Here is a 72,089-nt window from a genome sequence, read left to right as displayed (position 1 = left end):
TCAGCTCTCGGGGAGTGCGCTTGAGCAACGCATTTCAGGACTGCTCTCCATTTAGTGGCACCTAGTGGATAGAAGAACTCCCCGGCAACAACTATCGAAACAATCTAGGTGACTGGACCTGAGTAAGTGGTTCAAAGCCTCTACATTGTCTACAAGTATGCGAAACTGCCATAGAGTCAAGAAGCTTTCCAAGTCCGAGAATAAAGAACCAAATCAATTGTAATATTCACCCCATGAATCGATCATGATTGTGCAGACTAAAACTTATTGTGATCGTGAGGGAACATCACATAAGTATGATTAAGCTAATTAAGTATGTATGAATAAGTATGAATTAAGCTAATTAAGCATCACATAAGTATGATTAAGCTGTCGGTGAGACGGACAAACAAAATGGAGACAACAAGTGAGCTCCAAAAGTAGAAATTCAACATATGGAATCTATGGCGAGTAAACGTAGAATCTGCGACACTTGAAAGTGATGAAATGGAGTTCTGTGGTGTCAGTTGAGCAACTGTGTGCTCGTAAGCGAAAGTGCCAAGTATTAGAAAATAAACTTTTCTTTTACCAACCTCGCATGCCTGTTCGTACTTCGGCAGCGCGTTTTGTCTCCGTGGAGCAGGAACAGGAGGAACTTGATTGCTGGAGAAAAGATACGAAAGAAATTAATCTTGGTCGAGTTATTGTAAAAAGTAAAGGTGAGTCCCATACTTGATCCAAACATCGGGGGATGAGAAGATAAGGTTCTCATTGTACTAAGCTTTCGACAATAAGGAGAGTAGAGTGGCCAGCTCCTTTCTCTCGGCCGCCTGTTTCGTCTCAAAATTGTAAATTCTGTGTACTCACAGCCTACAAAAATTAATAATAATGTGTAACGTAACCATATAACATCATGTTGTGTTTAATAATACGAAAAAAAATATTCAGGTATGACGTATCAGCAGATGGCATGTCACTGTACATACCTTGGAGGCTGCCTGAGCGGTTGCTGTTGGCTTGTGTTGGAAGAAGTAGGAAACTGAAACTGCGTGGAAGAAACACGAGCGGTCTCCAACGGCTTTGTCATCACCTTGTGAAAAATGCAACCGGGATGAATAAAAGCCGCTTTGAGCATCAAAAACAAACTTTGACGTTGACAATGAGATTCGACAGACAATAAGATGAAATTAGCAATTTTTCTTATTAGAAATCAGTTTTAAACCTACACAATATTTTAAGTACCTGGACAGTTTCCCGTGTTGCAGGTTTGTGATTGTGCATATGTTGCAGCTGAGACCTATGCAGTTCCACCATTCGCTTCAAGTCGTGGATTTGTTTCTGTTGCTTTTCAAGCAACTTGTCTTTAGAGAGATCTTCATTCACGAAAGGACTGGGTTGGTTAGCGGCCATGGAGGGTTGCATCCCGTGGACTTCACCAGCGTGATGCCATGTTGGCAACATCACTTTTTCTTGCTTCACGACAACTTCATGTCTCTCTGGAACTGGCATCCGAGCTAGCTTGGAGGAGCCGGGAAAAGCGTTCTGAACGTTGTTGCTACCTGGATTACTTCCGGAGATGTTGAGCATCTGTGAAGTCTGCTGGTGCAAGGTGTGTCTATCGTTCAGCATTCGTCCCTGACAAAAATGACAGTCAAATGAATGATTAGATAGCAATTGAAGCCGAATTGTTCGCAACTAGGTGAACAACTGAACATGTTAAAAAGGGTTTGAAGACAAATGCATATATAAACTTACGTCTGGCAGCATAGATGGACCTCCCATTGAAAATTCTGTGTTGTTTTCGTCAATATTGGATATGCTGCAAAATTGGATTGCGGTTAAAAAATAACTGTGGTTGCTTATTATCACGGTTGAACAAAAAAAAAAAATTGCGCACAAAAAACTCTCGTTTATTCGGCTAATCCCTCACATATTTTGGTTATGCTAGCGTTGTTCTGATGGCGCACTTCACATGTCGTGTATTCAGCTAAAATGTTGTACTGAGATCATAAATTACTCAGTTTTAGTGTTGCAGTAATTTTTTCATTTATTGTTCTCATCGCACACATTGCCTAAATGACTGTGTTTTTATCTCATAATTCAATTTGTCACGTTAGCCATACTTCGGCTGCTGTGCTACATCACTAAAATACGCTGTCACAAAGTACTTACAATCGTCAAAAACAATAATCGTGAAGCGAAGAATTGTTTTTCCGGTGATTTCCGAAATTGTTGTCGCAGAGTTTTTACGTTTCAGATTAGATTAGCACACACTTTTCACATACACACACACAAACATATCAGTATGTGACTATTCAAACACAGCAAAGAATTCATCTGGTATAATTTCCTTTCTTCTAACTAGACATGTGAAAACGAGAAGTCCGTATATAATACAAAATACAATTACTAAACGCTGCCAAACAAATTCGCACCGCTACAGCCGAAAGGTAATGATCCACCGGACGCAACTATCCACACGTCCTCTAATACACGTTTATTGTGGTTATATGACTGTTAGAATGTCAATCGGCAAGGAGAAAGCTGCGTTAATATGATACGATCAAAAGATGAGAACACCGATCTTGTATACGCCAAAGTGACTACGCCAATATGTCACGCTCTAAGATTTCAAAGTTGTCACTCTGAGTTGTCACTTGTCAAGTATGTTGGTTGTTTTTGAGCAAATTTAAAATTTGACCAGGCACAGACCAGAAAAGATTGTGTCCACACAAAAATATAATCTTCCTTTCAGAAAAAAAGTGTTCTATCTGCAATTTTGTTAATTTCAAAATATATGAACAACAAAGTGACACTTACAAGGCGCCATCTGACGGCACGCAAAATGGTTTCAATCTCTCCACCAAAACTTCTTTAGTTCCCGTCACCTAAGCAGCGAAATTCAATTATATCTCTACTTGAGACTAGTTTACGACGAGTTAAATAAAGATAACACAAAAGTCACTCGTAAAAACACCTTCTCTCTGAGCAAGAGAGCTAACCATTCACATCATTGGGTAAACGTAAACGCAATTAACCAGATCTTAAAAAATATATAAAAATGATTTAACGATCAATGATGGCAATTTTATATAAAAATTAATCACGGTTGAAAAGAGTGTTTGATAAATGGACAAATAGAAAAATATAGTTTAAGGGAAATTGAGCCTAAACAGTTTGTAAATCAGAAGCCGACCTTCTTTCCTCTTGACTTGAGTTCTTCTTTTAATTCAGCAACTTTCATATCGTCCAATTTACTTTGAGTCAGAGGAGAAGACCGGTTGTGAGATTTATCTACAGACGAGGGGGGAGGAGGCGGCGAGGTTACCATACGCTGCAAGACACGTAATTTTGCAAACTCACTGATTGAAACCCCTAAAACTTGATTGGGAGTGAAAGTCGTCTATTAACAACAGTTTATACAAAATTATTGAAAATCACAAAGCTTAAAAGCATTTGCTAAATATCAATTTATGGTTGTTTGTTTTTATTTTCGATTGTTTTCGCACGGTTCAAAGCACTTCACAGACCAGGTCTGCAACAGTACATTTCAATTAGAAAGAGTTTATAGGATAGGCCTATTGAATAAAACAACAAGTAAAAAAAGTGGAAGTGATATAAAACATTGGTTACAAAGTGGATTTTGCAGCATCAAATCCACAAAAACACTCATAAAATCTACGTTTTGAATGAGAAAAAAAATGCTTAAAAAGGTAATAATCATAAAAAAAATCTCACCCGTTGACTAAAGCTTGGTTGCTGCTGGGTATCCGTGCGCCTGCAAAAAGCATTAGCGTTATAAACAAACAGATCAGAGAAACACTGTTGTCCCGGAGTACAAAATAAATGCTTGATTGGATTGACGGAAGGGTGACAAATTCAAGCAATCATACGGTTCCGAATTAAAAAATTAAGTGATGTGTAATTGTGCATGACAAGTAAAGTGGTATGTACATTCAGTGTTTTTTTTAAGGTGTTTTGGGGGACCGAAACGGTCCCCCAAATTTCTCCAGCGGTTTCCCAAAATTTGGACTTGCAACTACAGTAGAAAAGTAATGGTTGTTTCTCGCTATGTCTTAAGCAAATATGGCTATTTTTTGGTATTTAAATGAAACACTTGCGGTCTCTTAAAACTACTTAGCGGTCACCCAAACCAAACCTTAAAAAAAAACCTGTGTACATTATTGTACGCATGTACAGTATTATGACTATATACGTAATCCGAAAAATCGAAAATAAAAGGCATCGATACCAATGTTGTGTTTTACCATATTGCCGCATACAAAGGACTCCTTACCCCTGGGTGTTGGCTTGATTGTTCATGATTTGAAACTGGAGATAAAGTTGTTGCTGCTCCAACAGCCTCGCATAGGGAGTGTCATCTTTAGGTGCAGGAGCGTTCTTCTCAGTCGACTTGCCTTGCTAAAAATAAGGTTGGAAACTTAGTTGATATAATGAATTTAACTACAATTGTACAAAAACACATTGCACGCATGTTTAGGTGACTAATTCGATCAAGTGTTGACATACACGGAGCAATTTTTTTCTTTATTGGTCAGAGGAACCCAATCAGGAGCCCAAAAAACAACTCCTTTCTCTTGTTCTTGTTAAACCTACGCATGAGCCATTCCTTTGTGGAAAGTGTAATGTACGGTACGGCCAGACTAAAAAAGCATATGCAATATGCATAATTACGACTAACACAGCGCTCGCATCATATCACTGGGTATTAGCTTGACTCCTGATCACTTTTGATTTAAGACTTTCAAAATGCTACAGAATGTGTTTTTGGCGCAGTTAGAAAAGCATGCGTAATAGCAAGCGTAAATTGTGCATATGGCCACAATAAACATTAAGCAATTTCTGAGTGAAAGATCAAAAAAAGCAAGATTCTGATGAAAAAGGCTGTAAAGACTAGAGAGCTGTGTGCAATCTTGGGTTAAAGCTGTAGAGACTAGAGAGCTGTGTGCAATCTTGGGTTGGAGAGAAGGTAAGCGGAGGATAGTGATTAGTGGATGAGGTGACTGGAGCGAAACCCTCCAACTTATGCGCTTGCGGTAAATCGAGAATGCATAGAAGTGAAAGGTGTTCAATATCTTCCATTGGACCACGAACTTCGTAAAGCGTTGCATTCTTGACCTTATTCTCCTATCTTTTCGCACGACCTCAAATACGCTCTACTTGAAACATCTAAAGTCGTATTCACGTCTATTAACTTCCCAAACGCCAGTTTTCCTCCTATTATATTTGTACCGCACTCTCATCTCAGCAGAGTACAAATCTCATTGCTTAAAAAGAATGGCACTTCGCACATATGCTACATTCATGTACCATTAGGAGGGGGGACTAAGAAGGGTTTTTGGCGAAAGCCATGCTCTAATAGACTGAAAATATAGACAATGATATGACATTTCCAACAAGCCCAAATTTATGCTTCTGGACCGTCATTTACCCCTCGAATATACCTCTTGAAGATGACCACTTAGTGATTACAGATATTTTCATGCAGTGTTGCCATATGAAATAACATCATAACTTTTAAACATTTTCTGTCTTACCAAAATTAATTAATTTATAGATATGAAGAGTTTTCTTCAATTAATCAATTGTTATTGAAATTTTTTTTTCAAATGGCAACAGCCAGAAAAAGCAACCAAAGTGTTTTAAATCAAGTTAATCAAACAAAGAATCTACTGAAAAATATCAAAGAAAAACAACTTTAATTTCTAGGACACGTGCTGCGAAAAGGAAAACTAGAACGTCTCTCTCTTACAGGCAAAATTGAAGGAAAACGTGCCCAAGGCCAAAAAAGATTAGCCTACTGAAACCAACACACACCTAATACACACAGCAAAACCGAGAATGTTGGAAACTTTTTATACAAGAGGCAGACAATGCTTGGAATCAAGAACGATGATGAAAGAAGAAATATAACACAGACGCGATAGGAAACCCACAAAATTAGATCAAAACATGTAAATGGTTGAAAAACGAAAAGTATCTAATTGAGCTGCATAAATACGCCTACGCAGCAAGTTGTGATTTTTACATCGTTTCACCGTCGCTATATGTTGAAATGAGGTAAAAACTTTTATTTGTGGAATAAAATGACTGACTATTTGCACAATACGACTATGCGAATGTATGCCTGTGACTTTGTATAGTTTTCAGCAGTCACCTACGCAATGAAAGGACTGTGTAAAAAAAACTGTACACAACAAATATACATAGAAAGCTTCCGAACTTCGTTAGCCAGTACCAGTCATGCTGTCTCCGCATGATTATTGCCCATCGATCAAACCAAGCGTGGCATATAAGCATGCATCCAAATACATAAGCCACAACACAACCGTTTGCTGAATGTACTAAACAAGGCTATGTTTGCAGCTCGTTGGCGTATCTGTCTCGTAAAAACTATGAAACATGTTTTAATGAATGTCAATTGCACAGTGAGACATGAACCATACCAGTAACAAGTATTGGCTGTATCCTACTTTCTATCATATGTCAAAATAAGTTTGTATGTGAATTGTGAAGTTTTGCATAGCACAGGAAGTCGATTGGAAGTATTCTTGTTTGTTGGCGAAAACACAAACCTGGTCAACCGGAACATACTGGTGATACTTTAGCTTCTTGATTTTAGGTTTATCCTTTTTCTTTCTTGCGTTAACGATTTTTGGTATAATGCCACCTTTACTAGGATTTGAACCCTGTAAAATAAGTACGGTTCATTGAAAATGCTAAACAGAAAGAGAATTTACCATAAAACTGAGTTTTTATGTTGACCATCAAACTATATATACATTTTGCAAATGAACAAACACAGCTCAGTTCTTCCTAAAATGCAAAACAAGTTTGGAAAGTAAAAAATGCACGTGTGACCGTATAGTTTAAAGAAAAAAACAACAAAAAAACAGCAACTCTGATGCATGCAGGAAACAAAAATTATGGATAACAGCTGAGAAAAATATAAGTACCCAGAACAAACACGTTGCATACCCTTGATAAAAATATTCCAAATTCGAGTGAAAAGTAATGGCATATATCTAGTTAATCAAGTAATGACTTTACAGTTTCACCCAGGGGCGTAGTCAGGGAGGGGCAATTTCTCCTCCAAAATATTTTTGATCAAAATTTCACACTATGTTACAGCATGATTTGACAAAGTTTTACTATTAAGTTACGCAGAAAGTACTCCTAAAATGCACAAATTCAAGATATTTTTTCACCATTTTCAGAGGGAGGCCCCCCTCTGAGTGCTTTGTCTTTACTGACTTGTTGTCAAACTCACTCACATTTGCAAAAATACTTCCCCCCCAAAAAAAACTTTGTGCTGGCTGCCCTTGGTTGCATCATTCAACATTAAGTTGAGCTATTGTAGTAGTTGAGATTATATTTACCGGGAAACCAAGTTAATATGACACTCTAAAAAACTAGTCCTTTTAACACTGGTGGATTATCTATAGTGCAGACGTTGAATCAATGCGAGAAGGAACAATTTTGTTAGGACCCAAGAACATACACCCTACATATCAAACTATGTTTTCTAATTAATACTACTAATGGTTGAATCAAATATCAAGCATCTTTCCTTGTAAAAATGCTGAACCAGTAGGCTACAAAAAATACCATCTTACAGCCATCGTAATATAAACGTGCACAGATGTTCATTCAATGTACTCACACTACTCTGAACTGCTTTTGTCAGATGGGAAAGAGCCATGCGTCAATCACAACCACAAACTAGGGCCTCGAGCTAGATTGAACCACTTTTGCAATCCTTTCCCAGCTCGCAAAATCCGCCCTTTTTACATCAAGTTAACGTTTGCAGATTTTAAACCAATACAAAAAGACGGATTTTGCTATTGGTGGACACTACATGTTGATCACTCCAAAAGTGGCAGAAAAGAACGATCGATATTCGCTTATTTCTTGGAAGTTTAGGATCATAGCAGATAAAACAGTTGTCAAAACAGCATAATCTACTGACGAACCAACTTCAATAGTCCAAAAGAATTCGACGTCAAGTTTTTACTTTTGCTTGTTTCTCGCTCAAGTCTGGACTGTAGAAAAAAATTGGTAACTTGAGGAGGCAAATTGTTGAAATAGTTACAGTTTTGTTGCCGTTGTAACAACAGTACAACAAACGAAAAAGAAAACGAAGGAACACAAAATGTGCATCAACTTTCGGAAATTTGCTTCAAGCAAAAAAAACGACTCTACTTTTACAACATCTTGCTGCCGGATAAAAGATTTCATTGAAAACATCCCACTACACTATTTCGATTTTGTTACCAACGTGTGGTACGTTGGGGAAATTCTTCAGTGAAAAACACCTCGCAAAATCCGACTGTATAATTTGTGTGGAAAGAAACGACAGACACAGACTAGCAACAAATTACACCAGAGCCAGACAAATCCAAAAGCTACTACAGAAGCGCATTACCACAACAACACGAAACGAGAAAAAGAAAAAAAAAAGTCCATCAACTTACGTGTTAGGTCATGCTATTTGAAGCAGTAAAACGCATTAAAAATTCAAATAATAAATGAAGGTACTCGAAAGTACATCATGTTCATGGGTTAAAGAATATTTGATTTTTCTTTTTCATAAAAAATGAACTCAAAAAATTGTAGGCCTACGTAAAGCAGGATAACCGAGTGCAGCAAATTAATCATTCAAACTAGATCTAATCTGAACAGATTTGACTTTATATTGAATTTCAGTTATTTTATGGCACTGAGAAGTAATAATCACGGAATAAAATGTAAACATAAACAAAAAACGATCTCTCGTCTAACCATGGTATTATTAGTCCGGGAGCGGGGATGGTTGACCCTGTATTGTTGTATTAAGTTTTTTTTACTGTTGATTTTGGTAGCCAAGGGTCTCTACTTTCAGAAACTGCTTGATGACATGTTGTCACCTTTGGGCAATTTGAGAAATTCAAGATGGCGTCCAAGATGGCCGCCGTTACCTATAAATGACCATAACTCCCTATCCATTTACCTTAGGAAAGTGATTTTTGTCTCTATACCTAGGTTGTAGGGGTCAAGCTATCCATTAGAACTAATTATTATCTTAATATCGTATTACATAATGGTAATTTTCAAGATGGCGTCCAAGATGGCCGCCATTACCAAAAAATGGCCATAACTCCCTATTCATTCACCTTAGGAAGGTGATTTTTGTCTCTATACTTAAGTTGTAGGGGTCAAGCTATCCATAGAACAAAGTATTATCTTAATATCGTATTACATAATGGTAATTAATTTCCAAGATGGCCGCCATTACCTATAAAAGACCATAATTTCCTATCCATTCACCTTAGGAAGGTGATTTTTGTCTCTATACCTAGGTTGTAGGGGTCAAGCTATCCATTAGAACTAAGAATTATCTTAATATCGTATTACATACATAATGGTAATTTCCAAGATGGCGTCCAAGATGGCCGCCATTACCTATAAATCAGCATATCATAACTCCCTGTAGCCTAAATCCCATGTAAATATCATATTGTAGTAGACGGGCACTAATAATTCACTATTGTCTTTTTAGGTGCTGCCCGTCAGGGCCCGATTAACCATGATGCACATGAGGCACAGGCCTCAGGCCCCCTGGTTTTAGGGGCCCCCATTTTTTTTACATTAGTACCGTATGCGTAGGTAGTGAAGTTGTTGTGCCAGTGTGTCCACAGTTGTTATTTTTGAGTAACAATTTCAAATCGTGTAACGATTTTGCAGTAACAGTTGAGCACTCCTGCTCTGCATTGAAAGCGATTGCCAATAGGGGCCCCTAAACTTAGCTGTGCCTCGGGGCCCCGTCAGTCTTAATCAAGCCCTGCTGCCCGTAGCCTATAATATAGTATGACGATCAATGGATAGCAATGGATAGCTTGGATATCTAATGGATAGCTTGACCCCTACAACCTAGGTATAGACAAAAATCACCTTCCTAAGGTGAATGGATAGGAAGTTATGGTCATTTATAGATAATGGCGGCCATCTTGGACGCCATCTTGAAAATTAATTACCAATGTGTAATACGATATTAAGATAATACTTCGTTCTAATGGATAGCTTGACCCCTACAATTTAAGTATAGAGACAAAAATCACCTTCTTAAGATGAATGGATAGGGAGTTATGGCCATTTATAGGTAATGGCGGCCATCTTGGACGCCATCTTGGAAATTACCATTATGTAATACGATATTAAGATAATAATTAGTTCTAATGGATAGCTTGACCCCTACAACCTAGGTATAGAGACAAAAATCACCTTCCTAAGGTGAATGGATAGGGAGTTATGGTCATTTATAGGTAACGGCGGCCATCTTGGACGCCATCTTGAATTTCTCAAATTGCCCAAAGGTGACAACATGTCATCAAGCAGTTTCCGAAAATAGAGACCCTTGGCTACCAAAATCAACTGTAAAAAAAACTTAATACCGCTATGCAAGGTTAAGGGAAAAAATGGCGTTTGGCTCCCAGACTATATAGTTAAATAAACAAATAGAAGTGTGAAAGTTTTAATTAGCGACCAGCGCCTACCTTAGACGTCTGTCTTGATAAATAAGGATGAGTGTCACTCTGTGTAAACAAAGAGGAGGCAATGGACGACTTGGCTGCGTTGAACGCATCGCTTTTCGTCTGCAAAACAACATGACATGGTGAAAAAGTCCTAATTTGTCAACTAAAATTTTGAAGCTGAAAGTCTTAGCTGGAGACCATGACGAGCAATTGATACCCTATCTACTGTATTTTCGCCAGCAATTGTAATATTACAGCAATATTGAAATACCGTATTGACATAACAACTTTTAAATTTTAATCTAAACGAGGTAACAAAAAGTTTTGATGAGTTAAAAAACAACTACACTGAATTAACTTGTGCAGACGTTGCGCCAATGTACAAAACATAAGTTTTGCTTGCTGGGAAATGCTTTTGGAAAGAAGGAAATTGACAATCAAGATGAATAAACTACTATAAATGTTTACCGCGAAAGCTGATGATGATTGCGTGGCTGCTGAAGAAACACTGCTATTGGTTAGCTGGAAGAGTGGTGGACTTGCAGGCAGTGGAACTTGCTGCTCGGGGGACAAGGCGTCACCACTGCTGTCCTCGTCAGTATAATCAGCTATTTTTTTATACTGGATGTGGCCACCTGTAAAAATATTTCTTGCTGCTTTAACGTGATCATTGCCAAAGCATTTTGCTTCTTGCATGGGGTTGTGATAAGAACGCCATAGTGTGACACCAATTTTAAGTATTGTACCAAAGTTATCATGAAGTGTTTATTTTAAACTATTTCGATATTTCAAATTTTAGATAACAATTATTGATTTTAGAATCTTCTTGAAAAGTCAACGCGTTTTCATGAATTCATCGATATGGGATTGATTGATGATTGAGATCTAAACGTATTTGATAGAGGGTTCAGCTGATCACAGTTGATTATATAGCCTACTTGCATTTTTCGCCAATGATAGGGATCTAGCGATCTTTTTACCATCCAATCTGAACGATTCCACTAAATCATACCTTTGATAGCTTCTTGTACATCGTCTGTTGCTGGTATAATATTGCGTTCAACAAGTTCAATAACACCAGGCCGGAAAGCTATTTTATCATTCAAGTTGTCGAGCTGCGCCTTTGTTAGGTCCTTTTGATTAGAAATGATAGAATTGCAAGCACTGGTATCTGCAAAGTAATCAATTACAAATATAGTATACTGTAATTCCTTTATGCATGCACCAGAACGCACATAAATTCCAAAATCGGTGCAAAAAGATTTTGCGAGATGGCTCATACTGTTAGATATACCTTCTAAAATATGTTGTTGAACAAGCATATCTCTATTGGGTCGCATTTGCATGGCATGATTTAGGTAGTCTTCTTTTCTTGCTCTTTCTAATCTTTGAACTTGAGGAAAATATGTTCGAGGACTTGCTAATGCTGAAAATAATACTAAGGATTATATATCTAATCCAGCAAATACATGGCATTCAAAAGAAATAACATTATGACACGCATCAGCTGACCAACAACCACACCAGGCTGATGTTAACTGACTGCAATACCAAATGAATTTGATAAAAAAGATGCTAAGAAAGAAAGAAAGTAGATCATTCAAGAAGTGAACAAAACATAAATACATTCAGGTATATTTGTGAAGTTCTGTATTGTTTTAACTAAAAGTCTCAGCCTTGAAAATGCAATATACAGTATTATATATGCGATTCTTTCTATCTTGATGAATGGAAAAAGAAATAAAATTATATTTATAATGAAAACTAAATGGAATTGTCTCAGCATGTCATTAAAACAGCAACCAAGTTTTAAAAATAAATAAAAAAAAACATAAAAGTAACAAATCATACATGCTGGTAATGACAAAAAGATATCCGATAACTTGGGTAAAAAACAAGTTCACAAAATATATCAACTAATCACTATTTTGAAGAAATGTTAGTTATGATGTAATTTTTGTTCGAAAAGCTTTTACAACACGGTTATTTATGCAGAAACATCTACAATTTGAACAGTGGTCAGAAAAAGCAGGTAGTCACAGATATAAGCTATATATACATTAACTTATCCTGGGCAATAAAATTTTATTTGATGGTATTATGGATCTTGATGGTGAATATCAGGGTCTGCTACTATTCGATGAGTCTGATTCGATGAGTCCGATTCGGTGAATCTGATTCGGTGACTTCCTAACCTCTAACCCTAACCCTAAAACGGCAATGATAATTAGGCTACGGTACCCGATAATTTAAAAAAAAAATTGAAAAAATCCCCCGTTAAGGGATCGGACTCACCGAATCGGACTCACCGAATCGGACTCACCGAAACGGGCCATTCCGGAATATCAACACTTGAAGTTAAATTTGTCACAAAATCCTTGATGTAAACCTCTTGCAATATGAAAAATACAAGTTTATGGGTGGATTTGACATATTTTTAACCAACAAACTGGTCCTTGAAATTTAATTCCCCTGATACATATATTTTGTTGTGTGGCCTTTTACATTGTTGAAATGCATGTGTAGTATTATGCATAAAACAAAAAATATGGAATAACTTACGAGGTATAATGCCTTGTTCTGCCAAAACCTTACGTGGGCGCCTTTGCTGTAAGCGCATAGCAAGAGCTGCAAAAGGAAATTAAAATGAACTGAATGCATACTTTTATGAGCATGAAAATGATTGAGCACAATGCAAAATTTTCTAACCTTCAAAGAAAAATGCAGAAGCTTTCTTTTCAAACATAAACTGATGACATATTCTTTTATTTCATTCTGAATTTAAACTGATCATAAATCTACTGCATATGTCATCATGGGGATATTGCTCAAATTGTCTCACTTAAAAAATGTATTATTAAAATCAGTTATTAAATGCCGGATTACAAGACAGCAGACAAGTAGATTTTGGCCTGGGGATAAGACCAAGTCTCCACAGCCACAGTCATGCTAAATCACAAAAAATTTCAATGCTTTGCGGACAGGATGCTGAATTGCTGATCAACCTTAACATTATATATATACTTCTTGATCATACTCTTGCTTACGTGTAAAACATCAAGTATCGTTCTCCACTTGACCTGATGCATGTGAAATGAATATGAACATGACTAAAACTCTCCTGCTGGTGAAGCTGCACTTGCTAACATTACATAATTCACATGTAGACTACCGGTAATTGAAATGAATAATAACAATTTTGTCTGGCTGTTTTGAGTAGCCTACCTTTTGGACAACCAACTACTGTAAAAACTGTATTCTAGATTAGTCTCATTGTGCATTTCAATTGCAGTTTATAATCACATTTATCAAAATTGTACAATTAAAAAATGAAATCATCAACTACAAACAAATCAAAAAAGCAAGACAAACAAAAGATCATACAAAATAAAATCCATGCTGTTAGGCAAACAAACTTTTATGTTTGTTTGGTTTCACAACTTTTCAATAAAAAAAACAAAAACGGACTGATTTCAAAACATAACGAAGTACCGTACAGTAGAATTCATCAGCTCGCCTTATTTGTCACATTTTTGTTGGTTGCCGACAGAATTATTATAGCTTTGGCTTGTTTGCATGATCTGTTAGTTTACTGAAGTTTGTCTAATTCCTTTGAGGTGGTAAATTAATTGAATTGTACTGTACTACAAAGGCATGTAAAAAAATAATAAACTAATTATACCATTATTATTACCATACATGCATTATTTTGATAAGGGTTCAACTTTTACAACTGAAGTTGCAACAAACCATCAATTGTGATTGCAACCATTGAAGTTGCAACCAAACAACAAATTGTGGAACCCTAAGCAGCAAAAATAATACATAACAAACCATTTTTCTTAAACAGAAAATCCTCTTGTGATTCATCCTCCATTATGGCTATTGCAACTGAAGATTATATCACATTCCTTATAACAGATTTCTATATGTGAGTCTAACAGAGAGAAAACAAGCAGAAAAATTACAAAAAACAAGAAAATTAAAACAAGAATACCTTAAAATAAAACATAAACTTTGGACTTTTACTGCTTTGTCTTGTAGAAATGTTATAAAATTTGCAAGCATGGTTTTACAAAAGCAGATTACCCCATTAGTTGGCAACAAAATGCAAGAAATATACCATTGGCAGATGGTTGCGACTACTTATCAGAAAGATGCATTGCCAGGGAAAGCAAAATTTAACCAACCAGTGCTACGATTATATTGGGTGAGAAAATTTATCAAACTGAAAAATGTTGTTTTGATCTAGAAGGGAAGTGAGCAACAAATGAAATACGGTATGCTTAAAATTGGAAACTGAATACTTAAAGTAAATGACTTGACAAGCAATCTCATTTTAATTCTTGATTTTACAATACAGCTTTGTGCTATTAAATATGCTTTATTTCATTTGTTACACAGTGTTGTGTGTCAGAACAACTACAATGATAGTCACCTAATCTAATAATAGCCTGATGCTTTGTTGAAATTTCTTTAGCTTTTTCACAGCAGTATACGACGTAATCTGCCTAATTAAAAATAAATAACGGCTATTATATTTGATAAACAAAACATAAACCAAATGTTAACATTTTTTAATATGACTGATGAATAAATGCCTTTCATCAGTGCCTCTGTTTGACCATTTTTTTAGCAATTACCTAAGACTCATGACTTAAACATGAAGCTGCTTTTTTATTTGTTGAATCTTTTTGTTTTATTCTGACTCTGTAGCAAGAAAAGCTGCCTTAACAACTTCAGAATCGATCGCTATATGGTTCATCTGTAGTGTTTGCGTGTGAGATTCCATAGGCTTAGGACTTTGATTAAACACAGATCAAAGCACTTTTGCAAATTTGATGCGGTAATGCTTTTTTGCTGCTTCCAATTGTCTTTTGTGCAGCATTTTTAAGTGTACTTTATGCTGTACAATGTACATTTTCTAAGTATGGATTGTTTTTATGCTTTTTCAATTCTGGTTAATAAAGTTTAACTGTTCACGTTTTTCCATTGTGTTAAAATTTGAGAATTTATTGAGACCAACCTTTGTTTGCTAAAAGAGGATGTAGCCACATTTTTCTAACAAAATTGCATTTGATTACTACCGCACAACTGTTTTCTCTCAAATATTGTTCTACCCTCAAGCAGAAAGGAAGTTTCATAGTCAAATGGTACTGAACACCTTCTGAATGTAGCACCCTCTGAGTATTTCCATCCCACTATTAGTCAACAGCATCCCATAGGGGGTAAGCACCTTGGTAAGAACCAGTGGGCTAAACTATTTGAAGATAAGTTACATAACAGGGTTGTAAGCTACGAGTGCAACCTAATTCGTACCATGAACAATTCATACCGTCAGTTCGTACCTTGAAAAGATCAAGAGAAAAAATTTAAAAAAGCCGTACCGTAGTCGCTGATCGCAGTTTCCGCAAATACTTTATAAGGGTTAGGGTATCTGAGTATCGGTATCCGCAAACAAACAAACTGAAATAATCGAGAGAAAAAAATAGAACATTACTGATCGCATTTTCCGTTTTTTCGCAGTTTTTGCAAACATTTTAAAATTTCCGGTAATGCAAACATTTTAAAATTTCTGGTAATGATCCTAAGAGTTTGCCGAAGTCGCTGATCGCAGTTTCCGCAAATACTTTATAAGGGTTAGGGTATCTGAGTATCGGTATCCGCAAACAAACAAACTGAAATAATCGAGAGAAAAAAATAGAACATTGCTGAACGCATTTTCCGTTTTTTTGCAGTTTTTGCAAACATTTCAAAATTTCCGGTAATGCAAACATTTTAAAATTTCTGGTAATGATCCTAAGAGTTTGCCGAAGTCGCTGATAGCAGTTTCCGCAAACATTTTAAAAGGGTTAGGGTTGGGTGCAACCTAGTTCGTACCTTGAACCATTTGTACAGTCAGTTTGTACCCTGAAAAGATCAAAAGAAAAAATTAAAAAAAGCCAAAGTCGCTGATCGCAGTTTAATAGCACAAAGCCGAAGTCGCTGATCGGAGTTTTCCCAAACAATTTGAAACAAACTCGAGGGTTAGCGGAAACCGGAATGGCCCGTTTCGGTGAGTCCGATTCGGTGAGTCCGATCCCTTAACGGGGGATTTTTTTAATTTTTTTTTTTAATTATCGGGTATCGTAGTCTAATTATCATTGCCGTTTCAGGGTTCAGGGTTAGGATTAGGGGTTAGAGGTTAAGAACTCACCGAATCAGACTCACCGAATCGGACTCACCGAATAGTAGCAGACCCAGCGGAAACTGTGGTTAGCGGAAATTGCAAAACTGCGGGAAAATGTATGTGGAAACTGCGATCAGCGAGGGTTAGGGTTAGAGCATAGATTACTCTATGGTTAGAGTTAGGGTAAGCGGAAACTGCGGAAAAATGTTTGCGGAAACTGTGATCAGCGAGGGTTACAGCATAGATCACTCTATGGTTAGGGTAAAACTTAGCGGAAACTGCGAAAAAATGTTTGCGGAAACTGCAATCAGCGAGGGTTAGGGTTAGAGCATAGATTACTCTATGGTTAGAGATAGGGTAAGCGGAAACTGCGGTTAGCGGAAACTGCGGAAAAATGTTTGCGAAAACTGCGATCAGCGAGGGTTAGAGCAAAGATTACTCTATGGTTAGGGTAAAAGCGGAAATTGCAGAAAAATGTTTGTGAAAACTGCGATCAGCGAGGGTTAGGGTTAGAGCATAAATTACTCTATGGTTAGAAATTAGAATTAGGGTAAGAGGTAACGGAAACTGCGAAAAAAATTTTGTGGAAACTGCGATCAGCGAGGGTTATAGCATAGATTACTCTGTGGTTAGGGTTAGCGGAAACTGCGGAAAAATGTTTGCGGAAACTGCGATCAGCGGACTTCGGTTTTGGTCTATTTTTTCTCTCGATCTTTTCAGGGGGAAAATTTTAAAGCGATTGCAAAAACTGCGATCAGCGACTTCGGCTTTTTTTGTTTTTTTTTCTCGATCTTTTCAAGGTACGAACTGTTCATGGTACGAACTAGGTTGCATCCGTTAGGGTTAGGGTTGATCGGAGTTTCCGCAAACATTTAAAAGGGTTAAGGTTCAGGGCTAGGGTGTTTCCGCAAACAAACAAACTGAAAAGATCGAGAAAAAAATAGAACAAAGTCGAAGTCGCTGATCGCAGTTTCTGTTTTTTTTCGCAGTTTCCGCAAACATTTTAAAATTTCTGGTAATGATCCTAAGAGTTTGCCGAAGTCGCTGATCGCAGTTTCCGCAAACATTTTAAAAGGGTTAGGGTTGATCGGAGTTTCCGCAAACATTTTAAAAGGGTTAGGGTTGATCGGAGTTTCTGCAAACATTTTAAAATTTGTTTAAATGATCCTAAGAGTTTTTGTTTGTTTGCGGAAAATTTTAAAATGTTTGCGGAAACTGCGAACAGCGACTTCGGTTTTTTAATATTTTTTCATGATCTTTTCAAGGTACGAACTGACGGTACGAATTGTTCATGGTACGAATTAGGTTGCATCCGTAAGCTACATATAGACAGTGGCTATTTGACCGGCTCCGGTCTTTGAATCTGAAACACTATTTGACCGGTCATGACGTCACTGCAGAAGCGCTTTTTTCTTTTTCTCTTTCAAAGCAAAAGACGAGAAGCGCCGATATAAGTTCTAACTTCAACACGTATTCTTCAACTCAGCTCGTGGCGCGTAGGGTTCGTCTCCGGCTGCCAATCTAGAGGGGTGAGTTCGATACTATCCAGAAGCATTCTTTTTTTCATTTTTTTTTTCTAAATTTTGACCCAAGCGCATTTATGTGGTCAATTTTTAATTTGAGTAGCTTACAGTCCAAGTTAGTTAATAGTTCTCAAGTTAATTATATACAATACTTCTTTTAAAAGAAATGATAATGGTAAAACCATTTTTTAAAGAAGTATTGTATATAACTAACTTGAGAGAAAAATGTAGGGTCGTTCGGCAACACACGTTCACTTATGACGATCGGAAAACTACCAAGAGAAATTCTCAAATTCCAGCAAATTAAAAAAACTCCAACATTATTACTCACATTTGAAAAGACATAAAAAATGGGCTGTAGGCTACTCAAATTAAAAATTGACCACAAAAATGTGCTTCGGGTCAAAATTTAGATAAAAAATAAATAAAAAAATATAATGCTTCCGGATAGTATCAAACTCATCCCCTCTAGATTGGCAGCCGGAGACGTATCGCACACGCCACGGACTGAGTTAAAGAATACGTGTTGAAGTTAGAACTTATATCGGCGCTTCTCGTCTGTTGCTTTGAAAGAGAAAAAGAAAAAAGCGCTTATGTAGTGACGTCATGACCGGTCAAATAGTGTTTCAGATTCAAAGACCGGAGCCGGTCAAATAGCCACTGCCCTACAAATATTGATCAATAGCCTAAAGACTAGTTTTATTTTTACAATTATATACTTACCGGTAATGAAGTTATCTTAGGCCTAGATGACAGTCAAATTAATAGGTTGAAGTAATGAAATATATACTACCTGATTTCAAACATACGTCTGTTGACGTGAAACTAGGGATATTGGACTTAGGGGATCCGAAGCTTATCCGTTTTTTCATTTATTCCGTCCAACTGAAGGGCATGCCTAAATCGTGGTGTGCTCGTTTTTAGTTTGGTTTAAGCTGGTAGGTTATGAATATGGAAGACAAAGTTGTGACTAGTGTCAGTCTGTCAGATAGGCTAAACCGAGCAGATTTTTAATTTTCAAAATTCTGTTGATTGGATGAAGTGGCAATCTGCTATTGCCTGGAGTGGTCATTTTCTAGGCCTTAGGGTACCAGTACTGTACGTTGGAGGGAAATAGTTAATTTCATTATAAACTGACGGTCCAAGTTTATTCATAATAAAAACATACTTGAGTTTAGTACTAATCAGCTGGAAGCAGCAAATGACCAATGAGATTAGTAGGCTAACACTGGGGGAGCAAGTCTTTTCGGCGCAGACAGTTAGGCGCCGGTCAAATAGATGCGCACACTGTGGCGTCTGGATATTTAAGTGCGAAGCACTGTGGCGCCCGTTTATTTAGGTGCTATTCCTAGTAAAGTCTGCAGATTGTATCAGCTTGGCAGGTAGGGCAATGCTTTTTACACAAAATGTTATATTGAACAAAAAAATATGTCATGGCTTCCGTGAGTGAAGCTGCTTATGCCGGCAATGCTTTTCTCACAAAATGTTATATTGAACAGAAAAATATATTGTATTTTAATGCGCGTGTTCGGCATTTATTTGTTGTTAGTCCAGGTTTGCGTCGGCGAACGTTTTATCAATAAATTATTCAAGTTTTCGAACATTACTGAGTTCACTTTTAGTTAAGTCAAATAATAACTACACTAAACATCAGTAAAAAATATACCGTACCGTAGCCTATATTCAAGCGGGTGGTAGGCTTGAGTGAAGAGTAACTTAGTTTTCTGTCAAAACCCTGACTAGGTTTAATAACGAGCAAAGTCGCACCATTATGCTTGCAACTTGTAACCAGGGTTCACATGCCCTATAGAAGTGTATTCATGTAGTAGAGCGTTGTCTCATACGTACTCGCAACACGACCAATCCATCCGAGTAGAAGTAGCCTAATTGCGAAAGATAACAGATTAAGTAAAGGTCCATCTGGCTGCAACCTGTGTTCAGGATAAATAGCAAATGTCCTGTGGAGATGAACTAAAATCAAGAGTAGTAGAGCGTTGTCTCGCACCTCATATCCACACGCGCATTAACGAAACAACATATTTTTCTGTTCAATATAACATTTTGTGTGAAAAGCATTGCCCTACCTGCCAAGCTGATACAATCTGCAGACTTTACTAGGAATAGCACCTAAATGAACGGGCGCCACAGTGCTCCGCACCTAAATATCCAGACGCCACAGCATGCGCGTCTATTTGACCGGCGCCTAACTGTCTGCGCCTAAAAGACGTGGACCCAACACTGGTAGGTAGGCTAACAATACGCAATTACACATCATTTCTACTCGTGCCAATGTATGATATAATGCTACCAAGTCTTTTTCATATCTCATTGTGCTTATATCTGAAACTAAGTACTTGTGCTTGAATGTTATAGGTCATTCAAATTGTTTAGCAATATGGGGTTTACCTGTTGCGTTCCTAATTGTAATACTGGTTATCGTTTATCTCAAAGTAATAGACCAAAAGTGTCACTTTTTCGATTACCTTGCAATCAAGATGCAATTCAAGTTTGGATTAAAGCTATTCCTAGAGAACAATATGTAGTCACTTCCTCCAGTAGAGTTTGTGCAAAACATTTTTATGATTCAGACTTTGTAACAAGTACTACCGATGTCCGAGAAAGAAGAGTTGCAAAAAGAGAATTGTTGCAACTGAAAAAGCTTCGCCTAAAGCCGTCAGCTGTACCAAGAATATTTCCTGGTTTACCTGGTTATCTGACAAAGCAACACCCACCTAAAAGATCCACTTCTACATCTACAGCGTCTGCATGACTGAAAAAGGAAAATGATTTGACGACTAACCGAACAATTTAGACTCGTTTAATGATTTGAAAAAAGTGATGAATGCACTAGATGAAATCTTCTTTGTTGTTGCTGTCTCCGTTGACAATCATGTAAAAAAACTTGCAACAGGTATTTATGTCTGCATGAATTGGTTGTGATGAGAGCTGGGTAATGATATTTTTGACATGCTTTAATTTGTCACTAGACCCAGGGTAGTTCCCGGTGCCGTTAAAGGGTAATGGTTTGCGCATGTGCGCGCCTATTTGACCGGCGCCTAACTGTCTGCACCTAAAAGACGTCGACCCTTGTAAGTTGGGTGTACTTTTATGCAGTTTGAATGTATATACAAATTTATTGGACAAAAGGTGTAATTTTATTGGTGGTAATGCTTTGCTTCACATAGTTCAAATTAACTAACAATGTACATACTCTTTTATTTAGAAAAATGTTCATGGATATGTGCGGGAACAACAAATTGTCAAGTTGCATTGTGCATCCTACAAGGAAAGAAAAGCATTTGTACCTATTATTTGACTTCACACACAATTTTAAAAATATTTTCAATAATTTTCTGAATAGAAAGAGAATGCACTTTCCCCCTGTTGGTGAAGATCATAGACACATCTTTGGTGAAAAATGCACTGCTCATTTTGAGCATATAAAACGCTTGTATGCTCTTGAGGAACACAAGCCTCTGAAGGCTGCATTTGCACTGAGGAAAGCATCGCTAAATCCCAGCAGTATAGCACGTACGTACATCACCTGGCAACATGCTTTAAGTAAGTAAAGTTGTAAAATATGGTATTAATGACACAGACCCATCTGTGAATTGAATATAGAACTCACTGCCTTGTAATGCATACACTTAAATGGTGCTCAGCTGGTGTAGTTTCTGTCTTGTATGCAGAAAGGTTTTGTCCGGATGATATGAGCATTAAGCACAACCACATTTTAAAATAGCATTTGAAATTGGTCGGTTATGACATCACAAAGACATATATAAAAGAAAGTAATAGTATGCTAGTAATTTAGGTTAGCACTATTACTGGAAACTGTGTACGAAATTAAAGTCATAGAATAAAAAATACTGAATAAGACTATTTTTGCCAGCCGCAAGCTCGCAAGCCAACGATGGCCTTTGCTATTTTCAGGTGTGTTCTGTGAATCAACTGCGCAGTGCGCATGCCTTAGAGTTGTATGCTGAAAGCAATGCTGGGTTCCTGGAAACATCAAGATTTGTGAAATTCATATCTAAAATTTGGAAAATCATGTTCGTTAAATCACCATTTAAGGGTATGTCATGTCACTATACTGATATCGCAAATTTTACATATATATAAAGCAGACTTCGTACAACCAACAGCAACAGCTTTTCTGCAAAGTTTACAGAAGTTAGTGGAAGAAGTTAAAAACAGTGAACCAGCATATATGGATCAATCTTATTGGTGCATACGAGAATACGATGACCCTAAAGCTGTTCTAAAGTTTATTATGCTTCCTGTCCACAACATTACTTGTGAAATTTTTCTGTTTTTTTTTTTTCAATCCAAATTAGATCATGAGCAAGTGGTAGAATCACTATCACCAGCAACTATTCCAACACATTAATAGCCAAATTTAGGACTTGTAGACTACATGAGGAAACATTTGCTACTGATAGCGGTTCGACATGTTACTTTCCAGGCGTCGCACTCTCTTATGAACGGTTACATATTAATGCAATGTTATTGATGACATTTTTTCTTTTTTGTTTATGAAATGCTCACTTAACTCACTGCATTGTGTGTTTTGAAGGTGTAGCAAAAAAGGATGACATGTGCATGCCAAGGAAATTTCCTAAAGAAGGAGAGGATCAACCTCCCATCATGTGCTACCTTGCAGCTGCAGTTGATATATTTGTGAAGTGGCAACAATCTGGAAATGCTGGTCTCACTGAGCAAACATTCTTGGCATACATTCAAACGATGACAGCAGTGCCCGAACTTGCTCAGTATTTGCATGACAGTTTGGGATTGATGTACATTCTTCAGTGCCAACAGAGTTGTGCTTCGCTGTAACGACAATGGCTGTTCAGTATTACGATGTCGTACTCAGCAATCCTTCTGCTAAAAAGAAAATCCTCACCCTACCAAACTCGCTTTTATTCGAGGCCGTTAAAAATGCAGCAGAGACGTCATTGGGTTTGCAGGCTGATGTGGCTTGTTCAAAAGGCCACTTCGTTTAATTGTTTTGCCAAAAATCAACTGAAACGTTTGAACGCTTCCAGGCGCGAGGAACCCGCGAAGATGGCTCGAACAGTACGCAAGCTTACGAGTGGTGGTTCACGCAAGACTGCAAATACTTGAATTTATGTCATTGCCTGATTACCAGCTCAGTGGCTGAGTGGTTTCGCCTTCGGCTCTGGTGCTGGTAGATCTGAGATCGATTCCAGGTCGGGCCAAACCGAAGACTTTAAAAACGGTACCGATTGTGTTCTATCCTGCATAGCGCAGTGAGAATGAGTCGGGTAATAATGTGATAACATCGTAAACCTGATATAAATGAAAAATGAGCCCTGTCGCTAAAAGACCTTAGCTGTTGTAGAGCGACAATAAATAAAACCATAACATTATTATTATTCATTGCCTGATTGTGGTTACAGTGTAAAGTTATGATATCTGATTGTCCAGTGATATCATATTTATAGGTATTATTCTTGTTTGTGTACATAGCCTAGTAGCCAAGTTTATGAACAATAAGCCATTAGTCGTTTTTTTTCTTTTGTGGATTCTACATGTAGCCTAATGAATTGGTTATAACTTATAATATTAATGATTTTGTCATCAACATAAGATTGACAATAATGTACAGATACAACTTTTGTGAAACGACGAATAAAACAGCCAGTGCAAAACAAACATTTTCTCGTGTAGTAACACCGCATTGTGCAATTCATTGTAGGCAACATGGTTAGCCCTTCAGTTGGACGGACGAATTTTGAGTTTCGCATCCCGTTAGTGTCTAGGTATCCCTGCGTGAAACATATTTCACTTTGAATAGGAACAGCTGGTTAGTTTTTGGTTTTGGATTGTGCATACTGTACTGCATGTCCAACAATATTTTCATGATAAAAACCTTTAATTTATAATTTTTGATTTCATATGTTTCACAAAGCCAGGGATATCTAAAGAAGGGGATGCGAAGGCTTTTATTACGTCTGACAATAGAAGGGCTATTGTTTATCGTAAATAATCTGTGTTTATTGTAAAATGACAATTGGCACCGATAGTAGTTTAATAAATCTTGTTATGATAACTTGCATTGCGCTATTAACATCAGGCCTGGATATTCACAGCATGCTCGTGGTTGCTTGTTAATTCAACCACCCGTATACTTGCTTTACATCTAGCCTCCTGCAAAGGCTTTGTGATAAAAAACAGCTTACTGGTAACTTTTCAACTGTCTTTGTAAACAAGTATTCTATAAATATACTCTACGTAACATTTGCTAACTGTCTCCTGTAGCTCATTGTACCAGCTGCACTACAAAACTTTCTACGATTTTAAAAAGAACCACATGTTTAAAGCACTACAAACAACCGCCCTGGTAGTGTCATGAGAATAAGGCAATCGCTGCGAGCCTTCATATCCCCTTCTCTAGATATCCCTGCACAAAGCATAAACATATTATACTTAGCCTGGGATGATCAGCTGATGGGGGGAAGTTGGTGACATAGGCTACACTTTAAGGAAGGTACTGTACAATAGCTCTGCCAAGTTATAAAATTTAAAAGTACAGTAAGTCAAGCAAAAATCGATTATGTGAAACATAGCCTACATTTTTTGTAAAAAATAACATTATAACATTGTAAAAAATAATCCATTGGTTCCTTTAAATTATAGGCATTTTCTACTTTCTAGGTCTAGTAGCCCAAACCAGAAATAGCCAAACTTGACATAAACCGAAAATCCCAATTCCCAATCAGCCAAAAAACACAAATTTTACTAGACGCGGATAACCTGTTTGGCGGAAAAAGTAAATTAGATTGTTGCAGTTTTCCAATCCGCAGAATATTCAGAAAACATCAGTGAAGCAGTAAACCATCTTGTTTGTTGTTACTTTTACTTTCAATTTAATCAGATGAACGTTACAACTAGTGCTAGAAACGAGAATATAAATAGTTGGGAAAGAATGCCAATGAAGTAGCCTAACTTAGACCACTGTCATTCTGGCAGAATAATTTTTCCCCTTTCCGCCTAAAAAAGTTATCCGTGAATAAGCGCGAGGCATAAAATGCGACCAGGCATACATTAGAAAAATCTTAAATAAAACTATAATCCGCAATACGTGCCACTTAAATTTTACATGCATCGGATTCAGTATTAAATTACCTTGCCAGGGATGTACATCAATAGGTGCGCATTTGGAAGGAACTCCCAGCAGAACGCTTCAAAGATGGAGGATATATTTACGATAAACATTAAATTAATACGATTTTTGCATAATTGACACCTCTTCATACATCTTGGAATAAAACTGTAATCCGCAATACGTGCCACTTAAATTTTACATGTATCGGATTCAGTATTAAATTATCTTTCCAGGGATGTGCACCAATAGGTGCGCATTTGGAAGGAACTCCCAGCAGAACGCTTCAAAGATGGAGGATATATTTACGATAAACATTAAATCAATACGATTTTTGCATAATTGACACCTCTTCATACATCTTGGAATAAAACTGTAATCCGCAATACGTGCCACTTAAATTTTACATGTATCGGATTCAGTATTAAATTACCTTTCCAGGGATGTGCACCAATAAGTACGCATTTGGAAGGAACTCCCAGCAGAACGCTTCAAAGATGGAGGATATATTTACGATAAACATTAAAATAATACGATTTTTGCATAATTGACACCTCTCCAAACATCTTCGAATAAAACTATAATCCGCAATACGTGCCACTTAAATTTTACATGCATCGGATTCAGTATTAAATTACCTTTCCAGGGATGTACATCAATAGGTGCGCATTTGGAAGGAACTCCCAGCCGAACACTTCAAAGATGGAGGATATATTTACGATAAACATTAAAATAATACGATTTTTGCATAATTGACACCACTCAAACATCTTGAAATAAAACTATAATCCGCAATACGTGTCACTTAAATTTTACATGCATCGGATTCAGTATTAAATTACCTTTCCAGGGATGTACATCAATAGGTGCGCATTTGGAAGGAACTCCCAGCAGAACGCTTCAAAGATGGAGGATATATTTACGATAAACATTAAATTAATACGATTTTTGCATAATTGACACCTCTTCAAACATCTTGGAATAAAACTATTATCCGCAATACGTGCCACTTAAATTTTGCATGCATCGGATTCAGTATTAAATTACCTTTCCAGGGATGTGCACCAATAGGTGCGCATTTGGAAGGAACTCCCAGCCGAATACTTCAAAGATGGAGGATATATTTACGATAAACATTAAAATAATACGATTTTTGCATAATTGACACCATACTCAAACATCTTGAAATAAAATTATAATCCGCAATACGTGCCACTTAAATTTTACATGCATCGGATTCAGTATTAAATTACCTTTCCAGGGATGTGCACCAATAGGTGCGCATTTGGAAGGAACTCCCAGCAGAACGCTTCAAAGATGGAGGATATATTTACGATAAACATTAAATTAATACGATTTTTGCATAATAGACACCTCTTCATACATCTTGGAATAAAACTAATATAATCCGCAATACGTGCCACTTAAATTTTACATGCATCGGATTCAGTATTAAATTACCTTTCCAAGGATGTGCACCAATAGGTGCGCATTTGGAAGGAACTCCCAGCCGAACACTTCAAAAATGGAGGATATATTTACGATTAACATTAAATTAATACGATTTTTGCATAATTAACACCTCTTCAAACATCTTCGAATAAAACTATAATCCGCAATACGTGCCACTTAAATTTTACATGCATCGGATTCAGTATTAAATTACCTTTCCAGGGATGTGCACCAATAGGTGCGCATTTGGAAGGAACTCCCAGCAGAACACTTCAAAGATGGAGGATATATTTACGATAAACATTAAATTAATACGATTTTTGCATAATTAACACCTCTTCAAACATCTTGGAATAAAACTATAATCCGCAATACGTGCCACTTAAATTTTACATGCATCGGATTCAGTATTAAATTACCTTTCCAGGGATGTGCACCAATAGGTGCGCATTTGGAAGGAACTCCCAGCAAAACGCTTCAAAGATGGAGGATGTTAAAACAAACTTAATGTTTTAAGCAAAAATAGCCATCACAATGAACATCTACCGAAGTATACTAATTTACAGTGTTTGGATAAGCAATGAAAATTAATAGACGGTATTGTTATTAATATCAATTCAATATGATTTCAGTGATTATAATACAATGTAATACAGTAGCGTATCCAATTAATTAGTGACGACCTTTTTTCGGCTCGAAATAAAGACACTTCCAAGAAAAATGCACCATATCCAAAGAATGCAGTATAGTTTGTTCAAACTCTGTATAGTGTTAAGGCAGTGCTGGCGTGTTTGCTGATGAATTCTTGTTTGTTTGTTATGTGGAATCCTGCAAGAGCCGCTTTTGGGTCAGTGATAACGTCTCCTCCCTTGACAAGTCTGCGTTGGTTCCAGTCATGTTGTGAATCGAAATTGCTATAAGTGGTAATTTTAGTATAACCTACAGTAGCCTACATAAAGGAATAACTGTGAACACACAATGCGGGCAATGAAAATAGCTCAACAAAGCATTCAATCCATTCCGAACCTTTTGTCATGCAAAGTTACGGATCACAGCATCAAATAATAAAGATTTTGCAAGGTGTAATTTGATGCACAACATAGCCTACATAAATTGTTCACTCGGTTTTGAGTCGTGGTGGTGCGTAAACAAATCTTACAAATTTCTGTGTGCAAAAACCACGTTTTCAACTTGCAACCATTAGACGTAGGCTACTGGTTTACGTAAAAACATCTTAACCTACTCAACTTTTAAACAATAAGGGTTCCATGTAACAACAGCGAGTTAAGTTTGGTGTAATAATAGTAATTCTAGAAATATGTTATTATTTACCAATTTAGCAATTGTGCTGATTAACTAACTTATTTCGAGAATTACTATTTTTGCACTAAACTTAACCCACTGTTATGAGTAGCCTACAGATCTATCAAAAAACTTCGCTCCAACTAATTCTCCATTGTCTAATTTAGTGGTTCTCAACCTGGGTGCCATTTACAACAGCCTACTCTGGGATGCCGCGAGCTATTTCTCAAATTCATTTTTATCTGTTTTCACATAATTAATTAGCTAGAATCATTGTTGCTGATAAGAATTTGGAAACACGTTTGCTTTTGTTACATCATTAATCAAGGGCAATTTTTCATCATACTGTGTATGATGTTTCGTGGTCACAAATCTTGTATTGTTGTCGTGGTCACAAATCTGTGGCTCCCTTGTATTGTTGTGGCTTTGTGATGTCACATGCAATGTTTGTACTAGTTGCCCTAATTGTCGATTGTAGTTTAGCAGGTGAATGCTGTGCAAATGAGAGCGATGTGGGATCATTAGTAGAAAGTACACTTGCATACAACATCGCCAACATCAAGTTTAATGTAAATCCTGACACAATTAGTTGTCACATATCTTTGGATTTCGTCATTGTTCTGTCAGATTCACTCCAGGCAGGTAGAATATGGCTACTGGCGATAGGTCCTGCCTCAACAAAAAACCTAGCGACCGCATGAGGTTGCCTCAATGGCGCGGTAGGAAAACCTTGTATATAAAACGGATGCATGTAAAATTTAAGTGGCACGTATTGCGGATTATAGTTTTATTCCAAGATGTTATGAAGAGGTGTCTCATATGCAAAAATCGTATTATTTTAATGTTTATCGTAAATATATCCTCTATCTTTGAAGCGTTCTGCTGGGAGTTCCTTCCAAATGCGCACCTATTGGTGCACATCCTTGGAAAGGTAATTTAATACTGAATCCGATGCATGTAAAATTTAAGTGGCACGTATTGCGGATTATAATTTTATTTCAAGATGTATGAAGAGGTGTCAATTATGCAAAAATCGTATTATTTTAATGTTTATCGTAAATATATCCTCCATCTTTGAAGCGTTCTGCTGGGAGTTCCTTCCAAATGCGCACCTATTGGTGCACATCCCTGGAAAGGTAATTTAATACTGAATCCGATGCATGTAAAATTTAAGTGGCACGTATTGTGGATTACAGTTTTTTTCCAAGATGTTTGAGTGGTGTCAATTTTGCAAAAATCGTATTAATTTAATGTTTATCGTAAATATATCCTCCATCTTTGAAGTGTTCGGCTGGGAGTTCCTTCCAAATGCGCACCTATTGGTGCACATCCCTGGAAAGGTAATTTAATACTGAATCCGATGCATGTAAAATTTAAGTGGCACGTATTGCGGATTATAGTTTTATTCCAAGATGTTTGAAGAGGTGTCAATTATGCAAAAATCGGATTAATTTAATGTTTATCGTAAATATATCCTCCATCTTTGAAGCGTTCTGCTGGGAGTTCCTTCCAAATGCGCACCTATTGGTGCACATCCTTGGAAAGGTAATTTAATACTGAATCCGATGCATGTAAAATTTAAGTGGCACGTATTGCGGATTATAGTTTTATTTCAAGATGTATGAAGAGGTGTCAATTATGCAAAAATCGTATTATTTTAATGTTTATCGTAAATATATCCTCCATCTTTGAAGCGTTCTGCTGGGAGTTCCTTCCAAATGCGCACCTATTGGTGCACATCCCTGGAAAGGTAATTTAATACTGAATCCGATGCATGTAAAATTTAAGTGGCACGTATTGTGGATTACAGTTTTTTTCCAAGATGTTTGAGTGGTGTCAATTTTGCAAAAATCGTATTAATTTAATGTTTATCGTAAATATATCCTCCATCTTTGAAGTGTTCGGCTGGGAGTTCCTTCCAAATGCGCACCTATTGGTGCACATCCCTGGAAAGGTAATTTAATACTGAATCCGATGCATGTAAAATTTAAGTGGCACGTATTGCGGATTATAGTTTTATTCCAAGATGTTTGAAGAGGTGTCAATTATGCAAAAATCGTATTAATTTAATGTTTATCGTAAATATATCCTCCATCTTTGAAGCGTTCTGCTGGGAGTTCCTTCCAAATGCGCACCTATTGGTGCACATCCCTGAAAAGGTAATTTAATACTGAATCCGATGCATGTAAAATTTAAGTGGCACGTATTGCGGATTATAGTTTTATTCCAAGATGTATGAAGAGGTGTCTCATATGCAAAAATCGTATTATCTTAATGTTTATCGTAAATATATCCTCCATCTTTGAAGCGTTCTGCTGGGAGTTCCTTTCAAATGCGCACCTATTGGTGCACATCCCTGGAAAGGTAATTTAATACTGAATCCGATGCATGTAAAATTTAAGTGACACGTATTGCGGATTATAGTTTTATTTAAGATTTTTCTAATGTATGTCTGGTCGCATTTTATGCCTCGCACTTACTCACGGATAACTTTTTTAGGCGGAAAGCGGAAAAATTATTCTGCCAGAATGACAGTGGTTAACTTAGACTACATGCAGGCTACGTCAGTGGCCTACTTCCAAGTTCCATCTACTTCAAGAAAAAATAACAAATAAAACGTGGAATTTCAATAGGAATTTTTTTCTATACTGTGCTAGCTTTTTTATGTTGTACTAAATAAAAATTTCGTATCTTGTTTGTGGGAATGTTTATCCTCGAACTGTGAAAGCTTCTATGAGAGCTTAATCTTGGCAGTTTCGCATAGGCTACTTGTGAAAGTTTTGAACCAATGACAAAGGCCAGATCACCGAGTTTGACAAAGTGAAGTTTCCGATTATTGGGCTGTTATTGTATGTGAAATTCATTTAAGTTGGGGAAGGTGATACCTATCTTTAAAAAGGGTAGCTGCAAAGATTCAAACAACTACAGACCAGTCAGCCTACTACCTGTTTTTTCAAAGATATTAGAAAGACTCATGTACAACAGATTATACTCGTTTTTAATTAGACATAAATTTTTCTATAACAATCAATTTGGTTTCAGAAAAAATCATTCCACAAGCCATGCTGCTTCAATGCTAATAGATAGTATCACTAGTATACTCAATGACAACCACCTTGCATTAGGAATCTTTCTTGATTTATCTAAAGCATTTGACACCATTGACCATAAAATATTGCTAGCTAAATTATATCATTTCGGAATAAGAAGCGTGGCCTATGATTGGTTCATGAGTTACCTGAGTAATAGAAAACAAAGAGTGGTTTTCAATGGCACACTATCTTCTAATGTTAACAACATATCTTTGGGTGTCCCACAAGGGTCTATCTTAGGCCCTCTTCTATTCCTGATTTATGTAAATGACTTTCCTAACTGCCTTCAACACGGAACTGCAATTATGTTTGCTGATGACACCACCATTATATATAAAAATAAAACCGTTTCTACAGTATATGATACGGCAAATCAAGAGCTTGTATGCATAGATCAATGGCTATCAACAAATCGATTGTCTCTAAATGTCACCAAAACCAAACATATATTATTTTCAAGTCAAGGAAGCAAGACACTATCATACCACCCACCCTTGAATATTCGAAAAAGCAACATAGAACAAGTTGCCTCAATAAAGTTTCTGGGAATAATTGTAAACGAGCATTTGTCATGGAAATCTCATATGGAAATCTTGCTTCAAAAAATAAGATCAACACTCTGCGTGACAAAAAAAATTAAGCCTTTCCTAAACAAACAAGCACTTCTCTCCATTTACCATTCTCTAGTTGAGAGTCAGATATTATATTGTATCTCAACGTGGTGTCATGAAAACAAAACTACATTGCAAAAGCTACAACGTAGGCTACATGCAATAACTTTCTTCGTACTGTATTTAACATTGACCGCAGAGAAAGCATAAAAGGTGTAATGGAACTCAATAATTTAAAGTCAATTAACCACATGAAAACTACAGAGATTGCAACTTTCATGTTTAAATATTCAAAAAAGCTGCTTCCCACAACATTCAATGATATACTTATGTGTAAACAATCAAGTAGCCTAACAACAAGAAGTAATTCTCCTTATATTCCGATATAGGCCTATTGCAGAATTAACACTTGCAAACAATCAATACGGTACACGGGGCCAACAGTTTGGAACAAGCTTCCAACTACTATAAGAAATGAATGTAAAACTGTAAAAGGCTTTAAATCAAAAATAAACAAGCTAAATCTTCCTTGAAATAATCCCATCTAAGTATTACATCATGCACCAAACATACTAATATTTTTTTTTTTTTTTATTGCCCAGCAATGATTAGCCAATGTGTGTAGATTTATTAGCAAAATAGTAAGATTGTAAGTAGGCCTACTCCTACTGGCCTTCTGGTTCTTGTGTTTTTTTGTCCACAGAAGTTCTACAGAGTCTGCAGAAGTTTTTCCATCCTTTTTGACCAATCTCCATCTTTCGGTGAAGCGGTGGCCATGTGCTCCAACCAGTTGTTTCATTTCAATATCTTGGACTGGATCGTCATGCTATTGTCTGATTGTTTATCTATTTTTTTTAACGTAGGCTAATATGCCAAATTGGATATTTTTGTCACTTTAATATGGTTTAACCTGTAAAACATACGGTAACCCAAATTTATCATATTACTGGGACATACCACTACTAGGCCTACATCCCAGCTGGCGATGACTGTCATTTTTGCATTAATCCAACGTTAGCCAACATTGGATCGGTGTGGAAGTGGCGAGTTTAGCTGACAGGGGTCTAAAATTATCGCTTTATCAACGCAACTTTTATCAAAGCACGCTTGATATCTTTAAGACATAACTTCCCTGGGTATAATTGAATTTCCGCAAGATGATGATGTTGTTTTTTGCTAGTTTGTTTTATTTGTATTTTTGTCATTGTTTCATGTCGTCAAGTTATAGCCTATCTATTTTGTGAGTCGTGCAAGGCCTGGTGCGTTGCGCTTGAAATGGCTTTGCCCGTGGTAGGATTTCTTTGTGGGGTTTTCTTTGCCTGCCTTGCTCTTTGCTATGAGCTAAACGCATCAAGACGTGTTCCCCTTACGACCATCAGCACTCTTGATAACGCACCATGGCCGATCTTCATAGCAACTGTCCATACAAATCTTCAATATATCAGCTAAAGTTATGTAGGCTAATAAAGTTGTAGCCTATATATGTTTATTTGTTTTGTAACATTTTTTTTTTTTTCCCTTTATACCGGTATCTTAAATTTTTCTGAAGGTGTTGCGACCGTGCCAAATTTTTTTCAACTCAATAACTTACTTCGATCCCAAGCACGTTTTAACGTTCGCGTTTTGTCGCTTCTACCTTTTTCTTGACCTTTGCTATGTTGATGTGTATTGTTTTGATATGATGGTCAGAAATAAAAAAACAACTGAACTGAACTGAACTGAATTATTTTGTAGAGACCCGCTGCTAATTTTCCATTGTTTTCTACACATTTTCTGCATAATATTTGCGTCATTGAGGCCCACGTTTTTAAAAACAGAAATTGGCTGATAAATGGTAATCACTAATTATTTTAAACTTTGGAAACTTTAACTACATGCCTGAGCACCTGCCTTGGAACACTCGTTTTGATAATGTGCTCTGATGATTCATACGAGACTGAAGATGTGAGGGCTACGGCCTCTCATGAAATCGATTTCTAATAAAGTATTTAGACTGTTGACCGATCCTTTGGTACTTAGACAGTGCAGACAGACCAACTAATGATTTCCTTTGCTGGGCAATTTTGTTTATTTTGATGTTTAGGCCGAATAGCCTACATTTTATTGCGGCCATGGTCAATCGAGGGTTAAACCACAATAGGCTTCGACCCTTCGTTTAGGGACAAGTAGATTGACCCACTTTAGTTAGTTTGTAGCGGTAGGGCCAAATCTGTATGTAAAACAAGACCAGTAGGCCTATGAGACACTATAGTACACAATTGATATTAACAATTAATACATACGACAAACCAACGATATTAGCAAACAGTAGTAACTAGAAGGTCATAACAAACTTATGTCCGATTATGTCCAATAATTCACTTGGTAGTAAGCTACAGTAACCCTATAGCCTACACAGCGTCAGATAAAAAAGAAAGGACAAGCAGCGTTAGCTAGTTGTTAAGTTGGAAATAACTTGGAAAGAAGGCACAAAGCGCAGAAATCTATCAATTTGATTAGCTCCGCAGAGAACAAAACTTGCACGACGAAACAATCTCAGGTGACTGCCTTTGAACATAATAAAACGGCAATAACACATTTTATTTTCTTCGTGATTTGTTCAATATTTAACTTAAATTGTTAAAAAGGGCGTTGGCTACATTTAAACTTTGCCATGGGCGCCATTTTGCATAGGTAGCCTACGCCACTGCCGTGAATAGAACGCAAAGTGAAAAATTGCGGCTTGCAGATGTTGAAGTCTGGCGCAACTCCCCTGATAAACACAGCGACATAATTAATATGTATCCGCAGAGTGGAAAAACGTTATAAGGCCTTTTTTGCTAGTACGAACGTTGTGACAATTATGTAATCTCACCATTTTGGGCAGTTCTTCCGCTACAACCAGAGATGGGCAAGATCACCAGTATTGGTGATCTTGAAGATCAAGATCAAGATCACCAAGAATAGGTGATCTTGAAGATCAAGATCAAGATCACCAAACTATGTGATCTTGAAGATCAAGATCAAGATCGTGATCTTGAAGATCAAGATCACTTTCAAGATCACTTTTTGTGTACTTGAAAAAAAATGAATTTTTTGATCAATGATGTTGCAAAAAATAATTATTATAAGCAACCTGGGTAAAGGTATATAGTTGGTATTGCTAACTTTTACTTTTAACTACTCGATCGCTGGCCTAAGAATTGTAATAAGTTAGTGACTGTTGCTATTAGGCCTATCAATTGTTGACGTACTTTGCGTAGAACTGCAACGTCACACCCAAGACCGAGGTTAATTACAGTAGTACTGAAAAAGTCGCAAAATTTGCAATTAGTTTTATACGTTTTATTTATAATAAATAAATAAAAAAAACTTTGAACTGCATCATTTTTTACCAAATTTTTGTCTGGTTCATGTGGGAGTTTTTATTCGTGTTACTAAGCAGTTTTAACTTTCACTGTATTATGTCAATGTTTATTGCACCATTTACCCATCTGGCAACCTTGATGCTGTTGTCTGCTATCAAAAAAGTTCAGAGGTTTGCGGTCAGACAAACCGCTCCATACTCAGACCCTAAACAAGTCTTGGTCTGGTTGATTTGCTGCAATAAACCACTTTACATGACCAAAGTCGGCGTCCTAGAGTCCAGATTTTTTAACACCGCCATTCTAGAGTTTTGAAACATCTAAAATTGGGTCAAAGAAAGAAAAAATTTCTTTAAAATTCACACATGGAAATTGTGAACAAAGTTAACTTATTTTTTATTATACGTCAACATAAAGTACACGGAAGTTGACTTCTTTATTACGACCAACACAGAAAACTTTTCAATTTTGAAATGGTAACACTGACCAGATTAGATGGAGACTTTAAATCGTCTTTTGTTGGACACATATCATATTAACAGTGGCTTAATGTTAGTAGTTGCCACTAACTACTTTGTACAGTACGAATTCTAAAAAATTGCCTCTATCTAGGAAGTAAAATTCAATGTTAAAGTGATCTTGATCTTATTGTTCTTCAAGATCAAGATCACACAAAAAAAAGTGATCTTAGATCAAGATCAAGATCACCAAAAAAAAAGTGATTTTGAAGATCAAGATCAAGATCACGATCTTGATCTTCAAGATCACTTGTGATCTTCAAGATCAAGATCACGCCCATCTCTGGCTACAACTGATATTTTTGCTACATCGATTGGCCGCAGGAAGAATGGTTGAGGGCTGTTGAACATCATTGGTTTAGAATTAGCCTAGAGCAGGGGTCACCAACCTTTTTTGCATGCGAGCCACTTTGACACTAAGGAGAGCTGTGGCGGGCCGCACTAATAAAATGTTAGGTAGGTTGACTCTTATGCTAGAAAAGAACGCATTTCGTACCCAGTATCCAACGTTACATGTTGTTCATATTTATGTTAGAATACCGCAGCAACAAAATTAATCGAACAACGCTACTGCCAGGCCAAGCTCCTTTTACAACACTTTTGACTTTTTTAACAATGCCTAATAAACGAGGCCACTTGTTTTGCGCACTTATAGCGAGGCGAGCGGTTTCATCAGAATATTCATCGCCAAGCAAGAGTGTCGTTGTCACTTCGCTTCACAAAAGATATTTTGCAATTAACAGTTTCAGTAAACAAGGAAATGTTTGACACATTGCAATACAGGCAACAATAGTGACCTGCAAACATAGGCCTATCAGCGAAAAATAGGCTCCAATAACAGGGAAAAAGAAACCAGGCACCATGAAACAAACGCTTGTGGAAATCACCGAAAAAATCGTAATTCTATCGTAGCCTAATTCATGAACAGTCTTCCCTCTAAAAAAGCAATGAGTTGGTTTTTCATCCTTTTTGTGACAGTCTATAAAACCGTCTTTCTTTTATTATACACAACTGTCACTTGCGGTGCTTATTAGCGTGGCAAGAATTTGTTGATTAACAACATTTTGCAGTACTTGCTTCGGCAGTACATACACTAAAATTGAAACGATACAGAGAAAATTAGCATGACCCCTGCACAAGGATGACACGCAAAATCGTGAAGCGTTCCATATTTCTTTTAAAAAAAAAACATTTTGCAGTAGGCTACTAAGCTAAATATTTTCATAATAGGCTACAATCAGAAAAAGTCTTTAAATTTATATATATATAATATTTTGCCAATTTATTATAAATTGAGTTGGCACACCGACCTATTTTGCCAACACAAACTTGCATAAAGGAACACTGCTCGTGAAATCCAATAATGGTGAAACGCACACTAGTGATAACATGATATTTGCAAACTTAAAATAAGTAACCCTATGCTCACAGACAATTTCGAAATTCGAAAACAGACGTTTTAATCAACCACTGGGACAATGTGGCTGGACATCGCATTGGAATAACTTTAAACACTCCCCCACCTAGAACTATAATCTGATTGGTCGGCTTGTGGAATCGTATGCAAAGCGAAAATATGCTCCCTGGAAAGTATTTTTTGCCTTCGTGTTCTTTAACTCCTCAAGAAAAGTATATTTTGGTTATACTTGTACGCTGATACCTTCCGCGGGCCGCAGCGATACAGCGTGGCGGGCCGCATGCGGCCCGCGGGCCGCCATTTGGTGACCCCTGGCCTAGAGCTTAAAGTACAAAAGGGTAATGTAAAGCCATAGATGTGATTGCGTGATAGGCTATTTTATTCGTCACAAGTAATGAGAAATTTGTTTTTGTCCTAAGATATTGGAAACAAATATTTACAGCGAGAAAAGTTAGAATATTTCACATTTTTTAATAGTAGCCCACTGTAGCCTACCCTATAAGGAAAAGTAAAACAGCACTTTATTCATTTGAACTACGGTACGTTTATTATTAAGTTGGTACATTTTAATTTCAGTACCGGTAGCTAGCCTAAATATGGACCTTCCTCAAAAATGAAAAAAAAAACGAAACACCATTCGTTTTTCCTTCACAATGTTATGCTAGGGGAGAAAGTTGCTCGACTCTCCCCCTTTCAGAAACCCTGGTTCCTCATCGTTGGAAGATCTACTCTTGCTGGCATTGAGTTGAGCATTTTGGAAAAAAAGATCACTTTGTTCCTAAATAAACGTAGCCTACCCTAGCGCTGAAGTAAAATAACAGTAGGCTATTTCCCAATAGTGTGGCTGGCAAACTACTAAGAAAATGCTACTTTCTCAGCCAACAAAAGACAACAGTAAGAAATGATGATCCAACTCTTTGTGCTTGCGTCTGCACAAAATAGACCTATTTTAAAGGCCCACTAAATAAAAATTTCAAACGGGAATTAAGCATTGAAATGCGTAAACTGAACATTCAAGAATACATTTCAGGAAAAATTACCGAAAAAAAATTGTTTTCAATGGCGCTGGCAAGGCCCAAAGTCCAATGTTTCATTTATTTTCAGTTTTTTCAAAATAACCAAAAGTGCAAACACTGCTCGAGAATACGTCACAAAAGACAGCAATAACAAAAGCCACGTTACCACATCTTATGTTTTGAGCAAACTGTCTGATGTTTTGATGTTGAAATCTGATGTTTTGATGTAGGCTACATACATAGGCCTACATAGCCTACAGTCAAATCGCCCGCAGTGACAATTATTGCGAGATCAGCTGATGGCTAGTCTCTCGTGACGCAGACTGTACAGTCACACGCTTCGCTGCTCAAGCCCAATCTCTTTTTGAAAGCTCTGACAAAAGCACGCGCGCAATGGTGGTCAGACCGCAATGGGGCAAAATTTTATTGAAAATCGTTTTATTGTAGCATGTTAAACAGAAAGAACGTGGAAAATCGCCAAGTCAGGTTTTTCCTTTAGTATCCCTTTAAAAACAGCTCTTCAAGACCTCTTCCTTCAGGCTTCAGCAACACCAAGAAAATTAAATAACTTATTTTATTAAAGATACAACACTTCAACAACAAAAGGAAGCTTCAATCTGTCAATCTCGGCCGTGGCTCGCCTGCGTCATTGTGGTTTAAAGCTTCCACAAGTACCGTACGCAAAACTCCTAAGATTAAGCTTTTAAAAAAGCTCATATAGGCTTAATCAGATGATAAAAATTCCAAAAATCAATGAAGTAGGCTAACCGAAATTTAAATGTCATTTATCCTACATAAAAATGGAGCTTTTCATCAGTAGCGGATCTAGAAGCAAAATTGGGTAGGAGGAGTGCACTTCACTAAATGCCCCTTGCCCTCTTTAGACTCGCTATTGCTTCTCATAGGCTACTGTTTACACGTCAACACTTGTGCATAGTTAATTGCCACTTTTTTGTCAAACTACAGAAAGAATCATATGAGTTTAAAATTGGATAAATATTTCTGCTCTTTACTGTGACCTACCAAACGCAATACGAGCAGCCTATTAAACGTGGATATAGAAGGTTAAACTGACCAAACAAAGTAAAGTAAAAAAGATTTGTTTTTGAGCTTCTCTAGAGTCTACCCGACGCTCAGGCAATGCGATTTTGCTACTTTTTCTATAATGTTCTTTTTTATAACATTTACGAAACAACATGCAACAGGCTACAGTAGCCCAACATTGAAGTCTACGTGCTTATAGTTTGCGTTGGGCCTACTGGTGTTCAATGTTATATTAAAGTCTTTGTGCCCGATGAAGCACAAGGCAAGATTCCAAAGAAATTTCTTGCGTCCCGACAAGAGGTGTTTAACCTAATTGTGCGATTTCCATACAGGCTATAGGCCTACCGGTAGCCTACTAGGTTTGTAACCTGCAAGATGTTTCTTGAAACTGTGACCATTATAATCCTGGTTTCTTGTTATCAGTTATAGGTCTTTCGTACAAAGTTATCGTGGTCTTGCAACTAACAGTTCAGTGAATGGTCTTAAGGTCACCATACTTTCGCCATTCATGTTTGGCGGCTTTTTGGATGCTATTGAAAATTTGAACCGACGAAACAATGTCATCGTAGTGAGAAAAAGTTCCATTTTAGCTAATTGTTTTCCAAGACAGCTCCGTGCTCCGAGACCGAACAACATCCAATTTGGTAAAGGAACATATTTTCCGTTTTCATCCAAGTGACGCTCAGGCATGAATTTGTGTGGTTCGTTCCAATATTTTTCATTGTGGTGAATAGCCCAAATGTTTGTAAGTATGATAGTTCCTTTAGGAATTTTATACCCCAGTAAAGTTGCATCCTCATTAACTAAATGTGGAACCCCAAGTGGGATGACCGGCCTAATACGAGTGACTTCCTAAAAATAAAAATAAACCTATTGTTAGTAAGCTATTTGCACTCAAACGTTAAGCGTACCATACCAGTAAGGATTTTTCTATATGCACCAGTCACATATTTTTCAAGGGAAAGAAGATGCTCTCGATGCATAGCCTTGAAACTGCTTTTATTAGGTCGTTTTAGAAAGCCTAAAGATTTGACTTTCATGTTAATGCAACTCACCATTTGCCTGTTTCCCCTGTCATTGGGCTATTCCAGTTGTTGTCAAGTGACATTTTTGTACGGTAGGCTACTCACGAACATTTTTGTACTTACAAAAATTATATAAATTTTTAGTTTTTGAATGACACTTAAATAATTGTTTTCCTTAAATCCGCCACTGACGTAGGCAAGCCCGCAACCAGGGGGGGCATTGGGGGCATTTGCCCCCCCCCCCGAAATTTTTTTAAAAAATTTTAAGCGTTCTATGCAGTATGAAATGTACTATGAATAGACGTACGTCGTACACGTACAGCCATACTGTAGAGTGTAGACTATCGAATGTAGATCTATCCCTCATCACTGGGCGTGGACATTAACATAAAAATGTCACAAATGCATCATTTTAATGTTTGTTCTTCAATAAAAATTAAATGCCCCCCGCGAAAATATTTGCTGGTTGCGGGCCTGGACGTAGGCTATGGTAAGATTTTGGGATTAGACTTTGAGTTGCGCTTTTTACGGCCAAAACCAATTTTAACCTGCGTACCGTAGCTTGTTTTTCTGTTTTGACAAAATAGTTGTAACCTAAATGTTTTAACTTTGTAAGAAAAAGTGTCAAAATTGAATACATCCTTATTCCTTCTGCTTTGATTGATAGGGTAGATAAAGTGACAAAAATTTAAAAAATGTTCCCAGTTGATCACAGCACTGTCCACTAGCAATCAAACACTTTCATGACGCTCAGCGGAGAACGCTTCTTTCATCACAGGCAAACAATTTATTTCTGAATTACCAAATGAGCTACTGATTTGCGTTCAAAACGTTTGAATAAAGTTTTTGTCAGATGTAAACTCGGACTTAGACATAGCAATGAAGTTCGACTTTTATTTGGAACTTGGACTTCGCCAATGTACTATTGTAGTAGATATCGTATGTAATATCAGAAAATTAAGTGTTCATGGTCTTCTGATAGATATAAGCATTAAGCAAACCAGCAGAAGTACTTTAAAGATTATGTGACAGATAATAAGAATTGTTGATTAATCACAAGTATGACTTTAATAAATGGCTGCATACCTGCACAACAGCACGGACATAAGGAAGTTTTTCCAACATAGCCATTTCAAAAAGGCCGTTTTCTCCCAACACGCTGTCGATTTCCTTTTGCATTTTTTGTTGAACGTTAGGATATTTGCATAGGTAAAGAATAATCCACGTAAGGCTTGTCGAAGTTGTATCTGTTCCAGCGATAAATAAATCTCTAACTGTTCCTAACATTTGGTCCGTGGTAAAAGAAGACAATGATTTCCAACCGCTTGAAAAGTTCACTGGTTCTTCGTTATCATCTGAGCTTGTAGACACTCTATCCTTTCGTCGATTATCCTCGAGGTTGTTATTTTCTTTCAGACTTTCGTCGTCTGGAAATATAATCAACAAGGCTTTTGCATGCGCTATCTATTGTACTACAGCGTCGTATTACTGGATATATTTTACACAACTGATATCTTCTTATTGATATGAACCAATGAGATAGCTTAGGTTATACCTTACCGAATAAATAAATAAATGTAATCTATTTGACAATTTGTACCGAATTTGCTTTATTCAGTAATTTGGCCTAATGCTAGTTTTATAAATGCCTGAGCGATCTATTGCTTTACAAAGGTCTGCAACATTCCATGCTGCTTTTTATGTGTAAGTCTCTGCTACCAAAACATCAGTCGTTCATAACTGCGACCTTATATGCAGAAAAATTGATCCGTTTCACATTAATCCAACCTCTATGAACGTTAAATCAACGAGGAATGACTAATATTGGTATCTAAGTTGGAGGGGTTCCTGTAATCAAGCAGATAATTAATTATATTTTGTGTTTTCAAAACGTTTTGTCATAGAGTCTAAGCTTTGATTATGCAAAATGTGACGATTTAACAAAGTTTAAAGTTAACATTATTTGACTTGCAATGCAACAGTAGGCATAAAGGACAAATAAACACCAACCTGACTGCTCTTCACTTTTTTTCATTTTGGTTAGAAAGCTATCGATGTAGTCTCGAGGGTGATTTGGGTCGTGGGTATCCTGATGAGAAATAATTTCTTTTCTCATTTCTACCGATAGATTTTCACGAAAAGCAACAGATCGATTCCAGACCGACGAAAACACAGGCAAGTAACGAAGAAATGGAATAAACACCAAAACTCCAGCAAGAACATTTGTCTTTTTTGGAGCAATCATTTCTCTCAAAAGAGTGTGGAGTTTCTTATTTTCTTTCGCGATGTTGTAGCCAAATACAATGTACGATATAACGCTGGCAGATAGTTCATACAGAAATGGGACAATATCAAAAGGTTCTGTGGCCTGTTCTTTTTCACACATATTGCTGATTTTGTTGCACAAGTCATTAGCCAGTTCTACTATCCGAGGTTCTAAACTTCTTTTTCCCATCCCGAACTCTCGAAGCGTGTGCAAACCAAAGCGACGCTGCTCCTTGAAAAAGTCAGAAAAGTTCACGAAGAGGAATCCGTTCTCATCAAAAATAGGCAAATTGAGAGGCTTATCATTAAAACAATTATTTTTTACAAACGCTTCGTATGCAATTTCAGGGGTACTGATTACCATTACGTTTGTGAATCCAAACTTGACCATATAAAGGGGTCCGTATTTTTCTGACCACTTTTGCATGACTCTTTCGTGATTTGCTCGCAAGGATAAAATGACTCCTATAAATGGAATTCCATTGCTACCTGGGGGACTATTCTCCTGCCTCTTGCTCCATAACTGCCATACAACAAAACAGAGCGTGACCACCAGTACAAAAGTCCCTATGAAAGGATTTATGGAAACGTGCGGATATAAAAAAGTGTTTTCCATGATTTTTAACGGACGAATGATGACAATGTTGGATCAGAAAATTTTTCTTACAAATAGATAGCGGCAACAGTGACAGTCTTTTTATATGTTCATTTCTTTCTTGTATTTGCTATTTGTGCGTTAACAAACAAAGTCAAACACTTCCTTTTTAAAGTTGCGTTCCTAGCAACAAGCTTCCATGGGCTTACCATACTTACCATAATTTTAACGTAAATAAAACGAACGTTTTCCTTGAATAAAAAAAAGTTTTCCGTTATTCATGACAGATACCGTATATATTTTTTTATTACAAGAATAGCAGAAATATTCTTTACTTAAATAAGACAAAGGAAAAAGTATGGGCTGGAACGACGTTTTAGCTACATCTAGGTGAACCTATTCATCAGTTCTTAAAACCTGAAAAGCTTTATGATCAAATTTGTAAAACATTGTGCATAGAAGCAAGGCCGTGTTAACCACCCCCGTGTTAACCGCCACCCGTGTCCCCCAGCCGGGGGCCCCACGACTGGTCAGGGCCTATTTATTTTGGTATTTTTAATGATTTTTGACGGTTTAAAAAGAGCTGGTTCAAAACTTCGATAAAATCAATAGTTTAAATCATGCAAAGCCGTATTTACTGCTTTCTAACCTCCCGGCTGGGGATCCACGCCTATTTAGGTAGTGCAGCGTTTTTTGGCTTGTAATTTTAACATTTAGTATGTAATTTTTTTCCATTTTTGTAAAATTTTCTCGCTTGCTTTACTCGCTCAGCCACATTGTATTCACCCAAATAGCGGCCTTTTACACGCATAGTTTTAAAAGTAGATTAAAGAAGTAAAAAGATTTTTTGTTTCACAAAAAAACTAATAAAATAATGCAATATTCCGAAGTGAACACTGCTCACTCAAATAGCCTCATTAACTTACAAATATATTGATAAATTTCAGTGTTAATGAAGATAGGCCATACAGTGAAATGTTCCGTTGAGACACCTCAGATAGATTTTCGACGTTCTATCCTGCAAAGAGGCTACACCACAACAGGCTATACAAAATGTTGAAGAAATACATCATTGAAATGCTTCTATGATCGTGAATAATTTTTTTTAGAAATGGTAAGGTAACTTAAATTTAAGCCAAACCTTCTTCCCAAACCCAATTTTAATTTGATGAATTTGATTACATACAAAACGACCTATGGTCATATACAAAATGTGGGTTGCCAAGGGGCAAGTCCCCCGCACGCCCTTTTCAACTTTACTATTTCTGACATTAAGTTTTGCATTGTCCTGTTATCTTACAAATTTTGCTTTACAGTATTAAAAATCTGGTTCTTCTCCACTTTTTTCCAGATCCGCTGCTGCATTGTCGGCTTATTTACTATTTTTAAAATCTTAGAGCTGTTTACTTCTGTTAAAATGATGATTTTTTTTTCTTTACATTGAAAGAGTTTACGACTAGCCTATAACCTAACTCTTTCTTGTCCTATTTTTAAGACGTTTCACTAAACATAGGGACCCACTATTGGATTTCGAAGGGATGCAAGATGGTGCCCACACAGCCGCGCATGGAGGCTAATGTCAAAAACTATTATTTTTTCTTGTGTAATGAAGACTAGGCTAATGGTTAAATCGGCAAAAGCCTATTAATAGCAAATTGGCCGGGGAAGATCTAATTTTGTAGTGCGCGCTTCTGGATGAAGTAGGCTATTTAGCCTCGGTGATTCATCATGTTGCATTTCAAGCAGGCCTATCTTCCATTAAGTTTACTGCTCGGGTGGCATGGCTGCTGAGGTTGAATGATTGCATCAATCCAAGCGTAGTTGGCACGAAAGAGGATGTCGTGACTTTCGTCGCCTGTTTGTTGGCTTGTTATCAATCGTAAAACTCGATTTAAAAGTTGCAAGGTTAGCTACCTTGAAAAGTTTAACCTTTTGTGTGTGAACAAGGTGACCTCTTTAAGTATTGCAAATAGAAAACCTTAAAAGAAAGACAGATTGAAGGAGACAGCCTTCATAACAAAGATGTTTGATGTCACGTTTTCTTCTAAAGTGACAGTTTATCGTAGTAAAACTGCGACGTAACCAAGTTGTCACTGATGCCTCTTTGACGCCTTTAAACGTTAAAGTGAAGGAAAACGTGATTTAAATTCTCACCAACCTAGGTTGCTACTACTGCGTTTAATGAAGAGCCCAGCAACAGAGTGAAGTTTGTAAAACCAAGGAAGGTTTTTGTAAACATTTGTAAAAAGTTATAATGTAACCTCATTACGTCATACTAATAACTAGGCTAGTAAAGGCTACTTTGTAACAGCGGCATGTTTATTTGGTTTACTACAGAAGATGTCAATCAAATATTATTAGATTGCCTTTTACCGTCCATATTATCTCGTGTGTAGCTCAATCTCCACTTTGGCAAGACTTTCAGCATTGAGATTTCACATTAATAAAATGGCCTGAAACCCACATTGCATTAACATATTTTTAGGCACTCATGGAATGAATATAACCTACAATGATTTTTTCTTGTTTAATGAGTTAAAACATGTTTTAAAAATATGAATGGTTAAAATTAATTTACAGTCAAAAAAATTTATGATCAACCAGTACTAGTGTAATCACGTCTCCCACCCTCCATACGATGTGACTTTTCCCAGATGTTGAAAGGAAGTGGAGCCAGGACCGATCCCTGTGGGACGCCGTTTTTTAGGCGTCTCATTCTACTTTGTAAGTTGCCGGTGGTAAGGGCGAGGCTTTGATTCCTGACAAGTTCCATAATTATACGGACCATATGTCGGTCAGGAAGAAGGTGAAACTCTTGCAAGAGCCGCGATGCCATACGGCGTCATATGCAGCTGTGAGATTTAGAAAGACAGCGCCGGCCTTCTTTCTTGCCTCAAAGCAGTCCTCGATGTCTCGGGTCAAGAGTGTGACCTGATCTACGGTGGATTTTCTTCGCAGAAACTCATGACGGTGCTTTAATGATGCACTAATATCAAATAGCAATTCGTTTAGTTTAAAAATCTTTATCATAGTTTGTTTGAGTGTAGTTGCCAGCCTTTTCTCGTCATCAATCTCTCCTCAAAACTATAATGTCGAGACGGCGTGTGATCATTAAGACTGCTAAAGAATAACTTGCCTGTCGAGAAGTTTTGTTATTTTACTCTTCCTTTTGAGACCGAGCAGTGAGCCATCAACACAGCGATCAAAAACGAAAAGGTAAAAAGTTGTTGAACCAGTGATACAATCTGCCTGAGGCAAAATCAAGAAGAATCGTGTACACGTTCTGTAAGTTTACCAATGGCACAGTTATCACTTTTTTGCAATAAAGTGATTTGTTGCTTATTGGCGGAAGGTCACAAGGAAAGTTGTATCGGTTAAGGTGTTTAGTTTTAAAGATTGACTTCTTCTTTTGAGCTCACATATAGTTATGCTTCACATTTTGTTTGGTCAGAGTACACCAAGCTCCATTTAGGAACGCGTGCTTTCAAAAGACTAATTTTATATTTTCATTATATTGTTGAGTGGATATTGCTAGCTCACCCCTTTAAATCAAAAATGATAGCCAGTATAAGTCACAACCTTTTGGTTCTGCCGCATTGACAATTTTAAAGTTGCATGAAGTTTTTGAATTTCAAAAAAGATTATTCCGATAGAATTTTTCATTGATTTAACGTTTGCAGCCAAAAAAGGAACCACTTTTTCCAACTCGCATAATAGATGAGTTAAACTAGGTCAGTTTACCAATGCAATGTAAGTAACCTACTGTACATAAACGACTACAGCAGGACTCTCTAGAAAAGAGCATGTTGCACAACTGCAATCTTTAAGATTAAGAAGATGTTAAATAAATGTAGCTTTCCATCCAATGTCAGAAACGCATAGCAAACGCTCTTTCTTGTATTTTGCACAGAGTCAAGCATTCCTAACAATGGATCATTTTATTATGTTATTTCATGATCACTTTACTAAATTTTAGCATACAAGAACATAGGAACAAGAAGAGATTTTACTCTCACTGGATGTCAATTGCAGTTGCATCAGAGATTTAACGCTCTCAAGATCAGCTGGCAAAAATGACCAAAGGATATTGGTTCTGCTGGATTTTATTTATACTTTCTTGTTTTATTTTAGTTGAAAAAGCAAATAGCCTGCCTGGTAAGTAGATTTGCGACTAAAACTGAAAGACTGCGATGTTTTTACATTTAACTAGTGCAGAAAAATTGAAGAAAACTGTTGGCTTTTGTACTGCAGCAACTGTTTTCCGTAGCCTGGAAACTTGGTGTTTTTTTACAAAGCTGTGTTTATTGTCTACAATTTTAGGACGATGCTATACCGATGGACGTATCTACAATCATGGGGACACTAAAGTAACTAGAGAAAGAAATAACCTTCTCTTCACGTGCACATGCTTTGTTTCTCCATCTGGAAGAAGCCAAGTAAACTGCAGCCATTTCAGTACGTTGTTTTTTTTACAAATAGAAAAATGCGTAATAAGCTATTGCAACAAATAAAATTTTAGCAATCAAACAACTGATATATCTAACTGACATGAAAGTACAGAATTGCTTGTCTATTTTTCAGAGGAAGATGCTCACGTTGTTGTTGCTGATGGCAGTAAAATATCGAAAGTTGCTTTGGGTGGAGGATTCGGAGTTGGAATTAATTATATTCAGGTTTATGATGTTCACAATGCGTCATATCTAAGCTTATAATATTTATAGCGCTCTTCAGCCGTGACCCGTCTGCTGATATTTGTGACATCTGATAAATTCATCATCTGCTTTAAGGTTGAAAATCTGGAGCGTTTCAGTGAGATCCTTTCTAAACTGCTAAAATTTTCTAAAATTAAACTCTGTGTACAGTATTAAATAAAATACCTTGGTAGATTTCTTACACTGTGTTTGGATGCAACAAGTTATTTAGCTTTTTTATTCAGCGATTCTTTTTGATTCTATTAAACACTGCACTCTGCATTACAGACATTGAAACTAATTTAGGAATTAATCAATCCATAATTTATTGGCTTCCTCTAGTCTCCTAAAAACCATTAGTTGCAGTCAGAATCTATTTTTTAAATTTATAGCTTCCGGGTTATCGGGTTAAGCGATATCACATGCTACACTAATTTCATTTGTGTATTACTGTCGACTGTCGTGTAGGTTGGTGGTTTTCTATTTCTACCCTACTCCTTAACTTTTTTAAACATTGCTGTGGTTTTAAAGAAGAGCCTAGCCCAGTTCTTACCCCCTTACGTCACTTTCTTCCATTATTTACTTATTTTTGTGCAGAATCTAAAAGGTATGGCCGTTTCTGTTGATGTGGATTTTGTGAGCGATCTGATATTTTGGACCGACGTAAGCAACGAACGAAGAGGAATTTATCGAGCACGATACTCTGACGGTCGTCGCATCATTAGGATCGTGTCAGATGGTAATAATAACAATAGTTGTTCAGCAACAAATTGTTGTGATTAATATCGTTCATCTCATCCATTGTTTGTATGTAAACAGTCCCACACCAGCAAATCGCTTTCAAAGCAATTGTGTTAAGGGAAGACGTAACCTGACTTACAAAACTGATAAAAATCGTATACGATTGTCTGCCACTTTTTCTCGAACTTAACCAGGCGTTCTGCAAACCTTACTCATCTTGTTGTTACTTTGTATTCTGTTAGTATCGTGAAAGTATTTGTACAATTGTTTTAAACTGACAGGATTAAGCTTCAAAAACGTTTTACTTTGTCCGAGAACGTGTTCCTCAAATTTTCAAATACAACAAATAGCAACGGTATACACCTAAGTGCTTTTTTCAGACATATACGAACCAAATGGCATAGCAGTTGATTGGCTGTCTAAAAATATTTACTGGACTGATGCTCAGTTGGGAGCAATCTTTGTTGCTAAAAATGATGGGAGAATGCGAACCAGACTGATCAGCGGGCTTCCTGGACCGCGATGCATTGTCTTGTTGCCGCGAGAAGGGTGAGCTGAAAACAATAAAACACGTAGGCTACTCAGTGTAGTGTTGAGATTTCAAAACTTTTTAAATAAGATTTGTCACATTTGGCATGTTTAATTTGGAGCAAAACTTTGATAATGCGTTAACGATCAAAGCCAACCTTATAAAACCTGCATTAAATCCAAACATTTTTTTAACGTAATTTGATACACTATTGGAAGCTTGAATTTTCAGATCGGTTTAGTTTGTTTTTATTTCTGATCATCACGGCAAAAAGTATATTTGCCAAACATAGCAAACCAAATATACTTGTGAGTAAGTAATAAGTTTACTTTGAAGAAAGATATTTTGTTAGTAGGCTATAGCTCTGTGTTGTGGCTGGTTAGATTACCAATGTAATTTAACAATAATCTTTTAAAGCATAATGTTCTGGAGTGACCAAGTTGCTGGCAGAATTGAAAGCGCAAGAATGGATGGCAGTGATCATCGAGTTGTTACAAAAGGTCTAGTATGGCCTAATGAAATTGCTGTCAGTCGGTTGTCCAGGTATGGTACGGCGCTATGCTATACTATGTACAAGTTAGAATAAAAAAAAACAAAAAAAATAAACTTTTTGAGTTATAACAAGTACTCATAAATAGTGTGAAAGTTTTATAAGTCAAATTTGAAATGCATTATGATATTGTTAGACACTGCACTTTCATGCGCATTTCATATGTGGGTATTTTTAATTCCTTTAAAAATTATTGTAAACACTAAATGTAAGAATAAACGTACAAAAATATTTTACAGACGTATATACTGGATCGATGCGTACACAAGGTTGATAGAAAGCTGTAACTTTGACGGTTCAGAATACTCGCGAATTTTCGACTACTCGTACTCCAAATATAATTCCCCAGGCTATGGATTGTCTCTATTCGACAATCATTTATACTTCGGGTAAGTTTTATCAACTCTTGTGTGCTACTTATGAGGGAAATCAAATAATTACTAAGACCTTTTGAACCAGGACTTGATGATGTGTAGAATGGAGGCACGGCCCAAAAGCAATTGTGCGAGTCCTTATTGTACGTATAAATGCGCGTCGTGCCTCGATTCCAGCCTGTTTTGAACACCGAATGATAGGCACGACGAAGCCTGCATTATGTTCCAGTTTGGCACGTCACTTATCTTGTTTTTAATGAGGGCGTCGGGATTGGCATAGGCCTGGAGACTGAGCAAATGCGATACTGAATAGGTCACGATAACCTAGACCAGGGGTCACCAAACTTTTTTCTCTGAGGGCCGAATTCCGGCGAGATTAACAGCTGCGGGCCGGATGCAAATTGCGAAAAAATATATAACTATTTAGAATCTCTATTGACTTGAATTGTCCAAATCCTTCTGCTTATGATGTTTAGTCTGGCTGGTATGATTTGCCTAAGCCCTAAACAGAGGTATCGCACTGAGAAAACATTGGTGTTTTGAACAACAAAGTTTGTGATGTCATAAGAAGAAACAATATGGAAAAATCATTAGCAGGTTGCGTGTAGCTCAACAGATCTTTACAAAAAGTCTTTTAGTCCTTTTACGTCAGTCCTTTACAAAAAAGTTTGGTAACTTTTTTCCTTAACAGTTGTAGTGCAGCTATTATTTCCCCAGCACTTGGCGGGCCGGATGAAATCAGTTCGCTGGCCGGTTCCAGCCCGCGGGCCGTAGTTTGGTGACCCCTGACCTAGACCACTGATATTGCAGTGTTCTAAGTCTCTAAGACAAGGTGAAGTATTGGGTAAAAGGATAGAAAAGCTTTTCGTAGCAGACAAAAGGTATAAGATACATACCATACTTGATGCTGATGATTGCTAAAACTTTTCTTGCACTTACAGACTATGGAACGAGTCTTCACAACACAGTTCCATGATTTCCATCACTAAGATTGGACAGCATTTCAAAACTGTCGTAAAAACACTGGGCCCAAAGCCAATGGGCATGAAAATTATCAACGTGGAAAGACAACGTCACGAAAGACGTAAGTTATTCATCTCTGATACAAAGTGTTAAAAGTTTAATAACTGAATCAAGTATGCGACAATAGTCAATAAGTATACCAACCAAGTCAGTTTGAATGATACAGTTCGGCTGCAGAGGCTTCCTTTTTGATCCACATGAAAACGATACCAAGCAACAGCACGGCATTTATCATTAGGCTATAAGTAACTAAAACATTCTTCTTAAGGCTATACTGTATAATCTACATTATTCACAGCACAATAGAATAAAATTTAGTACACATTATTTCAGTTCAGTGTAAATCTTTTTTCTCATGTTTGACAATGGCTACATGTAAAGTCAAAAGTGTCCGCCTAAATTTTGTTATGATAAATATCATGTTGTTGCTTCAGTTCATTTTCTTTAGTAAGATGAACAGAAGAATTTGTTTAAATTGCCCAGACCAGTTAGGCTAAGTGGCCGATTGATAAGTTTCACCCAATAAATTAATTATTTTTTACATTTATTTAACGTCTGGGCTTTGAATTCAATCACATTTAAGAGTTTTAGTTTAGTCCTAGATTTCGAAAGCTCACTACAATCTTTCCGTGTAAACGTTTATTTTGGAATTGATTTTGTCACACTAGCCGATACAGTATCTTTCATTATGTGGTTTCGTATAACCTTGCGAACCTTTACTTTTTTACAAAACTTCTCTTTCGTGACTACAATGTAAGTAGTTCTTACACTCAATTTTCAATTACGAAGTTTAGTCACTCTACAAATGATACGTTAGTTCAGATTTCGTGTTGGAAACAAATTTGTTTGTGATTACAGGAACCAACCTCTGCTGGTCCCCTGGATCGGGAGTTTGTAGTCATTTGTGTCTTCCGACTTCCTATAACCTTCACAGATGTGCCTGTCCATCAAACACCGGTTTGGTATTGTCTAGAGATGGAAGAAGGTGTATTAGTAAGTTTTGAACAGGCGTTTTACGTGCTATATAGGCTACTGCAAACTCCTTTCATACTTTTTGTCTTTTTAAATAGCCCTCTGACATATTAGACGAAAAATCGAGCAGTTAAATGTTTAAGTAACCTCACTCTCAATTTATCAAAAATCTATTGTTTAATATGAGTTCCAGTTACAATTTTAAAGACAACATTTTATTATATGTTTCAGTACCCGATGATTTTCTTCTGTACACTTCAATCGATGAAGGAACTGTGATGATCGTTTCAGCAGAAAACGGTGCTGACAAAGTTCCGTCATTATTTGCTCAGTCGCATCAGCCATCTGCGGTTGTGTTTGATCCTGTGGATAGAGTAAGAAACGTTTTCAAAAACTACATTTTTCGTGCTTAAAACCACTGTTAACTGCCTAAAGTTTATATGTAGACTGAAGAAAGCTTCAGAAAATTTCAAAGCTTTTTAAATACATGGTGTAGTTTGTTCAATCTATAAACAGTAAGTAGCTTTTTATTATTTAGCCTAATACTATATTCAGGTTGTATATTGGAGCGACGTGGCCATGAACGCCATTTATAGAAAGAAATTGGGAGATCTCAATGCAACTATTTTTGTTCAAGATGGAATTGGCACTGTGGACGGTAAATGAAAAGCTTTGTAAATATTCAAACATCTTCTTCACTTGTAGCCTACTGTAACTTTCCAATGCATATCACCTTAAGCGACGTAGCCTACACCTTACTGTCAATTTTTTTTATATCCGCAACTGATCAAAATTTCTTTACGCTAAACAAAAATATTATTATCTTCACATAAATTTGAGAAAGCATTAAAGTTTCGTAAATGCTCCGTGAGAGGTCAATATTTTCAGAGCAGTTTTTATTATTATCCATTGCGGCGAAGTTTTTGTGCTGAAGCTTGTAGTTGTAGCAGTGACTTTAGCGGCTTTCCACCTCACATATTAAAAAGCGGTTTTATTTCGAAATCAAACATTTGCGAAATCAAAACGCAAATTAGAATTTTGTGCTTTTTAAAAGAATTATAACAAAAATGATAAGATTTTCTTATTGAGAAAATTTGGAAGAAAAACCCAAAAAAATTGATGCTAGACTAAACCTAAACAATCAGTTAAGATGGAATCAATTTATTGGAATTGAAATGACATTGAAACCTCGCGAAGCATCATCTTCCAAACTTTATCACTTTGTCAAAGTTGATGTGAAGCTAATGTCATTTTGCTAATACTAGGTAATGCATAAATGCAACTATTATTGAAAGTTAGCCCGTTACTGTTTTGTTTTTTTTATTAATGAAAAAATACAATTAAAGTAAACTTTAAACTAGGCCTACTGTAGACTCAAATGATTGTATTGTAAACTGATTGTATTAATTGTATTAATTTGTGTTGTATTCTACTGTAAACTCAACTGTTTGTATTCGATGACTTGTGATACCGTCATCGAATACAACTCAACATAAATGAAACTATTTTGGGCCGTTTTTCAAAGGGCTTGGAGTTGACTACACAAACAGACACTTATACTTTACAAACATGGGATGGTACGACACAGAGACACCTTTTCATCAAATTGAAATGGTTAGCTTAGACGACGCTGGAAAAAGGAAGATTTTGAATTCAACGTTGTTGGAGAAACCAAGAGACATAATCATTGATCAAGAAAACGGGTTGGTGTGCTGCAACATTATGTGAAGTAGGTCACCATGCGTAGCCTACAGAAGTAATTTCGCCCGACTGTGGAACTCTTATCTTTGGAAAATAGCTTGTTTTTATCTAAAATCCAATTCTGAAATTGTTTTGAAAGTATATTGAAAAGTTTGAGTCAACAAAAAAATATTTAAAAAATATACCTATGGTATTTTTTAAATACAAAAATTCGCATTTGTTGGACTGGATCTATGTTTTGCATGAAGACTAAATGTTGTTTCAAAATTATTTTTTTAGAATTCTGTACATCAGCGACTGGGGAAGAGACGCAAAGATAATTAGATCTGACTTAGATGGTCAAGGTCAAGTTGTATTGCCAATCGAAGTTGAAAATCCAAACGGAATTGCTTTGGATGGATACGACCTGTACGTCGTTGATTCCCATGTGAACAGCGCTCTTGTCAATGGGAATGGTACTGTAATATATGGACAAGCTCCAAGCTTTCTTATATACAACACTGAATTCGAAAGCTCTCGTATAATCAATGGCATAAACATGGAGGTAAAGTTTTATGTTTGCTTCTCTTAGCTTTCTGTCGTTGACCTTGCGGCATTGTGTAGTTGATCGCGAGTTTAAGTTATATTAACATCTACAAAGTTAAGCCCTATTTCTAATTATAGGTTCTTTCTTATTATACTATTATAGGTTCCTATTTCTAATTATAGGACTACGGTAATATTTTATACAGCTATACTGAAAAACGTATCTATTTGTTTGAGCTGGGGGTTTGATGTCCATGCCTAATTATAAGTTATTCATTGACATATAAAGTACATTTTAAACCTTCTTTGCATGCACGTCTTGAACGTTAAACCATTACGGTTTTACCACTTTTTCTTTTGTTGGTTTTGTTTCTGTATTGTATTTCTACAACATCGTATCTGTTGCATTCCGACAAAAAAATAGTATTGAATGGAATTGAATATCAGTAGCCTAAGTAAATGCTGTGGCGGCAATTTAGCGTTTGTTGAGTGGTTGAGTAGTGCGAGCGCCTGCATGGCATCAGAAAGGCATTGGTTTTACATTTATCAAAGCACGCTGCTGGTGTATCTTGCAGCCATTTTATAGCATGCTTGAAGGTGGACACAAAGAATGACATTCTTGCTCTTCTACTTATTAAAGTTATATCTTTAACTACCAGACATGAGCTACTGTATCCTAAGACCGAATAGCCTACGCCGAAGAAAAGTTTGCAAGTTAAATTTAAAAGACATTTTTATGCAAAGGTGCCTTTTGGATTAACACATGGGCCATCACATAAACTGTACATGACGGATTGGGAGTTAGGAGGAATTTATGAAATTGATCCGGACCGAGGAGAGTCGAAAGACTTGATTGTTGGAGTTAAGAAACCAACTGGAATCACATACGCGTCGCTGAGATATCGTAAATACGGTAAGAGTTTTAGAAAACTCAGAATTCTACCTACTATAGAAACATCTTGTTTGACACGGTACCGCTTGTACTGTATGAATGAAATGAAATGTATTAAATGAAAACTTTCTCACACTGAAGTTTTGCATTTAAGACTTCTCGTTAGCAATTTTTGTTCAAATTTTCTCTATTTTTTAACTTACGTTTTTCTTTCATTTCGTCTATTCTTATTGTTTTCAGACAATGAATGTACGCGTGGATCTCGTCAGTGCAGCGACATATGTGTTTCAATAGCAAGCATTGATCTTATCTGCATGTGTCCTGATCGGTCAGCTACTGCGCTCTCTAATGTCTACAATTGTGTTGGTACGTAAGCTGCTACACAGTTTACACAGATTTATTTATCGATTACGGAAATCCTTACTATTGGATAGAACAAGCCTCTCTTGTTGCTTAATTCTGGCAATTACACAAAGTTGTAAGATTTTGAACAATTGACGCAGGCCCGGTCCCCGAGATTGCGGACTGAAGTTTCCGTTTGTTGAAGTTTGTTGTCTGTAAACTATTCCATCTACAAAAAATATCACTGAATGGAGAGCTGTGCTTGATCTGCATTGCTCAAACGCTCGCCCAGAGAATTGAATCAACATTGCTCGATCTATCTTTTCATGGTCCAAAATGTTGCCGGTTGTTTGAAACATTTTGTTTTATCGAAACGAAACAACATTTTTCACCTGGTTGATGTCTTTTTTTAACTTTTGCTAATGGGTTAATGGGTCTGAGTTCAGGTAGGATCATAGCCTATCAATTACCAATGCCTTTGAAAAGGTGAGGTACCGTTATGTCACGAAATAAAGCAGTGACAATCAGCCAGGTAGCAATATGGTTACACTGTGAATATGACTTCGAATTTTAAAAAAGTACATTGCTGGAGCAACAGTGAAATCAAAGGCTTGCCATTATTTTACAAATGAATTTACATGGTAACTTCAATTCCATGATCTTATGTTTTCACAGTTGACGACAATGATTATCTTGCTTATTATAAAACTGTTTTTGTGAACACAGAAGAGACAGAACACGCCTCTTTACTTAAAGGCATACTAAATGAAATTTTCAAACGGGAATTAAGCATTAAAATGCGTAAACTGAACATTCAAGAATACATTTCAAAAAACATTATCTAAAAATATTTGTTTTCAATGGCGCTGGCAAGGCCCAAAGTCCAACGTTTCATTTATTTTCATTTTTTTTCAAAATGACCAAAAAGTGCAAACACAGCTCGAGAATACTTCATAAAAGACAGCAATAACAAAAGCCACGTTACAACATCTGATGTTTTAACATCAGATCTGAGGTTTTGAGCAAACTGTCTGATGTTTTGATGTTGAAATTTGATGTTTTGATGTACATACATGCATAGCCTACAGTTAATTGGCCGGCAGTAACAACTGTTGCGTGATCAGCTGATTGCTCGTCTTTTATTACGTAGACTGTACAGTCGCACGCTTCGCTGCTCAGGCCCATTCTGGTTTTGAAAGCTCTGACAAAAGTGCGCGCGGAATGCTGATCAGACCGCAATGAGGCAAAGTTTTATTGAAAATCGTTTTATGGTAGCAAGTTAAACACAAAGAACGTGGAAAATCGCCAAGTCAGGTTTTTCCTTTAGTATCCCTTTAACCGTTTAATGATCTCTTTTCATTTTGTACATTGTGCTTGCAGAACCGGACTCCTTCATCCTTGTAGCTGACCAAAACCAAATAGTGATGAAAAGTTTTGATCCCGATGATTATCAACAATATGCCATCGTCAGAACTTACGACTTGCTTAGTAACATTGTTGCTGTTACCTACGACTCTGAAGCTAAGTTCGTGTATTGGGCTGATAATGGCAGGCAAAGAATAGCAAGAAAAAATATGAGGGACAAAACTGCTGGACCCAGTGATTACGAAACGGTGTACACAAATATTGGTAAAATTTTTTTGTATGTATTTTGCAATGACACAGTAGAAAGTGGCCTATGTGCAAAAACAACCAACAACAGGTTTACGCCTTTAAAGGCCTTTATTTTGAACTTTTTACAGGTTATGCTGCTAAAGTCTATATTTAACAAACACCATAACCTAACCGCTCTGCTTGAAATTTTTACGTGTCGTTAGCTATGAAAATTTTTCAATATGAATTGTATTTTATTTGCAATCATAAATTAAATTTTCCCGCAGAGCGAGTAGAAGGTTTAGCTATGGACGCAGAACACCGTCTACTCTACTGGACCGATGCTGATAAAGGAACTATTGAAATGTTATCTTTCACAACGTACATGCAACACGCCACTATACACACCCGTCTCTCTCGTCCCAGAGCCATCGTACTTCATCCTGAAAAAGGGTAAATTAAAATTTGTATTTTCAGCTTGGTTAGTGATAAAACAGCTTATGTTTCAACTTTAGATTTCATACCTACTTCTAATATTTAGGGTCCAAGTTTGTAACCAAAAGCTTTGTGTTTTTCAGGTATTGCTTTTACCTGTGCTGTGCGATATGTTTAGTTTCAACGTTGAAGACAAGCCAATTGACTTTAACTTTTAAAAACGAGTCATGTGATAAAAATCGCAAAGCTTCAATAATAATTTAAACCGCTGAAAATGTTTATAACAATGTCTTTGTGATTTGGACTGCACTTAATCATTGTTTCAAAAAAAATGCTAAACTAAATTTTATATTGATATCCAACAAGGAAAATGTATTGGACTGAAGAAGGAGATTATCCAATGGTATTTGCATCAACAATGAGTGGACAAGATAGACACCGTTTGGTTTCCAGCCGCCTTCTCAAATGGCCCAATGGCTTATATCTGGATAAAGAATCCGATCGTCTGTGGATAGCAGATGGAGGAACACTTCAAATAATGGCTGTTTTAGCAATTGGTAAGCTGATGAAATTTTTCAATAGATTTAAAAGAAATTAAATTCACTCACCCGAAATGCTCAACAAGTGATTTCAATCAAGAGTTTTTGTTTTTAATTGCTTGGTTTGTTCTACAGTACCGTATCTACACTCTACAGTATCTTAAAACTCAATTTTACTTTAAGATACATTTGCTGGTGATGTATCAATACTGGATCAAAAAAACGAGACTGGTTTCGCTGATCACATCTATGGATTGTGGAAAGATCCAACCAGCGACGGATCTAGTTTGATATATACCGACTGGGTGAAAAGAGTGGTCATCAAAGGCACTGAGGTTTTTATGGAAAATTTAGTTAGACCTTCTCAAGTTTTTATCAAGCAACCTTACGAGAGACCTGGTGAGTTATTGCCTTAGCAAACCGTTTATTTTATTTATATTATAAAAAATGACACTAACGTAGGGTTGCCATGCTGTTTCTCCCACTTTTATTTTCTGTCTCCGGTCTGTATTGTTCAAAATGTTATTACATGAATTTGTTTATTTCAGGAAGTATCGATGTGTGTACGAGCGGTACTTGGCAATGTTCCCACATCTGTGTCCCAAGTCCACACGGTTTTGTGTGTTTGTGTCCAGATCATCTGGTGCTTGCTAATGATCACTATACATGCTTGACAGGTAACTTATTAACTGTTTTTAATTGTTTATCATGAACATTTAACCTTTTTCTAACTACCATTTAAGCTATTATATATTTAGGTGCTATATTAACGTTGTGGTGTCTGAAGAAAATAAATGACATCACTTTTTTGCTTTACTGAATTTTAAAGAACACGATATGTTCTCTAGTCTACTAATTATACTTCCCGGTATCCTCTTGCTCTGTCAAAGACTGCTCTATTTTCTAACAGCATCATCAGAATCTCTTGCTCATAAATCCGATCCGTTGCATCTGAGAATATCACACTAAGAAAAACTACGCAGCTATTTGTTATACAATTTACATGTATAGAAAGTGCATTCAAAGCGCTTACGGTTCTTGACGATTTTTTAGTATGTCCTATTATTACTTGCAGAAAAGCAGATTTTTCTCCAAACTAGCACCACAGAAGCTACTTCTACCACAACTATTTCCTCCACATTAACAACCACAACTGCTTGGGCTGAAATCATCACTACAACTTCTAAGGTGTATTTTTAAAACTTGTAGGCCTTACAAGAACTTGACATTTCTATGATCAACTTTTGAATGCATTTTTTTTTATTTAAAGATTATATAGGCCTACCAACAATCTGTTAAGCTGTCGGACAAGTAAGTTCATAGTCATGACACACGTATACCTTACTTGTGTGACATTACCATTTTGATCTTTAAAGTAGCATTTTTACAGCAGGAGACAACGACAGAACAAAAGGCTTTGATGTCAACTACTGTTCCAGTTCCCGGTACCACAAAAGCTGGCAATGTCACTATTCCCAATCCGCTGACCACCACTGCCACCACCACTCAACAATCAACTACTACGGAAGCGAAAACTGAAGCCACAAGTAAAATATCTTCTTGTCGTCTTTGAAAGAGTGATATTTGGAAGTGATATGCATTGATGAGCATTTTCAGTTTATCGCATTTGTCGCATCAAGCATATTATGACATCTAAAAAGAACTACTGTGCAAGTATAGGTATTTTACACTTGCGTTTGATTGGTCTATATGCTTAAGCTATCTTTTTTAAGTTGAAATAAAATTTAAAAAATAAGTTTTTTGTTAAACCTGCTTTTATTTTAGCCATTCCCGCTGATCCTTACTTTTCAAAGTGCGATGAAACAAACACATATGAAATACCACTCTCCGCAAACAGTCCTGTTGTCAATGTAACCGCATCTCTTCTTGGACTAAAAGCTTTTGATGGAAGAGAAAGACCTCTTGATGTTACTATCTTAGATGAGTTTAATGAAACGATGCATTTCATGTTGGTCAGCGTTCAAAACCTGACTATATTCTTTCGAGCAACCGATAGCCTTGGAACCACAATACGATGTAACATACAATTAGCCGTAACAGGTAAACAAAAAAAGAACGCTGCAACACTCTTACATTGATTAGCTTTTTTATTGTATTTTAAAAAAAATTTCGGATAATTTTGTAAGTTTTTTAGAACAGATTTTAATTTTTATTTTTTATTGTGGTGAAATTTATTGTGGTGTTTTATTGCACATTTATCTAAAGTCCAAGCATTATTTTTAGATAACACTCCCCCTCGTCTGCTGTACTGTCCCAACGACATGGAATTAGAAACTTATGCAGAAACTCGCAGGGCGTTTGCCAGTTGGAAAGTTCCTAAATTTGTTGATAATTCTGGAATAATACCAAACATTTGGTCCAGTGATGAACCTGGCATGCTTAGAATTGGTCTTTACAACATCACTTACAGAGCTTATGACGATTCGGGCAATTCCGCCTATTGTGTATTTCAAGTCGCCATTTTGCAAAAAGGTATGTTGAGAAACGTTGTTACGCCCACATCAGGCTACTTGAAATTAACTGGCGAACTGCGAAATTCACAAAACCAATTTGTGCCAACATATTGCCTAACCTTCTGATTAGGGTTATTGACAAACAGAATATCTCAACGTTTTAGCGGCTAGCTAATGGCTAATCCAGCAACAGTCATATGGAAACCAAATTGCAGGTTAAAAATATCCAGGTTTTGCTCGTTCGTTTGTTTTGAATGCAAATCCCTCTTCTGTCCTACAGTAGCGTTGGTGGTTTTGACATAGTTTCCCTCCACGAGGCTTAGTATAGGAAATTTAACGACTGCATTATAATTCAGATTAACACACAAAATTCCATTTTCAAAACTGGTCCATGTGTTTTTAACTGAATGGTAAAGATGCTTTGCAATTTGTTGGCAATGATGCAGAAAGGGGGACTACTCTCTTATAAATTTTTAGACACCCTAGGCCAACATTTTTGGGATGGTGAAACAATACAGTATATTCTCAAGCATCACATATTCTCAAACAAAAAAGAACTAAGAAAAGGAAAAACAGCCCAAACTTACACGAACCTAAAATCACCTTTTCGATTAGAAAAACCATTGATTGATTGCAAGAATCTTTATAGCCTACTTGGACAGAGAAACCTAATTTATAAGCTGAGAAAGCTTCGGTTAGTCTACGTCTTGTAAAAGCATTGGCCAAGTTTTATTGTTTTAACTGAGTTAATTTGTGCTGGCAAAAATACATTTTTTTCTGAACATACAGTAGCATAAGTCCCAATGGAGCAGATATAAAATGCTTGATTAACATGTGCAATTCTGTTTTATTTTATTTGAGCTTGACCTTATACTCTGGAAACGATAGCAGCAGACTGTGTGACTGAGGGCAATTCCATTTAGTATTCCACCCGAGTAGGCGTTTCCAGCAGCTTAAATTGTAATGTTTTTATTTCAAGAAAAGTCTTGAAAGATGTGTGCTGAGAAAGTAGTCTACATTGTTCTTTTAGCTTTTATAATACTGTACTAATTGGCTTTCAAAGGAGAATTTTTTTTTTGTTTTTTGGCCGTGCCAATTAACGCACTTTCGTCAAATACTATTTTAGCAAATGATGTTACTGTTTGACTTTACGACATGATTTCTTTTAGAGTCACCATGTCATATTCCTTACGCTCCAAGAAACAGCAAACTGACTTGCAGTATGACAAATGACATGCAGAAATGTTTGATCACATGTGACAAGCACTATCGTATTTCATTGGCCGATCCATATATCACGTGTCAAGAAAAAGTTGATGGCAACCAATATGCTTGGGTCCCATTTCTGAACTCCGGTGTCTGTGCGCGTAAGTCATGTAGCCACATAAGAAAAAGCATGGTTTCAGCTAATGCTATTGCACTGCAGTTTCAAAATTCTTAAAAATGAATTATTACAATATTTTGAAAACAATATTTTTATACTATAGCCGCACAATTTTTTATGTATAATCACAGGTTCTATATCAAAGATATTTGGGATTACAGGCCTGCATGTTTTCTCGATGATCATGACATACCTACAGAAAGTTAATATACTGGTTATATATGCTATACTGTCATACACTGGTTACTGGTTATATACTATACTGGTAATATACTGCAGTTATTATGCTGGTTGGTGAATGGTGATAATAATAAGACAGAATTGAAACCAACCTCAAACATTTATGTTTATACATCGCTTTGGCTAAGCCTATTGTTCGCCGTTGATTTAATTGATCGTAAGCTACAGTGTATGTCTTACTTTTAACAGGTCCATTGGTAGCCAATGTCCAGCAGGATGTTCGCTTACACTATCGATGTCCTTGTCGTCCTGACGTGCAGTATTATCACAGAACCAGAAATTCTTTTACCAAAGCAATAAAATCATATTCTGATTGTAAAAACATGGAACACAAGTTGGGTTTTTGCAATAGCAGAAAAGCTGGAAAACTTCATGTTGATTGCATTGATTTTGAAAATCTCAACGTTACCGTAACCGTAAGTTTGTGTGTGTTTATCAGATTTATCAAGCTAAGAGTATGAGTGCTTTTTTATCATGTCATTGAGTGCTTGGCGACAATATTTCCATTTGTTGCCAACAGATAATAAACAAGCCAGGTTTTTGAATAATGCCAATAAGTGCGATTGGAATAGGCTGCAAATGCTCTTGGTAGGCGTCACACCGACAACTTTTCTTGAGCAAACCAGACGCTCTCATCAACCAGCCACGCATTTGATTAAGTTTCTTCGGCCGTTTTTTGTGATTTTGGTGTCCTTGGCTGTTTGGTAACTCGATTAGCTGATGATTGCCAAATTTGCTGATTGTGTTTGCAAAACTACTGTTACGAATAGAACTAGTAATTGTTTTTATCACAGGTTGACTTGGACAATTTACGTGGTGTAAGAGACACGAAACAAGTTCGAGATATTGTAGAAAGATCTTCAAATAATATAATTGAAAAAGCCACGGAGGGTCACATTGTTGCCCAAGGATATGCAGAACGAAAAAACTACACGGCAAACACTGCAGCACTGGCAGTTTCTCAACCTGTGGTTATATGTGAGGTTGGATTTGTTGCTGCAAATGACGAAGGATGCAGTGAGTTGTTTTTCGTTTGTATTTATTCATTCACTAAAATATGAAATTTTACAAACACTTATATTGTTCAAAGAAAAATGTTTGCTGGTACACCCCTTCATTTTCTTTGAAATTTTAATACCTATATTGTTGGTTGCATTTCTGCTTGATAGAGTACAATTTTTTTTAGTACTTTTTAAAAAACACTTTTTGTACACACTTTTTTCCTGTCCAAGGATGGGGGCTCTGCCATTTACTACCCTTGAGACAGTTCAGACCTGGACACCTGGATACCCTTGAGACCTAAACTAAATGTCGCGGCCGGTGTTGGGTGACCGTTGTGCTGCTTGGTCATTCAAATCACGTCGACTGCCTCAAATAGGCCTACCTATTTATAGCCTGAAATTCGTATCATATGAAGCGGTATTTAAGAAATCATACGAAAGCTTTTAGGAATGTCAATTTAGCTTAAATTTAAGCACTTATCGTATAGCGATCGACCTATGTAGGACAGAAGGACAACCATTTTCCTTAACCTATTTCTGCTTCACGAAGTCCTGAAAAGATACATAATTTAGCTTTTCATTTCAGATATCCTATCTTGTCTTACTTGACTTTGTATGCCCACCTATTGCAAAAAACATTGTCCAAGTGTGAAAAACACGACACATATTGTCAAGTTAATCTGATTCAGATGGAACTTACATCGATATCTGTGATTATATTTAGTTGAATGTCCAACGGGAACTTTTGCTCAAGAAAACAAGTGTGAGTTTTGTCCTCAACATCACTATCAAGATGAGCCAGGAAGAGACCACTGCCTTGAGTGTCCAAAAGAGAAAGGGACCACTGTTCATGGAGCCACCGATAAAAGTTATTGTAAGTTCTAAATTTGTTTAATTGCCGTATTCAAAAGAAGTTTATTTAAGTTTTTACTTTGTGAGATTACCTCGTAGGCTTATTTTAACACACTTTTGCGATTTTTTATTGTACTGGTACATTACTTTTATGATTCATGACTTCAAAGTAAATGCAACTAGCAGTACAAAAATGCAAAGTCCTAGAAAATAATAGACATGTGAATTTTTGACTTGCAGGCAAAGTAATGAAACGAGTGGCCGAAGAAGATTCTTCCGTTTCCATCACTCTCATTATTGCCAGCGTTGTTGGTTCCTTCATAGCTGTAGCTTCTGTCGTTTTTGTTATAGTCTTTGTTAGATGGAGAAAGAAAAATAACAGATACAAGAAGGAACAGGAAAGAATTAGAAGAGAACAAGAAGTAAATTTTTGTTTTGTTTTGTTGTAGGCTATACAATTCGATTGAATTTATTTTATGCTGTTGGCGCGAACATGTGAAGAACGGCAAAGCAAACTCACAAATTTAAAACCAACAAAAGGGAAATATAGCCTAACACATAACTAGGGAACTGTAAACGTCATAGCACATGACTAGGGAACTGTGTTCCGAAAGTTACTGCAATTCGCTATTACCACAATGAACTAGTAACATCGGGCTAAAACAGCTCGTTAACATCTACATTGTGAAGTAACCAACGATCATGTTGCAAAAAGCGAAACTCAATCTATTGCAAAGGGGAAAATGGCAGAACCAAAAAGTTAAAATAGGCTATGCATGACACAGTGTTTGGAAATCACTATGTTTAGTTCACTCAATCACCAGCCACAAAAATAAAACATTCATTTGTCAGGTATCGTCATTTTTTTATCGTTCAGGACCGAAGGCGACGTCGCTCTGCAAGAAGGCGCAATCGATCAAACACCAATGGAAAGAGTACTAGAGGGAGCAAGCCATCGAAAACAAATTATCTTACTAATAACGACATTCTATTGACCGAAGTGAAAAAGGGTAGGAATATTGCCTTTCAGTACCATAAGGAAACCTAAAGTTAATACAATATATTGGTGTTGTGTTTGTAGACTGTCTAAGAATACTCAGCACAAGCATATACTGTATATGATTTAGAAAGTATATTGACACATTAGGTAACAGTAAGCTTCTTTGTTAGTTCACTTCAGTCTTCCAGCGCATTTTAAACAAAATCAGTCATTGTACAAAATCGGTGTTTCTACTTTTAAATATAAAAATCAATTACCAATTTAAGCTGATAGCGATGCAACAATTGGAAAGATATTTAGGCCATAATCCTTCACCTTTTAGCAGTCACGGACCCCGTTCAATTAGATATCAAGCCTGCGAGCTCTTGTTGTCCTGTGTGTGAGTGTGTCACCATGAATAAACGTGTTGGCATACACCAATGCAGGCTTTTGAGTTAAAGTAATTCCAAAACATTTGAGAGGCTTTAAATAGTGAAACAATTGCTATGGTAGCCTGAAACAATTTTTAGAAAGCTACATCCTTGCAATGGTACAAAACAAGAATTATAAATTATTATCGTTGCTTCGAATAGATTACATTATTTTTAATGCTAGATTCTGAAGAAAATTCTTCAAAAGATGCATCCGGTAAACTGCAGTCAAGTAACAAGCAAGACAATGACCAAACAGGCGCAAAGAATGGTGCAGACGTCACTTTAAAACCAGATTTCCAGCTTGAAACTCAATCGAAAGAAAATCAGCAGAAGATGACGCAGGAAGGCAACAAATCCAATGAAGTTGAAAGTTCCATCGTCACTGATGCCATCAGTGATACCATTAGTGTTGTCTCCACTGATCCTCCATTGAAAAGTGCTTTAAAAAAGAGAAAAAAACCTCTTCCCATTGAGAGTTATGATGAAGAAGATAACTCGACCGTGATTTCAGCATCAACCATTACTTCTGCGCAGTTGAGAAGAGCTAATGTGAGTGGATATATTCTAATTTTTATGATCAAATGAGCAAGCACTTATAGATTTTAGAACCTAATAGTTCAATTCTCTAACTTTCTCTCCTTTATCAGGTAAGTTATGCATGTTTTACTGGTTTGACTGTGAATTATAGCCTATGTTTGACTATTATCAATAAATTTTTCTATGTCGTTTTGAAGATTAAACCAAAAAGTTCATCAAAGAATCAAGATCTAAATTCTTCACTGAAACAGAGAAACACTGTAAGATCTGCTTCAATGAGAAAAAGTGCGGCTTCACCATCAGACTTAAGACACGAAGGGCCTTCGTCGTTACCTGGTATGCTAACTGCAAGTTTATTGGCTAACATTATGCCTTAACAGTAAACAATAAACACAATAGGCTATATACAGCAGCCTACTTAGAAACGTTGTATTGTAGGCTACAATTGCCTACAAACATGGGCGCCGATCCCTATAGGACAGCAGGAACATGTCCCCACCATCTTTTTACATGTTCCTGCCATCTTTTTACATTATTTTTTATAACGTAACAGGGAAAATATTAACCTAATGTCACAATTTTATTAGTCAGACGTTTAAAATCTATTGAAAGATGGGGACAACATTTTGGTTTTATGCGAGAAAACCCCGACCGTAGTAGAAATGTTTTATTATGCGGGGAAACCCTGGTGCATCTCGCAATTTGTTTTGGTTACGCCAGGGCCAGACAGCGCAGAGTGTTAAAATTCATTCAGCGTCTGGAACGTTTTTACAAAGCCTTGCGAGGGAACTGTGGCTGGCATGCGTGAAGGTGCTGAACTCCGCCATCTACGTAGTGAAGAAGAATTTCATGGTGTCTTTGTAAATGCTGAGAGGCTAATGGAGGATTGCAATCTTGAGTCATTGAAACTGTCACGTCCCAAAAAGATCCCAAATCGTCTTCAGCATGGACATGGCCATGGTCAACCTCCTCAACTTCAAACACCAGAGACGAAATATCCGTCAGAGTATTTTGCAGTCATTGACAGCGCGCAGCAAAATCTGACTGACTATGTCAAGTCGACCGATCTTGAGCACTACAAAATTCTACAAGAACCACTTTTTAGTTAAAAGCTATAATCACATGTGGTAGGCCATTATCCTGAGTCTCTGACACAGAGTTCCTTGCACAAGAACTATGCTTCTTTCGAAAGCATAGTACAATGGAAAGTCGGTGGAAGATTTTCGAATGATATTCAAGAAGATGCCATCCGCTGTTCGTCAAATGTTTCCGCAAGTGGAACTTTTTGTGCAACTTTTGCTCATTTCACCAGCCAGCTCGTGTTCAACTGAACGGTCATTTTCAACTTTGCGATGTGTCAAAACTTGGTTACGATCTACCATGACACAGAAGCGGCTAAGTCATGCAATGGTCTGCCATGTGCACAACAAAGTTTTGAATTCGATCAATCTCCATGAACTCTCCAAGGACTTCGTTTTTAATTCGCCGGAGAGTCGTTGCCGAATGTTTGGGCGTTTGCTGTCCATGCTGACCCTGACAATTAAAATATATATACATCGCATTAGACTTGTACCTACTGTACAGTATTTGTTTGTTTGTCAGAACAGACCCCCGATCTTTCTAGCTGGCTTCGCTCGTTGCCCCTTCCTACCTTTCCTAGTAAATGTCCCCACCAATTTTAAATAGCGATCGGCGCCCATGCCTACAAAGCACGAATTCTGGAAAACTGTACAATTTGCTTGGTTAGACTACAATCACTACACCAAGTGGCCGAGTGGTTAGCGAGCAGTGGCCGAGTGGTTAGCGCGTTGGGCTCGCAGTCGAGAGCCTGCATGTTCGACTCCAGCCACCCGTACTTGCTGTTGTTTCTCTGGGCAAGAAACTTTACGATAATTGCCTCTACCCAGTGATCGATTTCGAGTAATGGGCAGTACCAAATTTAAGTCATAAGTAGAGTAGACAACCGAAAACAGTCATTGCCGTCGGCTGCAGCGTGAGTCAGGTGTACGTCGGAAGGCGTACACCGATGCATAGCGCTCAAGTCCGCTTTCCCACAATGCAGGGTAAAGATATGAAAAAACAAACAAACCAACCTCTTGCAGACAACTGCTCTGGTAGGCTACAATGTAGAAGTAATGTTTCTACATGTTTCACGCTTGATTGCACCATAGAACGTTTATACTGAATCCAAGAAATGTTTTTGGGTGTTTTCGTTTTTAGTTCATTCAAATGGTCTTCGACGAAATGTAAGTTTTGAAGATGGTGGAGTCCATCGTGGATTCCCTCCTTGCTTCGGGCCACCACAACAGCCTCGTATGATGATTAGGATGCCACAACAACCACCTGGTATGCGAGCGCCAATGGGTCCACAACCAAGTTACCCCATGGGAGTCCCACACCATATCGGCCCGCCACAAGTATATGGTTCGTACTCTCCGAGAAGAATGCCACCTCCTGGAGCACCAGTAGCATTTGCTCCAGGAAGTTCACCAAGAAACCCGGTGATGACAGGTATGGATCATGAAAATAACTTTTGCTTGGCTCATGGGACTTGCAAAAACATTTTTCAAGCTTCTTTGTTTTTCTTTTTTCTTTATCAAGTTCTTTCGAAATCACGACCTACAAGATCAGAAATTAAACAATAAAAAAGGATGTGTTCAGTGCATCAACGAAGCATGGACACAACCTTCTCTTTTAAATCAATACTGTTAGGCGTACATACAATCAGATAAAAGGTGTGAGGATTTTCTAAACACGCCATATTTTGTTTTTAAGACAAGTTGAATCTATGCTAATTCCATTCACTTTATTTTAAAACATAAAATTTGCGCTCAAATGTAAAGTAATCTGACTGATCGTGACAGTTGAATATAACCTCTGCCTTTGCTCTCTGCGGTTGCAGGCACTATGCCCGCTGCATATAAAACAGGTTACTGGAACGAAAGGTTTGCCAATCCTGCAGAATGGGAACAAATGCAAATTGGTAAGTTTCTTTGTTTAAGGTCTCGAGAATTTGATTTGTTTTTTAATGTCGTGAACTAGTTTTGAAATTTTCTTAGCATAATGGGATTCGGCAAAATATGCTCATAAAGTTTTGACAAGGTGGTTGCTAAAATCAAGACTTAATCGTAAAATCAATATATTTTTGTTGATTTTATCCTTATAATTTACAGGTAGATCTTACAACGTTTGAAGAGCAATAAATCGTTTATTTTAGTAGCTATTCTATTATAGCAACAGTGTAATCGTAGAATGATATGCAAAATAAAACTTGTAATTTGTCTTGTAAAGACCTATAAGTTCTTATACACTCTTGTTTGTCGTGAGAATTTTGTCTTATTTAGGGGAAAATCCGGACATTGTGAAACCTCTGTAGGCCTATGTTTAGCAAAGTTGTTTTTCCAGCGATTGCGTTGTGGTTAAAAAATAAAATTGTACAAGAAGTAATTTTTGAAAGTTAGATCGATCGTAGCTGCTTTAGAAAAACTCATACAAAACATAAATATCCAAATTAATTTTTTTGTGTACATTGCGCTTGCGTTCACATTTCAAAAGACTAAAGGCAAAGTAGTGCTCCCAAATCAGTCAAAATAATTTGAGCATCAATCTCATTGGCCTAACCATGGCCTAACTGAGTTTTATTTAGGAAATGGATGTGATATTCGACAACCTACAAGAATGATGACGTTGCCAAGAGCAAACATGGTTCCTCGCTACAGAATGCCTGTTGGAGGGATGCCCAACATAAGAGGATATCCTCCAACGCCCAGGATGCAACCTCCTCCACCTTATTTTTCTTGATTACTTATTGATAGACATATATTGACTATTTACAGTGCATCGTGATTATTTATATTGCGAAAAACACATCTCATCAGTGATGACTCTGAACGTCGAGCCCATGATAGGCTGCAGTAATTCGCTGGTAGCCTAATCTCTTTATCTCTGTTTTATATTGGTAGCCTACTTTCAAAACAGGTTATCCTATGAGTCCTGCAGGCAAACATTTATAGCTTTGTTAGTGATAAATGGAATCTGCATGTCAAACAGGTTCTTTTTAATTTGTTTTTGTTGAATTCAACTGACAACTCAAACCCTTTTAAATACACCTTTCAGACATTTGTGGCAACGTTGGCATAGGTAGGCTAGTTTCTTTATTTGTCTACTTCAAATGTTAGAACAGTCGGCATGTAGGCAAGGCTAAGCAAATAGTCTAATTACAAATAAATACAGTAAATGAATACAATCAGTTCTGGTAACTAATAAAATTTATTTAAAAGTATTGAAATCTTTTACCGCCGTAAAGTGGCTTAGCAGAATTTTCGTCAATATTCTTCTTCGTACAGAATCGTTCTATTTGATTCTATTTGAACCGGTAAGAAAAGCAATAACACGAAGTTAGTAAAAACAACGTTAGTTTACACAACTAACTAAAATACTCGCAATTAGTGTAAGCAAAGTAAAGAAATTCCCATAGCCTATTTAGGCTCACGCAACTTCATATTCGAACGGTACCACAAAAAAGCAGATTGAAAAACGATATCGGAAAGAAGAGATGTGGGGAGTTTAAAAAGACTTCAGAAATTTAAAAAAAAATTCTCTAATAAATATTCGAAAGCCAAGTTTGAAAGTTTAAATGAGACTGTTCATTTGGACAATGTTCTTTAAATTTTCTTATATATTGTTTGTTACTGTTTTGTTATTTTTTTTCTAATGCAACGATGTCTTAACGAGAACACAGTTCTGCACCAAAAAGGTTTGAGTTCTATTGGTTTCTTTATAATTTGAATATTGTTTTTAAACCCAATCAGCCAAAGATACTTAAGCTACTGTAGTTGCTGATCACGTATAGACTCCCTGGACAGGTCACCGAAAAAGGTTGGGTAAAAGGTCTAACGAGGTCACCGAAAAAGGTTGAGAGCCAGGTCACCGAAAAAGGTTGAGAACCACTGATATTATAGATAAATCAATATTTTAAAATTTTCCACCACTGTAATTCGATTTAAATGCTTTTAAAGAACTGCAAAGGACAATGTGGCTTTTCTGTGTTGTTGTAAGTTTTGCTTGGGTTCAATGAAACGTAAATTTAACAAGAATTTTTTCATGCGAAAAATACATCAAAATGACATGAACGATGGCACGTTAGTTGTTATCTGCTTTAGCTTATTGATTTTCCTTTGCAAAGGGTTCTGCAGTTCAGGGAAATTGCCGTGTGTTGTGATTGACTAAAAGAAGCTGAATCAAGCAGACAATGTTTTCACTGTGATAGAAATCACCATACAGTGTGTCGAAAAGAGAAAGCAGGATTGTGTGACGACCTAATTGATGATGGCTATCCCTCGTCTTCGAGGATGATGGCCTTCGCAATAAAATAAAAGCTAACGGTGAGTTCTTAAATGGCTAAATTAGTCCAATCTTGGCTTTAAAAGTTCGGTTACATTTAAGATCGTTTGGGAGAGTTGGTTGTGGGTGTGATTGTCGTTCTTTTCTTTGCATTCTTTGAAAGGGTTAAGTTATAATCCAGCTTGTAAAGTAAGTTTCAACTTATTATCCATCAACGTTTGCTCGTTGAAAATTTGTGTCGCTTTGATTTTTAATTTGCCTGGTTTAGATATGATACCAATTGTTGTAAACTTACAATAGGCTATTTGAAAGTACCGTAGGCTAAATGTGGACAACAAAACAAAATCATCTGCCAACCCAAGATAGACCTCTAGGCAGGCGCGGATCTAGGAGTTTTTTTCGGAGGGGGGGCAGGAAATTTGAAAATCAATTAAAAAAGAAAGAAAAAGATAAAACATATATGAACAATGATACTACGACATATACGATATGCTATAAAATAGACATAAAAACAGCCATTTTTATCAATTGTAAATGTTTAGAAAATAAATTTTGCTTGAATAAAAATTGCTAAGCATGCAAAGTAAACTTGAAATCTAGTTTAAAACCCTGTATGCAGTGTCCATGACCAATTGGATATTTGTATGTTAGCAGGCATAGGCCTATACGGTAATGGGTAATTGATTGAAATGATAATGAAGACTAAAAACTATGAAGCAGCCATTCAAGGTTTCAGATTGTTTCAACTGACATCATTTGGTTTAGCGTTGGATTCAGCCGAGTCAGCTCCAACAAATGATGCTATTAAAATGTATTTGAAGTTGTATGAAAGAAAATAAAGGAGCCTAATTGATGGATTATTTCAACAACCATAATAATAACAAAAAATTATCCCCTCTCCCCGGGATAAGTTAGCCTAAGTTCG

General features: G+C 36.8%; 3 protein-coding genes and 1 non-coding gene across 4 annotated transcripts in view; 2 read left to right on the top strand and 2 right to left on the bottom strand.

Annotated features, from left to right (window-relative positions):
- The window catches only part of LOC145775617 (myocardin-like), a 19,549-nt gene extending 5,161 nt beyond the window's left edge, over positions 1-14,388 (bottom strand). The window contains exons 1-15 of the mRNA XM_082586940.1: positions 14,346-14,388; positions 13,074-13,139; positions 11,806-11,937; positions 11,524-11,682; positions 10,980-11,146; positions 10,533-10,631; positions 6,576-6,689; positions 4,277-4,401; positions 3,718-3,757; positions 3,176-3,313; positions 2,800-2,867; positions 1,735-1,798; positions 1,222-1,614; positions 966-1,069; positions 573-642 (exon numbers count right to left, since the gene is read on the bottom strand). Of these exons, the coding sequence (XP_082443066.1) occupies positions 573-642; positions 966-1,069; positions 1,222-1,614; positions 1,735-1,798; positions 2,800-2,867; positions 3,176-3,313; positions 3,718-3,757; positions 4,277-4,401; positions 6,576-6,689; positions 10,533-10,631; positions 10,980-11,146; positions 11,524-11,682; positions 11,806-11,937; positions 13,074-13,139; positions 14,346-14,388 (1,782 nt within the window). The remainder of the gene's footprint in view (positions 1-572; positions 643-965; positions 1,070-1,221; positions 1,615-1,734; positions 1,799-2,799; positions 2,868-3,175; positions 3,314-3,717; positions 3,758-4,276; positions 4,402-6,575; positions 6,690-10,532; positions 10,632-10,979; positions 11,147-11,523; positions 11,683-11,805; positions 11,938-13,073; positions 13,140-14,345) is intronic.
- A 22,332-nt stretch (positions 14,389-36,720) lies between these two features.
- Positions 36,721-36,827, top strand: LOC145776462 (U6 spliceosomal RNA). Its single transcript, XR_014290251.1, has one exon. It is a non-coding gene; the product is annotated as a U6 spliceosomal RNA (small nuclear RNA).
- Positions 36,828-38,618: 1,791 nt separating this feature from the next.
- Positions 38,619-43,034, bottom strand: LOC145776154 (cytochrome P450 2J4-like). Its single transcript, XM_082587555.1, has 3 exons — positions 42,164-43,034; positions 41,240-41,580; positions 38,619-39,980 (listed from the first exon to the last, which is right to left on the bottom strand). The coding sequence occupies exons 1-3, from the start codon at positions 43,032-43,034 to the stop codon at positions 39,573-39,575; spliced, it is 1,620 nt and encodes a 539-aa protein (XP_082443681.1). The 3' UTR covers positions 38,619-39,572.
- A 4,052-nt stretch (positions 43,035-47,086) lies between these two features.
- LOC145776153 (uncharacterized) lies at positions 47,087-70,860 on the top strand. Its single transcript, XM_082587554.1, has 35 exons — positions 47,087-47,168; positions 47,334-47,468; positions 47,595-47,686; positions 48,302-48,443; positions 48,826-48,994; positions 49,392-49,517; positions 49,764-49,913; positions 50,840-50,982; positions 51,780-51,914; positions 52,125-52,267; positions 52,449-52,551; positions 53,419-53,596; positions 53,874-54,138; positions 54,864-55,032; positions 55,252-55,377; positions 56,734-56,982; positions 57,234-57,399; positions 57,748-57,938; positions 58,104-58,319; positions 58,469-58,597; positions 58,996-59,108; positions 59,311-59,467; positions 59,706-59,981; positions 60,165-60,413; positions 61,564-61,761; positions 62,208-62,434; positions 62,813-63,035; positions 63,744-63,893; positions 64,112-64,293; positions 64,749-64,881; positions 65,466-65,833; positions 66,019-66,157; positions 68,042-68,332; positions 68,724-68,804; positions 69,468-70,860. The coding sequence occupies exons 1-35, from the start codon at positions 47,087-47,089 to the stop codon at positions 69,620-69,622; spliced, it is 6,051 nt and encodes a 2,016-aa protein (XP_082443680.1). The 3' UTR covers positions 69,623-70,860.
- Positions 70,861-72,089: the final 1,229 nt, after the last annotated feature.

Source organism: Aplidium turbinatum, chromosome 8 (genome assembly GCF_918807975.1).
Source record: "Aplidium turbinatum chromosome 8, kaAplTurb1.1, whole genome shotgun sequence".
Taxonomy (NCBI): domain Eukaryota; kingdom Metazoa; phylum Chordata; class Ascidiacea; order Aplousobranchia; family Polyclinidae; genus Aplidium; species Aplidium turbinatum.
This window is presented reverse-complemented; position numbering and strand designations above follow the sequence as displayed.

Bases quoted from the DNA above. Each gene is read 5' to 3' on its own strand.
- LOC145776154 (XM_082587555.1), bottom strand. From the start codon at position 43,034: ATGGAAAACACTTTTTTATATCCGCACGTTTCCATAAATCCTTTCATA. The intron at 41,581-42,163 runs GTTGGTGTTTAT...TTATATTTCCAG, and splicing joins AAAAAGTGAAGAGCAGTCAG to ACGACGAAAGTCTGAAAGAA. The intron at 39,981-41,239 runs GTATGCAGCCAT...TTTTATTTTTAG, and splicing joins ATGTCCGTGCTGTTGTGCAG to GAAGTCACTCGTATTAGGCC.
- LOC145776153 (XM_082587554.1), top strand. From the start codon at position 47,087: ATGACCAAAGGATATTGGTTCTGCTGGATTTTATTTATACTTTCTTGT. The intron at 65,834-66,018 runs GTGAGTGGATAT...GTCGTTTTGAAG, and splicing joins CGCAGTTGAGAAGAGCTAAT to ATTAAACCAAAAAGTTCATC. The intron at 66,158-68,041 runs GTATGCTAACTG...TTTCGTTTTTAG, and splicing joins AGGGCCTTCGTCGTTACCTG to TTCATTCAAATGGTCTTCGA.